Below are 72,089 nucleotides of genomic sequence, written 5' to 3' on the forward strand. Positions count from 1 at the left end.
ACAAACAAAAAACCCTGCCTTCATGGATATCACATTCTTTGAGGATGAGAAAAAATAATAAGAACAATAAATGAGTAAATTCTAGGATAGTTTTGAAGTTGTTGAAGGCCAGCATCCAGGGAAACACAGACTAACAGATTCTGCGATTTGCATTCAGGGGTGTTTTGGAGAGCACTCTTGGAAAGAACAGTTAGCTAAGAAAGGAGAAGGAAATTGGCATTAGTAACCCAAAGTGACCTACTGGCAACCCTAGCTTAAAAATGAAGAACACTCACTGCATTTTTTGGAGCATTCTCCCTCTTGGGACATGTCCACTAGGCTAGTAGAATCTATAATTGAGGTACCTTGAGACTATATCTTGATTTAGGGATGGAGAATTAACACAGTGCTAAATGAAGACTATGGAAGTATATTTAGCCCATTTTCAATGAATACAAATGGTTTCTTGGCCTCTTTTCTGAAGATATGGGAAAGAACTTTCTGGCTAGATCACATACTATATACCATGTGTCTGACGTGTTTTTAACCAACTTGGGCAGAGATGTCACATCTAGTAAACAAACTGTACTTGATATTTTTTCTAGGCTGACTTTTCAGTAAGCAGTCCACTGCAAACCCAGCATCTATCTGGGTCTTGTAGGAGTCCAACTGGTGAGTTAAGTGGAGATATAATGTGGGTCACTAATCCTAAACCCACTACATCTTTAGTAATGGAAATAATCTGCTTATTCTCTTCCAGTTTCAATATAAATACATCCAAGACCATTGTGAGGGGCAAGTTTCAAACACTTTGCCTTTGTTTTTCCCATTATGATGGGTTTTAACCTACAAGCCAAGTAGCCATTGTGGGGTATTTTCAAAAGCCAAATATGTCTATTTCAATTGTGCATTCAGAGACGAAGTGAGTCTACAAACCCAGTGGTCCCAGTGAACGTGTTGTGAGCCACGCTAGGGACTTGACTCGTCCCCTTAACAGGAGGGCCACAGTGATGTTTTGGTCTTCCAGGTAGCTATAGCAACTTGGACCCTGTGTCAAAAAATCTTGAAAGTTTTGGACTCTTACCCCTCACTCCAGTATAAAATTACCCAAGTATGTGGCATCGTCCTTCAGTGAGGGACTGGAAAGGTTGTTACTCTATACCCTTGCCATGGTTTGGAAGTTTCTTCCGTCTGAGGTATAAGTCTCTCCTATAATCAATAATTTCTAGGTCTGAAAACTGGCTCTCATCTGGAATCTGATAAAAGATTGATACATTTTTTTTATTAGGGTAACTGTGTTCAGCCTCCTGATCATCCTTCCTTTAAATTTGGCTGTACACATTGGGCAATACTTTGTTGGTTGCCTGTATATCTTACCCAGAGACCCACCTCCATAGCTCTCTGCAGATCCTCTCCAGGTCACCAGTCTGATGTTGCCGTTCATTATAATAATTTTTCCAATTAGTTTCTGACAGTTCGGCACTGCCACCTTGCTCTATTAACTGGAAATCCTTTGAGTCCCATTGCTGTCAGTGAGCTCAGTTATTAACAGCATCTCTGACTGTCATCCCTGGCCTCTAGAGGACAGCTACCCATGAACTTCTATCTCAGCAATGCCCGTGCTTCTCTCACCAGCACATTCCTTACTCCTTTGGCTACTGGAATTTTCTCCCATGAATCATTGTGATCTAGTAGGTTTTCTAACCTATTTAGCATAGGCACTCGGCTTACTTCTGTAAACCCTTTCATCCCTCTACAACTGTAAGCTACAGCAATTCTAGCACTTCTACCTGCACAGTATAATCCATCACTTGCTCTAAGCTTCTGGGAGCCTCCCACTACTGTTAGCTTCTCTCCCAGGGACTTTGCATGTGTTTTAAGTCCTGTAACCTGGGAGAGTGCTCTCACATCAATAAACTCTCTTTTATCCAGCATCCTCTGAATGTAATCCCACATGTACCCGCTGGGATCCAGCCAGTATATATTGGCTAGCTTTTCCTTCAGCTCACAATCCTTTTGCTGTGTTAGCCGACTCAGCACTTCCTCAAATATGTTAGGTTGTGATTTAACCATCATTACTGGCTTAGTGATGGGAGAGTGTGGAGGGAGAAGTAAGAGCATTTCCTGAAACATTTGGCCATGCAGGGAAGACAGCTCAAGTGAATTAGTCTAGAACGTCAATCCATAAGGAGCAGTGTATCATTTTCATAGTCTCAAAATGTTCAGAAGTGTCTGGAAATTGGAAAATTCTACAACCCAGATACCTACAACCCAGGTTCCAGAGTTCTACTTCTGAATCCAGGACTTGACCTTAGCATAACACGTCTCCTGGAGCAGAGGAATATACTTTCTAAGAAGCTCTACGCCTCTTTAATTAGATACTGAGTCTTCAGTTTTCACTCCCCACTGGCCACAGGAGACCCTCTGAATTTCATACTGTTACTTAAAATCACCCTCAGATTTTCCATGCTTCCAATCTGTCAATGACACCCAGAAATAACCATCAAATTCCAAAATCCTTAAAATTATTTTTGAGATTCTCTAACTCCTAAGAAATTATACATGCCAGTGAATTCCATTTACTATCTATCTATTGCCAGTTATATACCACTGAACATTTTTGTACCACTTAACATTTTAATAATTTCACCACAACCAGATGCCTGCACCTAACAATATTTAATCTACTTCTCTTGAGGTCATTATTGCAGCGCACTTGCTGGTGATCCAGTTCTAAGCATCTCATTTTAGATTTTGCCCCTGAGAATCAATCACAGTACAATTGTCATGGGCCAAATTTTATGAGACTCTGATAGTTGTGTGTAGAGAAATATTGGGTAGAAGTCCCAGGAATGACCACTGTGAGGGATGAGAGAAGGACTGAGCAGAAGGGGAAGCTGAACCATGAGGCAGTTGCTACAGGGAACTTACCTAGCTGGCCCTACAGGGAGTTGTAAAGCTTGGCTGACCCTTTACAGCTGTCCCAATTTGAGGTGGGGGTACAGATCATTAGGCCTCTTGAACTGACTGGTCAAATTCAGTGCACTGCCCCCTAGCAGGGACATAATCCTAAGTGAAGCTGCTTTCTTAGCTGAGTGACCGTGGGAGAGGAATTCAGCTTACAATCATAGGCATCACTGCACTAAGAGAATGAGACTTTCACTAGAGGAATGAAGATAAAATGTATGCAATGTAGCACATTTCAATAGAAAATATTTGATATATTTTATAGGGGAAAAACAAAGTAATTATGAGAAAAAAATCGAAGTGGCAAAATCAATAACAGATAACTGGAAAATACCAGAGTACATCGAGATTAAATGTAATCCATCTAAATAACACATCAGTCAAAGAAATCCCAAGAGGACATTAAAAAATATTGAGCTAAACGAAATGAAAACACAAATTATCAAAATTTGTAGGATGCAGCAAAAGCAGTGCTTAGAGGGAAATTTATAGCATTGAATTCATATATGAGAAAAGAAGAAATATCTAAAACCCATAACCCAAGTTTCCACCTTCAAAAACTGGGAAAAGGAAACCAAGTTAAACCCAAAATAAGAAAATTAAAGGAATACAAGCATACCTCATTTTATTGTGCTTCACTTAATTGGGCTTCACAGAGTTTGCATATTTTATAAATTGAAGGTTTGTGACAATTCTGAATCAAGTAGGTTTATAGGTGCCATTTTTCCAATAGCATTTTTGCTCACTTTTTGTCTGTCACATTTTGATAGTTCTCACAATATTTCAGACTTACTAAATTTTTACAGTGATTTTTAATCTGTGATTTTTGCTGTTACTTATTGTTTGGGAGCACCACAAACTTCACCCATTCATTACAGCAAACTTAATAAATTTTGAGTGTGTTCTGGTTGTTCTACAGACCAGCTGTTTCCTTATCTCATTACCTCTCCTCAGGCCTCTCTATTCCCTGAGACACAATAATATTGAAATTAGGCCAGTTAAGAACCTACAGCAGTTTCTAAGTGTTCAATTAAAAGAGTCAATTAACATGGTAAACGTCATTGTTGTCTTATTTTAAGGAATTTCCACAGCCACTCCGACATTTGGCAACTACCACCCCATCAATCAGCAGCCAGCAATATAGAAGGAAGAGTCTCCATAAACAAGATTATGAGTTGCTGAAAGCTCAAATGATGGTTAGCATTTTTAGCAATGAAATTATTTTTAATTAAGGTGTGTACATTTTTTTAAACAATGCTATTGCACTCTTAATAGATTATAGTATAGTGTAAACATAACTTTTATAGTCAGTGGAAGCCAAAAAATCCACTTCACCTGCTGTATGTGATATTGGCTTTATTGTTGTGGTCTGGAACTACCATGCAATACCTCCAACATACACCAGTAGTAAGAATTAGTGCAAAAATCAATGAAACTGAAAACAGGAAATTAATAGAGAAAATCGATAAAACTGAAATTTGCTTCTTTGAAAAGATCAGTAAAAATGATAAGCCTCCAGTTAGGCCAAGAGAAAAAGAAAGGACACTAATATTAGGACTAAAATCAGAAACGAAAGAGGGAGCATTACCACAGATCCTATCCTATTAAAGGATAATAGGGAAATATGAGAACAATTCTATGCTTGTTTCTAAATAGTTGTTAAAATACAAAACTCTCTCAAGTACATTCTTCACAGGATTCTTAAGTCTATCATCTTCCCTAAATTTGGCCACACTCACTAAGCCAATAATCTATTCTGTGTCGATCCAAACACACATTCCCTCTATGCTGCTTTTGAGTAGCTAAAAATCCACTGCAAAGGTATAAACTTATTCCTTTTAGGGTCAAGTGTCAACATTGCTATTAACCAATTTACTCTTCTTTAAGCTTACTTACTTGAAGTCAACAGATATTCACTGAACATTTAATATATTCTAGATACTCTGTTAAATCCTATACTCTATGCTTCTTGGAATTAATGTTTCAAATATTTACCACTGATTTTATGCACTGCATCTACCTTCACTCCCTCATTTTTACAAGATGATTACTGTATTAGTGAAAAATAGAGGTAGTTAAAATTGAAATCTCTTTAGTCCCCACTACACTGCCTTCATAATCCCTTATTTATTCTCTTTACTTCTTCTTTCCTCTTTGCTCCTTTTTTTCAGAAGAATCTTGTTTCTACTTTTTCCCAAACCTGGTTCTACCATTTGGGCTTCTGATCCAATTCTTAAATTTGCATTGCTAACTTTATAATTATTTCTTCTCTTGTATATTTTATATTACTCTCTTCTATTCATACTTTTAAAAATTGAATTACTATTGGGACACCTGTGTGGCTCAGTTGGTTAAGCATACAACTCTTTTTTTTATATTATGTCTAATTAGCCAACATACAATACATCATTACTGTTTGATGTAGTATGATGTGGTATGACACGAACTGTCTCTCAAAAAAAAATAAAAAATTAAAAAACAAAAAACCCCTGAATTACTGTTGCATGCCCTACATTATTCACAGCATTTAACAATTTCTCTGTTCCCGTATAGCTTACCTTCTGTGAGGAGAGACAGTTTTTGAGGATATGTTGTTTACATACTATTAAGGGATGATAAATACTATCATGGAAAATTAAGTAGTGTGTTAGTCAGAATTCTCCAGAGAAATAGACAGATATAGATAATAGATATAGATCTAATAAGGAATTAGCTCACACTTTATAGAGGCTGAGAAGTCCCACAATCTGCCATCTGTAAACTAGAGACCCAGGACAGCAAGTGATATAGCTCCAGCTCAGGTCTGAAGGCCTGTGAACCAGGAAAACTGAGGGGGGTAAATTCACAGTCTGAGCTTAAAGGGGGATGTCCCCACTTGAAAACAATATGGCAGAGAATCAATTTCCTATTCCTCTGCCTTTTTGCTCTACATAGGACCTCAGTGGATTGAATGAGGTCCACTCATACTAAGGAGGGCAATATGTTTTATTCAGCATAAAGATTCAAATGCTAATTTCATCTAGAAACACTGTCATCGGTACACCCAGAAATAATATTTAGCCATGTCTCTAGGCATATACCATATACCTATGGACCTGCCAGGTTGACACATAAAATTAACCATCACAAGTAGGACAAGGAAATAAGGTGTCCTGGGGTGTAGGATGACATTTTAAAGAGTACCCAGGTAAGTCCTCACTGAAGGAGTCATTTGATATAAACAATCCACATGGATGCTGGAGAAGAGCAAGCCAAACAAAGGGAACACTGCCTGGTCTCAAGGCAGAGCAAACCTGAGCTGATCCGGGAAGAGCAAGGAGACTGGAGCAGTTGAACATGGAGGAAATGAGGTGCAAAGGTAAAAAGGAGCCAGATTATGTGGGCCCTTTTTAGCCACTATAGAGACTTTGGCTTTTACTCTGAGGGAAGTAAGAAGCTACTGAGATTTTCACACAGTGGTCTGAAAAAATCTGACTTTTGTTTTAATAGGATCACTGTAGCTACAGTGTAGCTGTAGAAGAGAAGGAGACTGTAGACGAGAAAGAGGAAATGAGGAGACCAGTCATGAGGGTCTCTGGCTGAGAGATGCTGGCGGTAAAGAACCAGAGTGTTAGCAGTTGAGGTGGTAAGAAGTGGTATGTTGCTTTTGTTGTTGTGGTTATTTAATATATTTTTATAGAAGGGAAACATGACAGGTAAAAAAGAGTCAAGAATGACACCAGAATTTCTGATCTGAGCAACTGGAGTGATGGTCACTCCACAAAACTGAGGATCAGTTTTGGTGGCATTAGAGAGAGGTGTTCAATTTGAGAAAATTAAGATGATCTTTTCAAATAGTTAGATATAAAAGTCCATATTAGAAATTTACATATTAGAGTCTTTAGGATATAAATAAGATTTAAAATCATGAGATTGGATGGGATCAGCAAGGAAGTGAGTATAGATAGATAAGAGAAAGCATTCTAAAGAGTAAACCTTGGGTTACTTCAGGGTTAAGAGGTTAGCAAGGCAGAAGGCAAACTAGAAGAGTGGTTTCCTATAAGCCATGTGAAGAAAATACCAAATTCTGTTGATGGGTCAAAAAAGAGGAAGACTGAAATTGATCTTGGATTTAACAAGGTACAAGTTGTTGGAAATCTTCACGAAAGACTGATTGGAGTCTATTTAACAGGTAAAAGAAAGACAAGTCATAACATTGTATATCTATATATATATAATTTATATTAATATATCATAATTAATTTCTATATATTGATTTATTTATATATAATTAATTTATATTAATATATATTTAATTTCTTAAAAGAAATATACGTATTTCTTTTAAGAAATTTTCCATCAAAGGATGAATGAACTCTAAGTACAGCAAGGAATGAGGTTAAAATGGGAATATATATATATATATATATATATATATATATATATATATACACATATATATATATAATATGTGTATGTATATACATATATTATATGTATACTAATGATCATAGTACAGCTGAGAGAAATATTTGATGATGAAGGAGAGGGGACAACTACAGGAATAAGGTTCTTAGGTAGGGCCAGAGCAAATGGACCTAATGAAAATGTAGAGGGTTTGACTTTAAATAGGAACACTTAGAGTTTAGTTCACTAAGAGAAAAGGAAAAATGCTGTGTACTTTTTCTTGAAGATGAGTAGATGTAGCTCTCTCGATCTGTAGCTCACAGAATTTTTGTGAACTCAGTGAAAGCAGAGAACTAGAAAAAAGAATAAGGAATAGGTGTTCAGGGTTTGAGAAGAATATGAAACAGAGAGGAAAGAAGAAGAGTAAAAGTAACATAATTGTTTTGCAGCATAAAATGCCCACTTGACTAACTACCATGAAGTTAACGTGAGACAGAGATTTGTACATTTTTTTCCAACCTCTACTGACACCAACTCTTCCCAATTTTGGTTCCAGTGTGGTTTTTTTTTGGGGGGGGGGTCCCCTGCCAACAGCACACAAAGCAATTCTTGGACATCATCAGGGTTTTTAAGAATTGAATTCCAGAGTACCTGCCTAGAGATAGCATCAGATTCCATAGGTTAAGCATCCAGTTGTACAAATCTGTCCCCCCACCCCGGCCCCCCCCACACAAACCACTTCACATGCCTGCTGCAAGGCACAGGCTATTATCTGAACTTCTGATTGAAGGTTTCAGTGACTTCTTCCTTAGGTTCTTTTAATTTGCTTGAGTGGCTCACAGAATTCAGGGAAATACTTATATTTACCAGTTTATTAAAAAATAGAATAAAGAATACAAATCAGCAGCCTAATGAAGAGATACATAGGGTAAGGTATAAAGCAAGGGTGCAGAGCCTTTGTGTCCTCTGCGGGCACACAATTTGTCCCAATCTCCACATGTTCACCAACGCAGAAGCTTTCTGAACCCAGTTTTCGGGGTTTTATGAAGGTTTCATTGATTAGTCATGATTGACTAAGTCACTGGCCATTGGCTGATTCAACCTCCAGCCCCCCTCGCCTCCCCAGAGGTCAGAGTTGTGTTGGGAGGGTGGAGGACTAAAAATTCCAAACTTTGGTCCTCCTGGCAACCAGCTCCCACCCTTGAGTGGGATCCAAAAGTCAACTTCATTAATATAACAAAAGACACATTTATCACTCTCTATACTTAGGAAATTCCAAGGGTTTGGGGAACTGTGAGCCAGGAACTATAGACAAAGACCAAATACATATGAGAAGTATATTCTGGTCATTCACATGAGAAATATATATTTCTTATTAATCATAATATCAAACAGCCACATTCAGCTATCCAGGTACATGAATGAAGGAGTTGCAGAGCTGCGTTTAACAAGGGTCAAGGTTTTGTTTAGCAAGTTTTGCAAAGAGAAAGCCAGTGAATTAAGATATATGAAAAAGTATTCAAAATGATTGATCATGGAAAAGTGAGAACGTTTGCAAGGGAGTGCTTATAATGATCAACTTAGCTGAGTATGGAACGAATCACAGGCCGTAACGAGTAAGGGAAATGGAGGTTGTAGGATCAATAGATCAGTGGTCTGATGAGAGGGAGGATTGAAGGATATTTGGGAACCGAGGATTTGAGGATCTAAAAGTCAGAAAGTGACAAGGAGACAGTGTATCTAGGGTCTGTGTGACCACAGAGGTTAGTGACTGAGGTAAGGTGGAAGAAACCATCATTAGAGGGGGATGGCAAAGAAGAAGGAGTCCTTGGAGAATTACATACCTGAATACTGAAATCTCTCAGAATGAAGGAAAGACTTGTGGTGGAGTGAGGCGGGAGTTGTCAAACATTGAGGTGAACCTCAAAGTCCTTTAGATGATTTTTTAAAAGAACCAGAAGTAGATGGTGTGGTGTGATGACATTAATGTTAAAGAAGGGAAGGGGGGCATAGGAGAGCATAGCCTAGTAGTCTGTAAGTGGCAATGAAGAGCAAGGATGAGCCTTCTACTAGTTCAGCATGTGTGATGGCTACAGAGCATGTAGTGCCTTTAAAGGAACCACATCTCAGCAGGAGCAAGAAGATGAAGGGAACTTTCAGAAAGGTTGTTGAGGACATGGGGTGATGGTTGCTAACAGACAATCAGTCCTAGGAGACAGGGAAACAGCTACTGAAACGTGGATGTGCAGAACTATATGGAAATGAGAATGTGGAAAATGAACTCTATCCTGGGAATCAGGGTTTCTCATTGTGATTGACAAAAGTAGTGATAAAATGCATTGGACATGAATCCTAATGATCCGGATAAGTTCTGACAAGGAGGCGAGTATTAGGGAGAACACAAAGGTTGGAATCTATGAACCTTTCTTCATTATCTTGATGAAGGAGTGAAGACTAGAAAAAAGATGGTCTCTCTCTCTCTCTCTCTTTTTTTTAAGATTTTATTTATTTATTGAAAAGAGAGTGAACACAGAGGTAAAGGGAGAAGGAGAAGCAGACTCCCCTCTGAGTGTGGTGCCTGACTCTGGGCCCCATTCCAGGACTCCGAGACTATGACCTGAGTCAAAGGCAGATGCTTAACCAACTGAACCACCCAGATGCTGCTAGAGAGAAGATGGTCTTAACTACATGGTTATCATGTAACCACAAAGCCTTTGAAACTTTTCTCTCAAAAGCAAAAAGCCTTCCTTATTGCCAAATTTGTTGGCTTCTATATGGGGCAAGCTCAAATATATTAGCAGGTACCTCTAGTTTCTGTTTTTCCATATAAAATAAATAATAGTTTCCTCTAAAGTAAATTATAAAATAACCATGATTTTGGCATATGAGTGAGCAGATGCCAATTGTGGGGTTGCTGAGCTCAGAGCAGTAATAGTGAAGAGAATCTGCCATCACTTCCCAAACCAATTAGTGATGAAAATAAAACTGCTATGAGTACGACCCTAGGATTACCCCCTGGCTGCTTCTTTCAAGGATTTTTGGATTTTTCAGCATCATTATTTCTGTGGACCACTTAGCAATTTAGGAATACCCTTCCTTTTGGGATTTCCTGTCACTATCTTCTTTCCTGATGACTCTTTCTGAGTCACCTTACTTGCCTTCTGATCTGTCCCTTAAATAAAATCTAGGCATTCCAAAAATTTTCTAGGTGTTTTCCTTCTGTTCTATTCTGTAGCAGGAATATAAATCTAAAATGATGTCAAAGGGTTACCTAGGTGGCTCAGTCGATTAATGGGCCCACTCTTGATTTCAGCTCCGGTCATGATCTCAAGGTCCTGGGATTCAGCTGTGTGTTGGGCTCCATGCTCAGTGGGGAGTCTGCTTGAGGCTTCTCTGCCTCCCTCTGCCCCTCCCCCTGCTCGCTCTCTCCCTCTCTTTCTCAGATAAATAAATAAATTTTGAAAATAAATAAAATAAGTAAAATGATTTCAAGGGACGTGATGTCATTCCTTGCTCCAAATCAACTTCTCCAATGGAAGTCAGAGGGACATTAAAAACAAACAAACAAAACTGCTAAAAGTAAATGTCCTGTACAAAAAATATTTAATGGAATCTTTTCACCATGAGACAAGTCTTTTTTCCTCAGGATAACATTAAAGATTTTATGCAATTTGACCCTTTTCTTCTTCCAGAGTTTCATTACCCATCACTTTTTCTCTTCTGGGGACACCCTTTATGAGAGCCACATTTGACAATATGCCATTTGTGGGTGCTGATTATGTACTCAGCTTTTGTTCCCTCAGCTTTTGCTTATACTATTTCCTTTACACCGCATGTTCTTCTTCCTTGTCTCCATTTGTTAGTCATTCCAATTCAGAGAAGACTTCTTTTGTGAGGTCTTTCTGAAGAGCATCCCAACCCTCAAATTGTCCAATCATTCCTGCCTGCTGTCATTGCCCTCTCTTTACCCTTCTAGTACAGAAGTTGTCAGAGTCTGTTTTACACTTTACCTGTTCACTTAAATTCTTTTTGCTATAAAGGAAGTGGGATAATTGTCATTAGATCTCTTTGTGTGTATGTGTGTGTATGTGTGTATATGTGTGTGTGTTCTCCTTATCTCAGTATTCTCTGTCAGATTATTAGTTTCTCCAGGCCAGTTTTTCATTCCCTCAGTACTTCACACAATTCTGGGCACATAACTGGTGGTTAAAGAATGTTTATTCAATTAAAATACGATAGGGAATAATTCAGGCTGAAAAGGAAGAGTGAATAACCACCAGCTAAATATGGAGATGACGGTAGAACTGAGTTCTACAAGGATAAGGATTTTAAACTGTTTTGTTCTTTTTTTTTTTTTTTAAGATTCATTTGACAGAGAGAGCAAGATCACAAGTAGGCAGATAGGCAGGCAGAGAGGCAGGCAGAGAAAGGGGGGAAACAGGCTCCCTGCTGAGCAGAGAGCCCGATGCGGGGCTCGATCCCAGGACCCCGAGACCATGCCCTGAGCCGAAGGCAGAGGCTTAACCCACTGAGCCCCTCAGGTGCCCCTAAACTGTTTTGTCTTTTGAGGACATCGTAAAAGTTCACTGAATGAAAAAAAGACTAATACAGGAGATTTCACACTTATATTTCAATACTTTACCTGGAGCAAAATTCGAGTGTTACATAAGGGTAGAGTTTGTCACATCCCAGTTTATATACACTTTTGAGAAATGATGGCTATCTTTCTCACAACCTTTTAAAAGCTCTGAACAGACATAAAGGAGAAAAATGTTTTCCCAAGTGTAATATTACAAAAACGAGTCAGTCTTCCTTTTAGGAAACTTTTAGGTTTAAGGGATGCTTAGACTCCTTAATTCTATTCAATTTTTTAAATCAATCACTCTTGTGCTGAATATTTTTAAATGAATATGACACTTTGCATGGATCCCATAAATAAACAAAACGTGCACAGCTTTGTTTATGTTAGGAACCTTCTGCTAAGTGTTGCTTCTATTTATTTACTTTTAAATTATGCCAGATTTTTGCAAATTTGAGTCAGTTTGGGGATCAACTTGAAATTTTAAAGACTGGCTATTTATTTTGCTTCTTATACCTTACAAATATGTTAAAGGAGTGGTTTTATGGGCCAGCAGAAGGTAAAAGAGGACATTATTTATGATGGACTTAATTATGGAAATAGATGTGCTATACTATAAAAAATGTTATCACTTCTCTTAATTTATTTTAACTTCCTTATTCTCTCTGCTTTCTCCTCATATCCAGAGTTTTTAACCCTACCCATTCTATCTGAACCTTAGATACTCTCTGATTTGTAGAAGACAGCACAAATTTCTGAGACAAAGATAAGAGTAGCAATAGGTTGATAAAACTTTGCTCAGAAAGCCATGTTGCTAAAAACAAGCTCTACTTATAGTCAGTCATAACTGGAATTATAATTCACTAATTCACTCATGATAAAATGCTGGCATCCATAAACTGACTTCTTCTTATCATCTATAATCTGGCATGATTCATGAGATTTAGGGCTGGTTAGCTTTTCAAGAGAGCAGAAATGAAGTGATGAAGTTATATAAGGCAACAGCAGACACTGATACTCATCTCACCAACATCTATCCAGTCCCCACCTCCTTCTTCCTCTTTCTCAGTTGAGCCATAATTATGCTCAGATATTTCTTACCCTCCATGTAGTCATGCGCTTCAGGATGATCTCATCGCTAGCTCAAGGGATGTAGGTACCTATAAGAGTAAGTCAATCTCATTCTTTTTGAGAGTGGTTGGTGTCGGTGTGGACATGTAACCTAATTGGATTAATGAGATTTTAGCAGAAGTCAGGCTTAGTTCTTCTAGATTTTATTGCTCTGAAGATACAGACCAAAAAAAGTCCTTTTCTTTCCTTGAAATCTTTTAATGCCTGGAAATGATGGTTGGAACTGCTGCAGCAGTAACTGAGGGAAACCTGACTCAAGGAAGAGCAAAGGTGATGGAGATGATTGAGGAAAAAGATGGGAAGAACGTGAATCCCACCCGTGACACACTGATTGTTCCACGCCTGAAGCCTGCCCTATCTGGGACTTCATCATTTAAGCCAGTTTGAATAATTTTCTCTTACGTGTAGTGAGTAGAAATCTGACAACCTCCCTTTTCACTATGGTGGAAGAATAAAGTTATATTATGTTGTATATAAAGGAAGGATATACATATCTATGGTTCTTTTGCAAATAGCTTAGTGGTCAGTAAAATATCTAGGGGTTTCATTGGACCTTGTTCAAATTTTGGACTCTTGAAATTTGGTAAAGAGAAAAGTGTAAATCAATTAGTGTTAACCATTGGGTAACATTTTTTTTTTTCACTAATATAGGGTAGCAAAAATCACAGGGATAGAATAGCTCTAAAAATAAAAGCATTCAAAAGAAAATGCCATCAAATCATCATTTTAAGGGAGCCAAGTTAGGAATAGGTAAAAAAAATACTGCTCTTTCAAGCAGTGCTACCATCACAAAATGTTAGCAGTTAACAAAGAATAGGATGTAAGCAGTGGCCCCTCTTTCAAAGAGCAGTTGTGCCCAAAGAAAGAAATATAACGTTATTACAACTACCCAATATATATTACACTTTAAAGCACTTTCTTAATTTTTAATTAAATACAATTCCTATTTCAGCCACAGTGAGTTAACACAACTAAAATTTTCATGCTATTCACATCCCATTTAAAAAGTAGTTCATGCTGGAAGTGGGGCAGGGGTTAATGATAAAATTGAATATGATTTTAAGCTTGATATAGTCTTGTGGGGTATAATTTCAAAGATGGGATGTTAATTTTTTAATACTAATTCAGGTCACTGTGGCAGTCTGGCAGTCGCTGTTTTTTTGGGAGGGGCAGGGGCAGTGAGGGAGGGAGAGAGGATTGGAAGCAGACTCCCCATTGAGCACAGAGCCAGATGAGGGGCTCGATCCCACAACCCTGAGATCATGACCTGAGCTGAAATCAAGAGTCGGGCACTCAACTATCTGAGCCACCCAAGCACCCCTGTCACTGCTGTATTTAATTAACTTATAGTTAGGATACTGACAAGGCCACTTCTGGTCCCTAGAATGCCTTTGTACAAATTAGGCCCAGAACTTGGCCCAGCAGGCAGAGGAACAGACTGGATTCCACCCCCTACATGTTCATTTGGCCAGGCATTGCTGAGAAGTGAACAGCTAGCGCAAATGTACTCGGAGGCCCTGAGCCGCACATTCCAGTGTTTAGGTGGGCAAGTATAAGATAATACAGAGTGCTAAGAATGCAGGCAAACTGGAGACCCCATCTTGAAGCACAGCTCCAGGTACTATCTCCAGAGGGAAATGTAGACACGGGGTGTTCAGATCTCTCAATCTTTGGGGAAAAGACTGGAGATCTAACTCAGATAACACCATGAATCCAAGCAAAGGGTGTTTGAGGCCCAAAGCCAAATTGTCGACCGGCAGTTGCAGCTGCTTACCTACCTGGTGCAGTTCTCCTGATCCTGTTGGGTTCAGGGATGTCTCACCTCCTAGAGGAGGTAGACAACCGAGAAAAGTGGAGCAGAGGCCACGTGCTTCATCCAAGGCAAGTCCCAAGTAGGAAAGACCATTGATAGAGATAAGGAAGGGAGGTGGAAAAATAAATGTGATATTAAGTCTGAAGAAAAAAAGAAAAAGGAGTATAGAAAATTAAGTACCATGTGGGGAGGAAGGAGTTGTGATTTTCAGGTAGTTTGCCTTTTATAGTACTGTTCTACTAAATAGCTCCAACACTCTGCTAACATTAATTAAACCTCACAAACCCTGTGAGATAGATAATTACTATAATTAAACTGATATTCCAGATCAGTAAAATGAGACTTAGAATGCCCAAGGTCATAGTGAGATTGTGTGGCCCAGTTTGGCAGAAAAACCACATGTTCTCACAATACATTACTCCCCTAAGGAGGGCTTCCCTAGCTCTCTCTTCCAATCTCTCTTTCTCTCTCTCCATGTTTAGATTAAGGATATACTGATAGGATAAATAAACTTGATCTTTGAGAAGTTAAACTGCAAGCTGATGAGGGAAGCTTAAAGACAAGATGGAAAAATATCTAAATGAATGAGCCAAATCCCACAAATACATATAATATGCAAATTCCATTTCAATTAATTTCATTTATTTAAAATATTGCCATTTGAATTGCTGATTTCCCTAAATACATTGATAAATCAAGAAATCGATGCACATAAAGCATTGTCCATACTATACAATAGCATAGAAAGACTGCCATTAGTTTGGAAAGAGAACACCACAGACAGACAGAAGGAACTCTTCTTGTTGCTATAACTACGGCATAACAGAGGTCAGCACTGGAAAAAACAAAATACAAACAACAACAACAACAACAAAAAAAAAACCCTTCCTGAACTGAACATGAACAACTCAGGGACATTATCCTGAATTCTTCCTCTGGACAAAGGAAGATAATAACCCTTCATTTTGAAAAGGGTTAATTGGAGATAAACTAAACAATGGAAATAGACATTTTTAAAAATCAAGCATAAAAAATGGTTTTAATTTAAAGTATAATATTGACAGCAATATCAGATACCTGTGCTTTTGCAAGAAGGGATATCAAAGTTACACTGGAAGTCAAAATCTCTGAGTTCAGGAGAAAAAAAAAAACACAAACATGTTATAAAAATATCTTTATTTTATTTAAAAATGTCACATTCAAAAATGGTGATTTCAAGGAACATTGCTTAATAGAAAATGGTTTAAAATAAATTTAATTTCAAGATGCGATAGAACTTAAAAAGTATGACTGTCTTAAGCCTAATTGTATGTCTCTAAAAAGTTAATTTTAGACATAGCTTTATTACTAAAATTCTTGGAGATTTTTTGTTTGTTTTAAATAATTGGACAAGTCCTGTCTGGTAATTTGAAGATTCACAAGCCTACTTATGACATGTCCAGTTTCTGCATATAAATTCATTTTAAACAAAATCCCATCTCTTAGGGAGCCTGGGTAGCTCAGTGAGTTAAAGCCTCTGCCTTCAGCTTGGGTCATGATCTCAGGGTCCTGGGATGGAGCCCCGCATTGGGCTCTCTGCTCAGTGGGGAGCCTGCTTCCTCCTCTCTCTGCCTGCTTGTGATCTCTGTCTGTCAAATAAATAAAATCTTAAAAAAAAAAAAAAAAAAAAACCCACCTCTTGTCTGTGAGCTAAGAAGAACATTGGTTACGGGAGTTACTGGGTTTGAGGTTTTGAAAGTGAGGAGGTTTGAAAGTAAGGAGAGGGAATGAGAGTGGGGACTCTGTTACTTGCTTTCCAATGTCCTGTAAATCCTGGCAAGTGAGCCTTGGGCACATAAGAGAATGACTGAAAGCAGAGAGAGCCCAGGCTACCACATTGCTGAGGGCCTTCAGGATGCAGGGACTGCTGTGACACTGAGTGTTGTTGACAGAGGTGCAGGAAGTGTTTTCTGGTCAGCTCACACTTGCCAATTTCACAAGATTTCCAAACTTCATGTGACTTTATCATTTCTTATCTATCTGGAGAAATACGCTTTCAAGAATGCACAGAACTCCATGTCTAAAGAAAATTTTCCTGGGAGAAAGGCCAATGAAAGGGGCCTTGAGACTCCAGGCAGAGAAAAAGAGAGACCCTACAGGGCAACTTGGGGTTCAAATTGTAAATCTACATTTAGATCTGTTAGCGTCCAGAAGCTACTTACCAGGACTTGGTGTTTTGTATCAAAATTGATGCATTATTTCCTTCGTAAGTGAATATTTTGAAGAAATGCCTGTGACATTATTGCTTGTGTTTTTTAATATTCCAATGAACAAAACACACCAAATAGTCATGGTAAAGTACAAGGAAGCCCATATCTTAGCAAAACCAAGCCAGTCAGGGAGACTGCGGAAGTGTTCTTCTGGAGACTTCCCTTCCTAGCCTATTATTATTTCAATTTTACAGGATTCTGTGTGTGGGGACAACTATTATACTGCAGGGGCATACCAAAGCTGTAATTTTATAGAAATGAGAATTTACATAACAAGAAGGAGTGCCATGAAGAAATAAGAATGGGCCTAGACCAAATTAGGCCTTGTGAATAACAATTCTAAAAATGAACGTCCAGAATAGTATTTGGTGCATATCTGTCTAGTGTCCAGACTGTATGTAAAAATAGGTGAATGGGTGTCCTTGATTAGTATAGGTGATTTGAATATGGTGCTAATGAGGCCAAGGTAATGGGTTTAACCCTGTGAACCCATTATTTTCATTACCCTCAACAGCCACAGACTTTATCCTTAACTGTGGCCAGCCATTTCATAAATTCATCCTGTTAGTCATTAGAAAGACAAGGCCAGAGAGTGTAGATAGCTTAAGACAAATTTATTATTGCTGGAAAACAACTCAAAGCACATGACCTGCTGTTGGCAGGTTAAGAGTACCAGCTTCGAATATGAAGGTCAGCATTGTGATAATGATGTATCGATATTTAATTAAATGTGAAAGAAAATAACAAGTGTGCAGAATATTGATTTTAAGAGCTAATTTTATCAAATTCCACTTGTTGAGTCACCAAGAACATCTTTAAACATTTTCTGGAAAATCTTCACTTATGGGATTTAAAAATGTTATTTCATTACAATATAGTAATTCACTACAAGGAAAAGTTTTTTTTTTAATATAAATAGGAGTACTTCTTTGCTTACGAGTCTTTAAGTAAAGGTTTCTGCTTTGGTTTTAGATTTTTATAAGATCATGGTAAAGTGAACAACATTGTCTGGGAAAGTGGAGATGCTGGGGGAGAGAGTTTTTGCAAGGTATAAGAGATGAGATTCAGAAGATGGGGCGAATCAGAGAAAGTCTCTGAATGACGTTGTATGAAACTTGCATTTTTATCCTACAAATAATGGGGAACTCACTTCCATGTTTTCTATATGCTGCTTTCCTTCAAAGTGCATGGCATAGAATGTCAGGTACCTACCATGTGCCAGGCTTTGTATGAACTGGGACATAAAACTGAACCAGACACAATTCCTGATACCAAGAATCTCAAATTTTGATAAAGAAGACAGATAATTAAAATTCCTGGGTAGCTCCAAAGAAGAGGTAAAAAAATTTATTCCCTATTTGTGTTATTGGTATATTCCTTCTATGAAGGATGTAGCTATTGTATTATTATTATTTACAGCGTGAATTACTATGGAAAGAGGCAGTTGTCAGGGACTGTTAACACAAATTGGAAGGTGGGTTTTAGAATGTTAGGTGAGAGAGCTCCACATAGCTTTCCTAACCTGGATGGTGGGTGTTTTTTGTGGTTCATGGGGAACACCTTACTGGTTGGGGGGTTAAATATTTCCCCCAGGTTTTGAAAACACCAGCAAGTGAACAGCTAATGCCTCAGATTTATCTCTAAGTCGGCTTATTTTACATTTATGGTATTTCTTCTGCTTCCGTTACTTAAGCTTTCTTTATTCTTTAGTGAATTCTTGTTTGAATATTCTAACCATGGCTTGGCTGTCCTACAGGTATTTAAGCAACATAATTTGTTCATAGTTGCCAAACTTTCCCCAAAGTCATTAAGACTGCTCTTAAAGATAATCTCTAAGGGTGGTAATCAGCAAAAATGCTCTTAGGGGAAGAGGAATCTTAAGGTCAGTTCAGGGCTGTGTGGTCTATTTAACCTCTCCAGCAGGTTATTCTCTGTCCAATGTGACTCTGTGGGGGAAACTGCCAGCTGTCCACCAAAACTGTTTACTCACAGTAATAGTCACACTTAGGAAGTGACTACCCAGCAATTTTTGCAGCTAGTTGTGGCATGTGACAATTCTTGACAATTGCCTGTGAACCAGAGCTCTGTGGGTCACTTCAAGACCATGGGCTTTAAGAAGGGATCAGATATCTGTGCTTTCTCCAATGCCCTTCTGCTTGCTTGATGTAGGTAGCGGTCCTTTGGGGATCAAAAAGTCCCAGGATGGAAGGAAACAGGAACCATGAATCACTCATAGAGAAGAATGGTCTTCTAATCTGAAATTCCTATCCTGGGCTGTTTCATGAGCAAAAAAATAGCCTCCTATGGTTTTTGTGCTGGTACATTTTGGAGCCTATTTGTTACAACAGATAAGCTATCTTTTTAGAGATTCTGGGATCATGATAATGATACTGATCATGAGCATGATGGAAAGCAGCAATGCTTTAAAGACATTTCATAGCACATTACAAAATGCTTGCAGAGCAGAGGATACTTTTTCAGGTGATACTCCAGTTGGAATTTTGCATTTTCCCATGAAGATATCAATGAAGCTTCTCTACTACTACTTCAGATCACAAAACTCATAAAGCAGAGTAAAGGCACAAACCACTTCCAGGTAATTGCAAGCTGTAACAGACATTTTGCAGGGGGAACAAACCTTAAGTTTTAGTACTTATAGAACTGTGGATTCCAAAGGAGAGTTAACAGAGAATCAAGTGTTCTCAGCAATTGTTACAAAACCCCTAACACATCATGCTGAAGCAGACAAAATAGGACAGGGAGTAGTGTGAAAATGGCAGATATACAAGTGTTAAAACTAGTATTAATAATAATAATTAATAATAATAATAATAATAGAAAAGAGGTAGACCAGAAAAGAGAGATTTCTATTTATCACATTTGGTTAAGGATGTAATCACTTCCCTAATGGAAGGAAAATGATATAAGGGCCATGAGGTATATTTTATCATTTGTTCTATATGTCAATTAATGTCATATTAATAAGAGGCCTATACTCATAATTAAAGCTAAGGTATGCAGAGAGGGTTTATTGATTAATTAATTACCGATCATGAAACTAGGATGGAGGTTAGAAGCATAAGACTTTGGAGATAGACAGGACTGGGTACAAATTTTATGCTTGTTGCATATTAGCTTTATGACTCAATCTAGGTTGTCTAATTTCTAGGGCCTCAATTTACTTATTTGTAAAAATGGGAAAAATTACCTCATACAGTGATTTCAAGGACAAAATAAACTATCTGCACATCAGTACAGAGCTGATACAGATGGGTCATTAATATTATCTCTTATTAATTAAGACTAAATATTCTGGAGTTTTTCCTTTATAAATTAGAAAATAAATTTCTTTAGAATTTAGAGCTTATTTCCTCTCATTTGCTTAGGTTTTCATTTTGAAAGTAAGCTTGGTGTAGTCTGAAAAGCAAAGCAAATTTGGCATGAGAAAGCATAGTGTTTTGATTTTTAAAATTGTTCATTTACAAACTTTAAAACTTCTATCCTTTGGACTGGTATTATAAATATCTTGAAAAGATGTTTAAGACTCTATCAGCTTTACAATATGTTTTCACCCATTAAAAAGCACCTACATTTTGCTAATCAATTCCCTATGATCTCAGCTCAAAAAAGAAAAAAAAAAAAGGAAAACTCCCTTCTTTGCTTTTAAAACGAATTAATGAAATTATGAAAATACCTTATCAATGAACTTTACTATTTACCATCCAGCTATTTTGTCTATGAATGCCCAAAAACCAGTTTGATTAATTTTATAACCAAACTTATTCTATGTTTAAAAAACAACAAAGTATGCGTATTAATTAATGAGTCATGAAACAATCTGCCCCTTATTTCAGTAGCGGCCCACTCTTGGAATAGCACCTTGATTTATGCACACCACAGTTCTTAACATCTTATCAATAGTCAATTTCCATAGTTAACAGAATCTTGATATGGTCAAGGTCAATCTTTTGGAAAATTCAAACGCAAAATCATTTGAAATGTCTTTTCATCATTTTGTTATTTTAAAGAAACAACTCATTATTCTTTTTCTCCTCCTCTAAAACTACTGCATTATTTGAGAATATAGTTTTAATTTTAATACAAAACTTTATAGTACCAATTTAAACAGTCTAATTTTTTTTCTACTTCTGTAGCTTGTTAGCCACTCTCAGGAAATTATCAAAAAAGATTTACATTTTTATATATTATTTCATAACCATTTCCTTTAGAGCATACTTCAAGAGTAGGATAGCATGAATCCAGGAATATCTCGTTCTCTTGAAGGCAGCAGTGAAAAAGTTAATTCACAGCCGCATTTATGAGTTTTATTTATACGTAACCTGTGGTAAAAGATTTATCTGTCAATTATTAAACTATTTTTCTCAAGTGTCAAGAATGCATACTAGTATAAAATCAATTAATGCAGATATAAAAGTAGTTTTTGTTTAAGTAAAGTTTGAAATTAAAAATAGGGCAGTACGTTAAAAATCTGAGTTAATACTTGAAACTCCCAGATGGAACAGAAAAGAAGGGGATTGGAAGAGAGAGAGAGAGAGAGAGAGAGGAGAAATGAAGAGGAGGAGAGGGAGGAGAGGAGGAGGAGAGGAGAAATGAAGAGGAGAGAGGGAGGGGAGAAGTGAGGGAGAGAGGGATTGAGATTGATTTTGAGATCGGTCAAGCATCACATCCTTTTTTTTTTTTTTTTTTTAACATTCTGGCATAAAAATATTTAAAAGATCCGGACAACCAGAACACTGATCCGTTTTTCCTTACTTTAAAGACATAAGTGATATGATTTTTTTTTTTTTAAGTCTCTCTGGGTACACCAGGAAAATTATTCAAAAGCCATGCGGTAGGGTGCGAACTAAGAGCATTCTTCAAACAAACGCGACCTTTTCTGTTTCTTGTACTCCTTTTCTCAACCCAGCCAGAAAACCCAGACAAGTTTATTTACACACACACCCGCACACACACACACACACACACACACACACACACGCACGCAGAGAGAGAGTGGCGGAAACGCCCTCTCTCCATCCCTTCCAAACAATTATCTCTGAGAGCAAAAGAAAATAATCAACGGCCCTCTGTGCTGGGCGGCTGAGCAGGAGAGCCGGGCGCCGGGAGGGAGGGCGAACCGCAGGCAAGCAGGGAAACGTGGCTCCTCCGCCGAGGAGAGGATTTGTGAAGGGGAGCGCTGGCCCGCGTGCGCCTCTTGTTCCCCGTGTAATTTGCAGCCAATCATCAGTAGGTGTCCACGTCCCTGCGTCCTCCTCACCTCGGCGCCAATCACCCCCCCCGCCCCCGCCCCCGCCCCCAGCCTCCACACCTCCTCCCTCGCCTTTCTCTCGCGCTCCCCTCCCCCAGCAACCACACACACGCACACACACACACAAACAGAGAGGGAAGGGGGGGAGGGTGAGAGAGAGAGAGAGGGGAGAGAGAGAGAGAGAGACTCCCCGGCTCCCTCCCTCCCTCGCACACAGCGACTGGAGACGGACGGAGAGCAACGCGCTGGGAGAGGAGAGACCACCGAGAACAGCCCCGCGCTCTCACACATACACTCACACTCGGCTCTTTCCTCTCCCCCCACCTCCTCCTCCTTCCACCCCCACCACTAACACCATCTCCTCCTCCTTCTCTCTGCAACAAGAAAAAAAAAGCCATTTACAGGTATTTTTTTTTGATCCGCATATTTATTTATCCCCCCCCCAACAGTTTGTTTACAAGTATTAAAGTTGTAATTGGGAGCTGCCAAGACACATCTGGATTTGTGTTTCTTTGTGTTAGGGGGTGATGTGCAACTAATTAAAGGCAGACTAGCAGCGTCTGCAAATTCTAAGGCTCCCCAAATAAAAAGAGACTGGTAAGTGATTGTTCTTTCTCTTTCTCTGGCTTTTTTTCTCTTAAATGTTTGCTGTCCGTTGGGATTGTAAAAGTAGATTATTAATGCTGGACTCCAGCAATAAAAGGCGTCGCTGTATTAATTTATTAATTAATCTGCACCCGCCCCTCCTCCTGAATGTTAAATATGACCTTTGATCTCTATGTCTCTGGTAGACCAGACATACAATATTAGGCATGTACAATCACATTGTTTAAAGGCAAAACAGGATCATGAAGTATGGTTGTCTAATTTAGCTTTGGAATAGGACTATAGTTATTTGTGTGTGTTTTATTTTGTTTTTTAAAGAAAATCCAAACAATAGCTGTGGCTTAGGTACCTTTTTCATGCTCCAGAGATGCATTGATTAAACAATAATGACCTGGATACTGGGCACAATCATTTTCTACAGTTTCTGGTGGCATTAAACCTTGAGGGAGGAAGGGGGAGGTGATGGCAATAAGAAAAGCAAGGAAAGCTTCTGTTTGCAAACAGCACTCTAATACTCTGGAAAGGGGACATTAAATTATTTCTTTATATGGAACAAGGTCAGAAGACTAAAATACTGAATTTTTTTCTCTCCACTCAATGTGATAGCTAATGCATGGTTGGTATAACTAGTTTTTACTGAGTAGCAGTTATTATGGTCTTGCAGTTACAATGTGATTCGCAGAAACTGAAGCTATATGCATATTCTTGCTGTATCTTCCCCTACCCCCTTCCAAGCATCAAGAATATTTAGCCAGGAGCATTTTGGGGGCACCCTTTGTATTGCCATCAGACCTCTGAAGGGAGCAGTTTTCCCTAATGCGAAACCACAGAGGTGGTTCCTGAGTGATTAGGGACTTGCTGTGATTGAAAGATGCCTGCTAGCTTCTAATCCAGCCTGGGGTGAGGTTCCTTATCTTGATTTACTTTGCCTAATAGGGATTTGTTTACATAAACCCCTCTTTTTAGGGCACCTCATCAGCAGGTCTTGAAGTTTTTGCACTTGGAGTTTGGGCATAAATGGTTCATTAATCTAATTATAAGCATAATTACTATAATTGATATCCATTTCGAACTGAATATTTGAGACTGAGACTACTGGGCCCCCATTTAGAATTCCCTGAACTCCACATTCCAGACCAACATGTGGGCTTCAAAAGATGTCACAGAAAGATATTCTGCCCCCCCCCCAAAAAAATCTGGAAACAAAGAAACTGGTTTTTTTAGGTTAATATACACTTTATGTCTTTACGTTACTTCTTAAAAAGCTGAGATGTACCCTTCCTCTGTGATAAACAACTAAAATACCTCTTCCTAAAGCATAATAATGGCCTGTAAGCAAAGGTATGAATGCAAATACCCAGTTAACATTAAACTTTCCTCTTAAAAAGAGCAAAAGAAAGAAAATCTTTTTTATGGTTATTTCTTCAAGTAAACAACACCTTAAGGGATCTCCCTTCCTCCCCAACCCACCACCTTTTTACTCAATGTAAAAACCAGTGACGATGAGAGATCCCTAAAAAAAAAAAAAAAAAAAAAAAAGTCCCATGCTTTCCTCTTGTCTTGGGAAGAGACAGGAGTCTCCATTAGGAATTATTGGGAATATTCTTAAAGAGGCTGCAGGCGCTTGGTTTAAAACGGGTGACATTGTTTGTATTATTTTTAAAAATTTGTATCTCGTCCATTTTTCTTTCCTTTCTTTATTTCTTTTAAACAAGTAGAACACCACCCTCTTACCCCCACCGAGCCCCACCACCAAATGGCTTGTACAATTGAGACCTGTCCTTGGTCCATTGAATTAAGACCCTAACAGAGCCAGCTGTGCTGGGATTCAAACTAATGACCGCAGACACAGAAGGACACTGTGGCAGCTGGTAGTTCTTTTTTCCCTGCCTCTTTAGTTCAGATTGTATGTGGGCAGTCTCTTAGCTCTCAGTTGTATTGTGTTTGCTTACAGTTTATACTCGGATGTATTGTAGACTTTCTCAGTACTTCATTTGCTAATTTCCTGTTCATTTTCCTCATAGGGCCATTGCTGTTTTCTACTTTACAGCATTTGCATGCCCAGGCAGCACTTGTTCACACATTTCATAATGTTTAAATGCCCTCTGCTTATAGGTAGTATCGCCCTCCCACCCCTGATTTGCATGTCTTTAGCACTCCAATTGCCCTTTTCCCTCGGCATTTGTCACCCCCGTCTTTCCTCTTTCCCTGGGTATCCTGGCTATTAATACATTTTCTCTGGAGGGTTATGAGAATAGGGAGGAGGAGCTGTGGTGTGCTGTGGGGAGGGAGGGAGTGGGTTGGGAGCGTGTGGGGGGGGGGGGGGGATGGGGGGGGTCACGTCTTGATGATTGTCATGCAAACGACCTGACGAAGAATGTGGGAGTTCTCTGTGTCTGCGGTGGGGTAGTGAGGGAGGCTGTTTATTTATTTTAATCTTTTTCCTCGTGCAGCTCGTTGGAATGACTTTCTTTATTTTAGTTGTAACAGTTGGAGGATAATGCTAAGGAAGACGCTGCCTGGGAATTCACCGTCTGTGGAAATGCGCCCCAGAGAGGAATAAAGCAGTCCTCACCTTGCTTTCCCCATCCGGACCTACTTTCCCCTCCCGCCTCGGCCCCCCCCCCAACACCACCATCACCCCCTTCCCCCCCCCCCCCCTTCCCCCCTTTCCCACCCAGGTGTCGGACCAGGCGGTCCCCACTTCCACCCTGCACCCCTTCTTCCCCCCCTGCACCATGAACACCAATGTCTGCGTGGAGCCCGGGCCGAGCCCGGAGGCCCCGGGCTTGCCCAAGGAAAGCCACCTGCCCGAGGGGGCCCTGAACAGCCTTGTGGATTACAACTCGGAGATGGAGCGCTACCGCTCCTTTGCCACCTCCTTCTACAAGACCAACGGGGGCGCCTTCCCGCAGGCAGCCAAGATCGCGCGCATCACCACCCCCATCTTCCCCAGCAGCGCCGCCGCCGCCGCGGCCGCCGCGCGCATCGGCATGTCCCCCTGGAACTGCGACAACGCGGCCACCGCCGCCGCCGCCACCGCCATGCTCTGGGGCAGCGGCGGGGGCGGGGGCGGCGGCGGGGGCGGCAGCGGCGGCGGGGGCGGCGGGGGCGGTGGCGGGGGCGGCGGGGGCGGCAGGAAATCCTCCTCCGCCGCCGCCTCCTCCTCCGCCTCCTCTTCGGCAATCCTCCCCGCCGGCGGTGGCGGTGGCGGCGGCGGTGGTGGCGGCGGTGGCGGCGGCGGCGGCGGCGGCGGCGGCGGCGGCGGAGGCGGAGGCGGCGGCAGGACCAGCATGCACCACCGAAACGACTCCCAGAGGCTGGGGAAAGCTGGCTGCCCGCCAGAGCCGTCGTTGCAAATGGCAAATACTAATTTCCTCTCCACCTTATCCCCTGAACACTGCAGACCTTTGGCGGGGGAATGCATGAACAAGCTCAAATGCGGCGCTGCTGAAGCAGAGATAATGAATCTCCCCGAGCGCGTGGGGACTTTTTCCGCTATCCCGGCTTTAGGGGGCATCTCATTACCTCCAGGGGTCATCGTCATGACAGCCCTTCACTCCCCCGCAGCAGCCTCAGCAGCCGTCACAGACAGTGCGTTTCAAATTGCCAATCTGGCAGACTGCCCGCAGAATCATTCCTCCTCCTCCTCGTCCTCCTCAGGGGGAGCTAGCGGAGCCAACCCGGCCAAGAAGAAGAGGAAAAGGTGTGGGGTCTGCGTGCCCTGCAAGAGGCTCATCAACTGTGGCGTCTGCAGCAGTTGCAGGAACCGCAAAACGGGACACCAGATCTGCAAATTTAGAAAATGTGAAGAGCTAAAGAAAAAACCTGGCACTTCGCTAGAGGTCAGAGGAGATGATTTCTTGTTTCCCAGTCTCCCCCCCTCCCTCCTCACTCCCCTCTCTTCTCCCCTTCAGGGCTTCTTGTCTGGCTTGAAGATGCAGTACCCCTTTCCTGAAGCTTCATTCAGGCTGTAAGATACAGTTGCAGGTGGTTGTGAGGGCACGGCCTCTTCACCACCCTCCCCAGCTGCACTTCGCGTGGAACTGGCCTCCAGATGGGGGGGGGTGCGCCCCTCCTTTTTTTTTTTTTTTTTTTATCTTTGGTGGTAAACTAATGTAATTGGTTTAAAAAATCAGAAGTTTCACATTCAGTATGCTCAAAAATGCCCCTTGGCGGTTTAATATGCCCCCTTCCTGTTAGTATTAGTTTTAAAAGCATCTCTGCCCAAAGGATTGGACATACCACATTTTATATACTTTTATTGGCTAAGAGAGACTTATTAGTGGCCCAGTTATAACAGTGAGGACACCATTTGTGGCACACAAGCCTATGTTTGCATTAAGACACACACACAGAGGAATCTTGGAAGCTGAAATAACATGGATTCAAAAGGGTGTTCTACCCCCTTCCAGAAGTTTTTCTCTTCACCATGATAAAAATGTTTCTGTTTCCCATTTTCTGCATATCTGGTATTTTTTGAGAAAGGAGAAGTAATATAGAAAGCTGAACGCCACCTGCAATTTTTGAGGGGGTGTGTCTTAAAATCAAGGGACAGAATGAGTTCATTTCAGACAGGTGATGGTAATTTTATTTAAGAATTGTTTTACATAATCTCACAAAAAAATGATTACTAAAATTTGGTTACCAAAGAATATTTCCTCTGGGCTCTGCATTTGACAAAGTAACCATTTTGTGGTCACAAAACTGTTCTATAAATGAAGCACAGTTTTGATTGATACGCTAGGTAGTCAACAATAGTTTTTGGTTTTTTTTCCATATGTCCTTAAATTAGACAATGTACCGACTGTCACTAAAGTAATTGTTAAATTAGGCTTTTAATTATGTTAAATACAAAGAGTGATGTGTTTGGTGGGAATTTCATATGGTAACATGATCAAAACAAAAAGGGAAAAAATGTACAATCATAGGTAAACGAAATGATTTTAGTGGCATGTTTAGCAAGATGTATGAACAAATAATCATATTTAGCCCCTTGATATCATTTACAGAGTAGGTGGCAGGATGTTCATATATACTTGAGAATATAGGTGGTAGATTTAGCATTTGGGAATATTCTATGGTCTAGATTACAGAGTGAGATTGTCTCTCACAAGTTATCATCAGAGGGGCACTTGCACATTCTTTTTAAAAAATGTGAGCACTGCTTAAAGGAGTTTTTTCCATGAAGGACTGGTCTTTAAAAGGATTTTTTAAAAAGGAAAGTTAAAGAATTTTGTTGGAGGCTAGAACACAAATAAGGTATAGTTTTTTTCAAGTTTTATTAATATGCAAGGCAAATAACATTTTGAGATTCAAAAAAAAAAACAGTATTATATCGATATCGTTATTGTGATCAGTTCCATCAAAATGTTACATGTATTCCTCTTTATAAGAAAACCCATCTCTTTGTCGAAAGTTTGACTTTACTCCAGGGTGGTTTATTACACTTCCTTTGGCAACACTGCTTAAACAAAGATAATAACAATTATAAAAATGCAGGTCCCTGTATTTTGTTGGTGGCAAAAATTCGTTTTTAATTTTTAAATTCCGTTTTCTGGACTAGTTTGTTGTAACTTACCTCTAGGTCTCTAAGGCCCATGGAAGTTAAAATTCAGTTCATACTAAATTTCCTGTTGATGCCCAGTTGATAAGGACTAGATGGTTTTTATTTTTCCACTTGAATTGTATAGTATCTAGAATTACAGATTTCATGTTGCTAGTAGGCCACATCTTCAGCTACACCCATGGCATTGCCTTGTCCTGATTTAGAGTATGCAGTGGGTAAGACCACTGAATAATTCTGATTTATTTAGTAAATAACTGCTTTGCAGGAGCTTAGTGTGGGTACCAATAGGTTTTCTGCACAAGTTTCTATGCTGATGTATCAGTCTAGACAAACTTCATAAATTCCCTTTTTTTTTTTTTTCCCTCCTTTGGATAGTTTTCCCACAAACTGGTTGTGATGCTTAAATTCCTTAGACATTTTGATCCCATAGTATTATGTTTTCTTCCTCCTCCTCCTCCTCCTTCCTCCTCCTCTTCTTCTCCTTCTTCTTTTTTAATCCAAGTGCACAACAGTTCTGTTGATCTTCAGAAAATGGGGTGTAGGTGAGAAAGGAAACACATCCCTGTCTTTGTAGAGCTCTCTGAAGATGTTTTCCTAACTACATACCCCTTCCTACCAGAGAATGGGGTCATGGTTCAAGGCTAAGATCGTTAGCAGAGTGTTATTTGGTAGAAAGAAAAAGTTTTGTGGGGGAGGGGTTGTTTTCATTTTTTTAATTGGCTAAGATTCTCTCTAGGTTATTTTAAAAAGGCAATGGCAGACATAAGCATATGTGTAACCACACAGTTATGGCTGTAGGGAAGCAGCTGGATGCATGTCAGAGTGACAGGGTTTACATGACTGAACCAAAGCTGGAACAGTGTTTGCTGGTTGGTGAAAAGTCCCCTGCTGACCTGCTTCCCTCTCTAATTTGGTTCCTGTAAGTTATCATCATCTGTGGAGATGTTTTAGAGATTGGTTAGACTCCCTAGATGAGGACAGTGATTTGGGGATTCATTATGGATATCACCTGTGGACCTCAGGTTTAAGTTCAGTAACTTGTATTTGTTGGCTTTAAATTATGGATGCCAATTAATAGTTGCATCATAATCATTAGTTATATTCTGATTTAACATTTCAAACCTCATGCGTCCTTCTTTCCTTTGACTTATTCTCATCCCAAAGGCTGGAGGCTTAATCAGATTTTCAGGGTGAGTAAACTGAAACACATGGAACATGGAAGTGTTGGGAGTCTTGCCCACATTTTTTTGAAGTCTCCCCTCTGGCATTCCTTTTAAAACAGCCTTACTTATTTTCACATTTTCCTGCTTAGTCTCATGTTAAGAACATCTTACTGCCTTGGAAATATGTTTATAAAATCACGTCCTTGATAATATTCCATAAGATAATAATACACATATAACAAATTCAGTTTTTCTGTGATACTGTGCACTGTATATTTGCATAGAACACTGTTCATTTAGTCAATTATTACATTAAAAAACTATCATTAATTATTCAAAGCAGCTATTACAAATACCGTATGCCCCTTCTGCAACAAAACTTATCTTAAAAACTTGCATCCTAAATGATCAATACCAAGTTGAGAGATTTTAATAAACATATGATTATGCATTATGATACTAAGTTACATAATAGCACTTTGTCTCGTGCAAAAGTAACCAATCCTTCAGTTTTCATATTTGCAGCAGTTACATTTCTGATATGAAGCTCTAACTTTTTAAAATATCCCAACTCGATATGGCTCAAGGGATAGGATTGTCCCATGGGCAACCCCAGCCTCTTAGTGCCTGAACATTGTTCAGGTGACATGATTGATCTCTGTGGGACAGCATTAGAGACCACACAGATCTGGTTTCTCTCCCATTAGCTGATTTATGGAATTACATTAGTAAGCAGCACCTCAGGAGATTTCCCTGCCCCCACCCTTGGCTCTCAGCTGTAAGATACACGCTGCCACCGCAAGTTAGAGGAGGGACTTGAAATCATTATAGTAAAGAGACTATAGTGAAGAGAAAATGGAACTTCAAGAAAAAGGGACAATTTCAATCTCTTTTCTTTTAAAATCTTTCTCTCATTAAAACATATATCTACTGAATATTCAGGCCAACAAATTAGGTTGAGCTACTAAGGGGTTTGGTGGAAAACACCCAAATATTGTCCCAAACTTGGTAACTTGATTTTTATTTTATTTTATTTTATTTTATTAAGATTTTATTTATTATTTGACAGAGAGAGAGACACAGTGAGAGAGGGAACCCAAGCAGAGGGAGTGGGAGAGGGAGAAGCAGGCTTCCCCCTGAGCGGGAAGCCTGATGCAGGGCTCCATCCCAGTACCCTGGGATCATGACCTGAGCTGAAGACAGATGCTTAACGACTGAGCCGTCCAGGCACCCTGATAACTTGATTTTTTAAGGAGTATTTTAGGGGAAGAGGACACATTTCTTTATACATGCCATTAAGTTCCACCACACAAAAGGCAGTCATAAAATTCTGGACACAACATTGTCTACAAGGAAGATGGTACCTGCTTCCTAAAGAAATTTATTTATAGACCATATGTAAAATTTGTGTGTTCTTCAAACTCAGAATATGTATAGTTAAATAATGAAAACAGCCAATAATTGAACATGTTATAAGTTTTTGAAGTTTGGTGACTTTAAAAAAATGTATAGGTAAACACACATGTTTCATATCTTAAATTGAAACATTCATCAGTTTGTCATTTTATATCACAATTTAAAAACGAATTCTCAGTTTTTAGTTTCAAAAACCAAAAACATACTAGTATAAAAATATGAATTTTTGTTTTATTATCAAAATGCAAGTATGTAACTATCAAAGGGAAAGAGGAAAGTTGTCAATTCAAACAAATGATAGTATATTAACACTAGAGTGTAATACAGAACTCATATAGGAAAAAAGATCCTGAGTTTCATAAATGATAAGAAAAAGGTTCAGAAAAGTTTAGCTTTAACTAAAGACAAATAGATTTGTAGTCAAGTCATCAAACTGTAATACAAGTTCAGTGAGATTTTCCTTCTATCACTACATTTAATACGAGATAGTCAAAGTTTTTTTTTTTTAAAGAACCATGCCTTTTTAATAATTCCTAAATTAAAATAATACCCCACCCGTGCAAATATCATATAAATTCTAAGCAATCTTTTGTATGGCAATTAGGAATAGTAAAATAAAGGTAATTAAAATCCATATGTAAGTTATCTTCTAAGAATGTGTGAAATTCAACTGTCATCAAACATAATACAAATAAATAAGCAATCAGAAAGCCAATCAGAACAAATCAACAATAACAACTTTTAGACTAATCAGTTAAAAATATTATACCTATTAAATAAGAATGAAAAGGGTATCTAGTGATTAGGAACACAAGAGTTACTTGATTTTTAGACTTTTTGCTGAACTGATGACTGAAGTATTGCTACCCATTTTGGTAAATCCCTCGTTTCCTGGGTGAACAGTTATGAGTTTTGACTTATAGGTTGGCAGATACAAAACAAATTAATATACTAGTCTATAAGACTAAAACTGGAAAGGAGTAGTGGAAGAAGGGTGGGCATTTTATCCACATTGGCTCTAGTTTGCCAGGTTGGAGACTGAAGATCTATGGGGAGGGTGATCCTGACAACCTTGTGGAATATTCTTTCTGGATACACGAGTAAAACATGAAATTATTTGAGTCTAGAAATGTGTTTTTAAAAATTCTTTCGAAGTAGTTGGTGCTTAGAACTGTTTGAACTCAGCTGGTTAGATTATCTGAATACATAGTTCATTTTTACCAGAAAACAACTCACCTTTAATTTTGCTTTGAAAAAGTGTAACAAAATGTCCCCCACTATCCAATAAGTTTCACAAGAGTGGATATGCTTCCATTTTTTTTACATGTATTTTTCCTCACATTATACAAAATGTTAATCTAATGTATTCATTGCATAAAAATATATAATCAAATTAATAGGTTAAATTCAACATTTGTTGAAGGGAAGGCCCATGTAAATATGTAAGTTGGATAAAGGACTACATCTCTCTTAGTTTTCCTTTATTTTAAAGTTAATCTTTAAAAAACAAAAAAGAACTCAAAATAATGGTAAAATTTTTTTGTTTTTATGTATGATTTCAGTCACCAACTAAAATGTAGTATAGGATCCGTAGAACACTCTAGAAAATACCATTTTTTACAAAAATTTGTTTTCAATGATTTTTTATTATAGTAATCAGTGTAAAATTTGACGATTCTGCATAGGTGTTAATTTTGTTCCTTGTGCTGCAGTGTTTCTGCTCATTCTTAACATAGTTTTTCATCTGGCATTATGCTATTATCCTTAAGAGTTTCAGAATACTTGGGGGAGGGGCACAGGGGTGGTTTCTCCTTCAGTCATATCTTGTTCCATCACATACAAACACCTGTCCTGCTAGTGAATTATTCTGCACTGTAATAGGAAAGCCTTCCTCCATTCAGCATCGTATGTTTTCTGTTGTTTATTGAGTTATGTTGCACCATACTTCAGATGCGACAGCCATTTAATAATGTTGAAGACTTAGCTCTGCAGGGGCTAAAAGGATCCCAGCAGGCTTGTTAACTTCTACTCTAAAACATTATGAGAAATATTTTTTTTTTCCCTCTGTGAATCTTCGGGGCTTTCTCTTAATTTATTTTAACAGCATAAGAATCCAAAACCAGGTATGAGAGTGAGCCTGTTAAATTTGTCCTGTTTTTCTTTTTCTTAATATTTAAAGCAGTGATTTCACATTACATTTCTTACTCAAAAGCAAACGGCAAAGCAAAAAATACTTTTTCAAAAAAGTATACTGAAGATGTAGTTCTTTGGCTGTATAAAACCAGGTAGAAATTATATTAGGGAAGTATACTACTAGTTTCTTAGCTTTTTATTTCTTTTATAATTAAAAATTATATTTGTGCCGTATGACCACATTTTGATGATGGGGTATGAGAAGAGCTAGTAGTATCAGGTAACTTACAGGTGAAATTAGGTACATCAGCATAACTTCTCTGAACTTTGTTTCCCCAACTATAGAATGGGGATAATAGTATTCATTAGCTTACAACTTTCTGATACTGTATGTCAGTTAGTGTACTTTGTATAATAAAAGACGCTATGCAATTTCTCATTCCTATGTTAAAGTCCTCGATGAAAAGTAGAGAATAAGACAATTATGTTTATGGATAATCCCATCCACCACAGGCTTCTTATAGTTTTCAGAAATTAAAGCGCAGGCAGACTACATTGTGGTTTGTGTTTTCTGAATTTTTGCTTTAATCATCAAGTTCACCAAATATCTGGCTTGAGTTCACTTGGAAAGAGAGAAACCTGATAAACAAGTTTTCCTTGTTCTTGTACTTGCACTGTCAAATACCAGGAAAAGTGCACAAATTGCCTGGTCAAGTCAGTCAGTGTGGTGAGTCTTAAATAAATTAGTGCTCTTCCTCCTTACTCACCAAAGGCACCCCATTGCCATTAATTTCTGTAACACCTGAGACAGAGACACACAGAGAGAGAGAGAGATTGGTTGACTTTAACAAAGTACCTTCCTTTGGCTACTATTTTCTTTATTTGGATAGACAAGAGGAGTTAGTCTAAAAGGGAATTAATTTAAGAAAATCATTGTAAGAAAGAAATGGTTAAATGCATATAAATTCTAGTTGAAAAACATTTAATAAATATTGGAAAATGTTAGAGTTACTTTTATTTTGGAAGATAAGTGTATAGGAGATAAAATAGGTAGATACACATTTTGGGATAAAAAGTAAAGTAACTATGCAGTGCTTTCTTTTTTTAATAAGGAGAAGATATTTATGAAATGAAGAAAGTTGGTGAGCAATAATAGAAAAGGCTAATGGTTTTTTGGGAGAAAACAGTGATAAGCCCTAAAAAATGTGGAATACTAATCCAGAAAGCACTAAAAATCCAGGAGAAAGGAATATTCAAGTCAGGACGCAATGCAGTTATCTAGAAAGAACTTTGTCAAGACAGGATATGGATGTCTGCTTTCCTTCAACAGTTATAGAAGTTTTGCAGAGAGTGGAAACTATAAAAAGAGGGAAGATAATATTTTTATGACTTCACTCAATATATTTGGTTTGGGAGTCAGAGCTAAAGCTCAAGTTCAGTGGAGTGGCAGCTGAATCAGAGACAGGGAAAACAGATTGTGTTATAGCTGATGTTATTATTTTTACTTATGTCTTTGAAACATTTGGTAGAATAATTCCAAAGTGTAACTAAAAGAGAATGCTTCCAAAATGGGTGGAAAATGGGATCCCGTTTGGATCTCCTCTCCATCTAAATTCATAGTTTAGAGGACATTCTTGAAAATGTGAACAAGTGGCAAACTGGGGAAAACTCTACTGAAAGTGTTGTTTCTTGCCCAAAGACTTGGCGGGGGGCGGGGGGGAGTCCTGGATGATTGATAGAATCAAAAGGATAGAGATCTAGGAGGATCAGAGGGGAAGGGGGCATATGTTTATAGATCTCGAAGACTCATGGCCATTTCTGTGTATTTCAGCAAATCTGGTAAATTCCAGAGAAGGTATGTTTTCTCCAAAACCTTTCAGAGTGGAAAGAGATAAAATACATTTTAAAGGAAAGACAGACTATTTAAATTTAATTGTGTGGAAATGATGATTACGGGTGCTGGTGAATCAGTGACAGGAATGTAACTGTGCTGGGGAAAGACTTGTCTATGGAAAGTGTATTTGTGTGTAGGTTAAATGAGACCAGCGATGGTTTTAATGGAGTTAAGAATAAGGAAAGAGCAAAAATTCTCAGTTGTATGTAGATCGATGAGAAGTGAGAAGGTGTGGAATGCTCTAGTAAACATTAAATACTTTGTGTGCTCTAATTTTCATCCATGAAAAACAAAATAGAGAACACTGGCCTTTTCTGTCCCAAAGGAAATACAGATTGGATCTTTCAATATAAGGCTGCTCTATAGAGTTAAATTCATTGTGAAGTGGAGTGGTTTTGGATTTTCCTCATGTGATTCTCTTCACATGAGTATGCTATTTGTGTGGCATGGAGCTGTGTTTTTCAAACTGCAGGTGACAGAACATTAGTGGTCCATGTGTTGGTTCACCACGAGGATTTTCAGAAACTAGAATAGAAGAGAGTGGAACATAAAATATATGAGTGCAGCACATATACTAAGAGTACATATTGTTAAACTTCTGTTTCAGTTTGTATGTATACATAAATGTATGTGTATGCATGTACTAGGCTGCTATGTAAAATGTATTTCTGAGTGTTGGTTGCAGTAAAAAAGTTTGAAAAACACTAGTTTAGTGACAGCAACAACACTATTGAATGAGATTGTAGTGAGGAAAGAAATTACATTTGTAAATGGAACAATGTTAACAAGATAAAGAGTAAAATTTAAATGTATTTCTATAAATAGTGTGTCTTTACTTCTAGGCAGGCCTCTACCTATGCTGTATATTCATGAATATATGGTATGTTACTAAGCATATAGTCAGCCCTTGATAGATTCAATTCAATTTGACAAATCTTTAGGTAGGAACTACTATTTTTTAAGATTTGTGGTAAATGCTGTGGCTATATACATACAATTATGTTTACACACACACTCACACGCGCGCGCGCGTGCACACACATATTTAAGGAACTTAAACTTTCCTTTATTTCTGCCTTTTGCACCCATCTAAATGCCTAAATCTACATTTTAGTCCTTCCTCCAGGATACTTAGTTCCCTACTTATATTCTTAACTTTCAGTCCCAAGAAATGGACAAATGTAAACTGACATAATTGAATTCAAATGATATAATATCTCAGGAAACAGTCTCATATCTACTTAAAAGCCTTGGGATTCCTTGATGCGTCCTTGGCTTAATTCTTCCCCAGACCTAAATAAGAAATACAGGTTGCCATTGATGATCTCTACCTGGTTACCCCATGTGATTATGTGGTATTGTATTACATTTGCTATTAGTAGAATTTTTCAAGATATAAAGAAGAAAAAAAAAGAATACTTGCCTTGAGCATTTGAACATACTGAGAATCTACAGTATGACTTGTTATTTCAAGTATATTTTGCAGACCAGTGGAAATCCTTGTTTGCCCTGAATAAGAAAGAAGGGAGGGAGGGAGGGAAGGAGGAAGGGCAGGCAGAATGTAGCGTTACAGACCCAAGAGAAAGGAGAAAGGTGCATACTGGTAGAAAGTATTATCATGCCCAAGGTCATTTTCTTGAGTCTGGTTTAAATAAGAAATTCATAGAAACAAAGTCTCAAAAATTTTGGCAAGATGCCATGAGTCTGGCTGGGCTTAGGCCCACTAGAACCCCTCAACATAGTTTCTTTTCACTTACCACAGCAGAAAAAGTAGTTTCACTGAGACTAGTTTCCACCCCCAACCACTTCTCATTTCTGTTAAAGAGTAATTCACTCAGGTCTTCTGTTAGAAACATAGAAAAGCCAAAGTGAGAAAACTCATGCTCCAAATTAGCCATGGTGTTTAGGGAGATAGAGGTCATCTTATAAACAACTAATTCTTCCAAAAATATCTGTAATTTTTAAGTGTTATGTAGAGAATTTCCTGGAAAATACAGAATGCACATATGGAAAAGACTCCAGAAAAAATGGAAGAAAGATGATTAATCACTACATCTTATAAATTCTATGCTTGAAAAAAGTTGGGCTTATCAATTGACTCTGCTAGTTAACTTTGGGAAGGTGGCTATGTTTGCACAAAGATGGGGCACAAGATGCTCATAAAAAAGAAAGAGTATGTGGAAATTCTCTGAGGAGAAATTTGAATCTAAAGATTTGAGAACTTGCTTTAGCACAAGATATGCTGATATCATGGTAGTGTAGAATGCTTAAGAGTGTATATCCTCTTAATGAGGGAAATTAGCCAAAATGTATTTCTAAAGAGCTAGGTAACATGTAATAACTTGATAAAGTTAAATTATAATAATTATTGATTGTATACTTTTTAATTTCATTATTTAAAAGGGAAAAAAATGAGAAAGACCAAAAGCTCAGAGTGATTGTGAATTTGAGTATTTGGTGGATGGCAGTTATAATTCAATTACAATTATTTAAAAAACACTTTTTTTAAAAGAAATACTGCAAAAGCTACATGTTATTCTCAGAAGTACAGTTTTAACCAAGTGCATTATTTTGATGATAACATCTTAATGACTGAAATATTTGGAATTTACTCTAAATCCCTCTAAGTAATTCATGGACATAAAACATGCTTTGGTTTCTGGGCTAGGTCTATTGAAGTGGTTGGAATTTTGTCATAGAGGATTCGAAACCAAATGAAGTCCAGTGACTACATCCAAGATGCTAAGGACTTAGCCTAAGGGAGAAAAAAATTATTAAAGTTATTTTTACGTTTTATATAATATAAAAAGAATAGTTATCAAATTCTCCTATCTATAATAATTCAAAGAGAAGCACTATAATTTGAATTTCTTATAGAAGTTTGGTGTAACTATTGTATTTAATTTGAATACATGTTAGAGACTGTCCAAATCATAGCTTTGATCATTTTAAAATTTCACCTCTTAATTTTTTTGTGACCTCCCATTTTCTCACATTTTACAAGCATATTTTTTCTTCTCTTCAGTAAAAAAAACAAGACAGTTCACTGTCTCCTTTAAAATTAACCAAAACTTTCAAAATTGTCTGATAACTTTATCACAAAAAGAATGCTGATGGTTTTTCAATAGCTGATTAGCAGTGATCTCACCTAAAGGCATTGTTGCATTAAACAGGATTAGTGGAGTAACTTTGAGGGGAGGTAGAATTATCTTACTTTTGTCTCTGCCAGGTATATAAGTGATAGGTAGGTAGGTAGATAGATTAAGATTCATTTATCACATAACCACATATATTTGGGTATATATTCATAAATTAAATATAAACATATGGAACATATAAATAGAATTGACTCTGTACTAATCATTCTTGACAGTATTGATGTTATTAATATAATTTTAGCTTTTTAATCTCAATTTTACTTTTAATTTCCTTTCACACTCCCTCTAAGAACATTTAGCATAGGGTTAAAAATACTGCATAAAATAATTTTTTCAAAAACACCTTTTTAATTGGTGAATCGTTGACCAATTTTCCTCTTTTTGCTTACCCTGATATCATTCTATTATAGTTTACTTTTATATTTCCAAGAACATTTTAATCACTAAACAACTCATTTATCAGACAATAAATTTACTTATTTGTTAGAATGCTGTGATTTGAAGTGTTTTTACCAAAATCAGTTAAAATATAATTCTACTTAGCATTAATCACAAGACTTGCCTAAATAAAGTAGTTGCATTAGATACTGGGGCCAAAGGTGGGCACCTTTTTTGGTCACGTTTGGATGCATGTAAATCACGGTGGTAAACTATTACTTTCCTTCCTACCAACCCATTCCTACCCTTTAGACACACACATTCTCCTTTAGACAGCTGTTTTCCTATCTGGCTCTACCAGTACACTGATTAGCATCTGTACAATGTAATATATAAATTCATCTTTCCACCCGCAAAATTTGGCTAGGTTTATCTTCTCAAGTCATGCTATCATCGCCTAAAATCATGCCATCACAATGGTAATGGTGAGGGTGGTGGTGTTCATGGTGAGGGGGTGGGGAGGAAGAGGAGGAGTTTTCAATATTTGCAAAGTGGGAAGAGTAGCAGGAGCAACGGCCTACAGAGAATGGATGCTAATGAAAAAGCCATTGCCAGTTCTCTACCCTTAATTAGAGAAATCCCGGCCCCATACATGTCAATTTGAAAACTAAAAAAGTAGAGTTCTCTTTATAATCATATTTAATGCCTGCAAAAGATTAGGTCATAAAAGTTATGTAGTTACCTATTTGGTGCTTTCTCTCTTTTAGAGAGGGATCTAATATTCCAGTTATTGATAATTTTGGTAGATACTTTTAGTTTACATCTGGATAATGGCCGAAATAAAATGTAAGTATACTACTACTTATACAGTCATATGATAAATTAATTTGAATTATGAGAAGAATTAATCTGATACATATTTCATATGTGACATATGTGCAATATATATCACATATGTGACATCTATCATACATATGATATATGTTACATAATATAAATGACATATATATTATAAAAGGACAGAAAAAGGTGTAATCTAAAAAGTAGAAAGTGTTTATATTAATTTATATTATATTAACTGAGGTATTATTAAAATATAAAGTTGTTTTTTATTATAATAACAATAAGTTATTGGACTGTGAGATTATCATATATCATAAATTAATTGTTCTCTCAATTTACTGACCTATTCTATACTTGTGCTTGCTATTAATTCTAGTAAAGTTAGTGGATTACTGGTCTATGATTTTTAAAATATTAATTATAAATATGATATAGAAAATATTTCTACTAAAGACATTTTGGGGTGTCTCTAACATTTCCTAAGTATCATTTTAGATCATAATTATTATGATCACAATTATAACAATATTATAATTATAATTATTAAATTTCCAAAGACTTGTATTAATGTGCATGTGTGTGTATTCACATTCACAGTATTGTATACATAATACAATTTTCCACTTCTCCAAGTAGGTTTTGAAATTTTGTCAGTAAAAAACTTTGAGACTTCATATAACTTGATGTTTTAGCATTCTTTGTGAATCAAATCAGGAAAAAAAGTAATTTTTTTCATCATCAGGAATCTTTCGTTGTTGTTTATGCAAAATACTACAAAGTTTTAATGTTTCATATGAAGCTAAAACAAAATATAATCAAATATCTAAAGGCAAACAATGGTACCTACTCTTACCTTTTGTAATATGTACTCTCTATCGTGAAATTTCAGTGCTTTGTTGAGGTTTTCAAGTTCTAGCGTGAAGAGGTCAATCAAATGCTGTGAGGTGCTCCAATTTCAAGGTCTTAGATGATTGGAGCCTAAGAAACTTACAGGCGACTCCTCACAGGAAAACACTATTTCAGAAGAGTGGCAAACTACATTTTGATATTGCTTTGGTTTTGATTGGAAAAAGCATACTTCACATCATTACAGGAGAATCAGAAAATGATTGGATGACTTCTATTTCTTTAATAACAAATGGGAAAACAAGAAATTATTTTTGATTAGCTTAAGAGTAGTGGTGGTCCCAAGTACTGACTGCAGCTTGGAAATCATTGTATTAGAAACATCCTATTTCACAGTAGAATTCTGAAGGCCTAGGGGAATCACCACAATTTTTGGATTAGAAAGTATATGAAGAAATATTGGAAAGATATATTGAACTTTAGTTACATAATTTTCTAATGTCATAATAATTACCTCAATTTATATAGCTTTATGCATTCTGAAGAAGATTTCGGCATTAAGTTGTCTTTAATCTGCCCTTTGAAAGTTCATGTTGGGTTTTATTAAAATGAGTTTTGTTTAGTGCCATGCTTTACATATTGTAGCTAAATATGAATAGTCAATCCCACCTACTTTATAGAAAGAAGTGTAGATATCCCTTTTACAGCTTCCAGGAGGTGAATTTTTATTCGACTCGCCAAGTTTACACAAGAGCATGTAGATGCTTGCCCAGCCTGAAGATACCCCCTGCTCTGCAGACACCAAAGAAGAAAAATTCTCAAATTCTTTAGGAGGCAGCTTTGGGGATTTTTAATTTATTTTAGGGTGTTTAAATATTTCTTCATTGCTGATTTAACAAAAATTAAACTTAAATATACCTCTGCTGGAGACATATTGATAACTTCTGTTTTCATTTTTTTTTAAAGTACGTGTTAACTGTACTTGGGCTTAGTCATTTGGGAAGGAAACAGAAGTCCTGCCTTTAAGCTCATTAGTTTAAGGTCTTCTGTATGTGGCTCCTGCTTTCTTTCGTGGTAGGAATGCTCAGGAACACGAGGCTTTACAGCACTACGGGAAGGAGAACGGAGGGCTGTGGGTTTCTGCACAGGCCTCCTGGGAGCAGCAGGCTGCTGTGTGTCAGCGTTCACACCTGCATGAGCAGTGAAGGCTGCCTTAAACAATGCTGATCAACTCCATTCAATTCTTTACCTCCCCGCCCCCTTCTCTTCCTGGGGAATCTGGCTTTCCTGTCACTCAGAATAACGATTTCCTGCAAGCATCACCAAGATCCAGAAAGTCACTGTAATCTCATCAGGAGTGTGATTTCCCAGCTGGGACTGTTGAATTTATATAACCCGAAGATAGCTGGTCAGGGTGCTTAATCCTCCCGGCTGGTGTGTTGAGCCCCATTTGAAATAAAATTCCATTTGAAATAAAATTCCTGTAACAAAGGTGACCTCATTAGTTGACAGATTTAGAGAAGATAGGTCCCCAGATTAGTGCAGACTTTATCAAAAACCTATAATTTAACCAATATTTTATGTATGAAAGCAATGTTGCTTTCCCCATCGTGACCAAAAAGAACTCAGTCCAGGTGTAAAGTAAATTTCCAGTGAATTTTCATGAGCCCAGTGAAAATTGGGCAGGAGGTTGAGCATACTTCTTCTGCCCTGTGTGGCCTATGGGACACTAAGGAGTTGTGTTACTTTTTCAACCCTGAAATAAAATTTAGAGAAACCTCACTTCAAGCTTGTGGTGAATGCCTTGATAATTTGTTCTAATTACTGCACTAGTAGATTTCCTGTTTTCTCACACATTTTAAGTGATTTCCCAGCAAATCATTTTTAGGCTTCATGACCTCAAAAATCTTAATATAAGGGAGAAGTATTTTTTAAAAAGATGCTTCTCTGCTTATCTTCATCCTTCCCCCGCCGCAGTGGACTATATCTTTATATATGGAGATACATACTGGCCTCAATGTACGCATAATAATATGCAAACATCACAGTGCTTTATTTTGTGACAGGTTGTATTAGTAAAGGAAACCAGCTCTCTGCTTTTCTCATATTTGCATTATCTAATTAATTTTTGGTGCTAATAAGCACCGAAAACTGATTATCTTTCTCCTCACAACCATGACCTTTGATCTCGGGTGGCATTTTATGAAGCTTGCTTTCTCTAAATATTACAAATAAAATTTAGTAATGAAAAGGGGCACAGGAAGAGCAAAGAGTTGGAAAAGAATTTTCAAAATGTATCCAAGACATAAGGAGTTCACCTCATTTAAAAAATGTACTCCATACATTTTTCTGTTTATCTTCATAAACATATATGTTTATCAAGATACAAGATTATCTAAGTATATATACTTACAGTCTTGTTTCCAGTTGGCATCTGAAAGTAAATTGGCATCTCTATGTCATATTCTATACATGTAAATGTGAATATATATGAATATATATGCACATGTTTATTTTTCATATGTGAATCTGTAATTGCATGGATATGTTTGGATCTAACTTATCTTGTTAAAAATGACTACATTTATATAAGTATGCATACTTATATAAAATTTATTCTTAGTTGGCATCAGGCAGCAAGCTTAGCATCTGGTATAAACGTCTAAGTTTTCATTTACTGCTTGTGTGTGTGTGTGTGTGTGTGTGTGTGTGTGTGTGTAAAGCATGAATATTAGAATGAGTATGTTTCTTATTGCTTCATATACTTCCTTTAATAATGACTAGATAAATGTAATGAACACATACAATTATATTTATCATTCAAAAGTTAGTTTTCAAAAGTGGTAAAGGGGTTTTTTTTCATCAACCAAATCAAATGACGGGGATTCAGATACTCATAGTGAGCTGGAGAGAAGAAAACATTATACCATGAGGAGTAAAGAGTAAAATATTAATGATTACTACTTATATGGGAATAATAGACTTTCTTGCTTGCATTTTTAGAGAATACTTCACAAGTTAAATAATTTTCATATACATTATACAAACTTGCATTACAACCATTAGTTTTGGGTGCCTGGCTGCCTCAGCTGGGAGAGCAGGAGATTCTGATCTTGGGGTCATGATTTCGAGGCTCACATTGGGAGGAGAGTTTACTTTTAAAAAAATCATTAGTTCTTATACTTTCTTTGGAAATCTATTGTGTTGACTGTGAGGACAAATTTTTTAAAATTCTTTCTAGTGCAAATAGTGAAAAGTGGCTTTGCTTTCAAAAGTTTTTTTTTTTTTTTCATTTAAATTTCAGTGGACATCTTAACCAACTAATACACTTTTATTTTTAGATGACATTGTTACAGTAGCACTGTGTCAACCAGATAAGTCAGATGTGAGAAAGTAAATAAAAGCTAGCCTCAATTATTAAAGAGTACTTAGAGTTGAATTTTTCATGTATTTTCTGAAATATGAAATTCAAGTGCTATTAACACAGTCTTAAGATGTGTTTTTAAGAGGTGTGCGTGCATGTGTGTGTGTGCGTGTTCTGTACTTACCCAATAATTTGGTAGCATTCAGCATACCAACTTATATACTTACTTATTCTTGGCAGTCATCTTGTATTCTGCACAGGATTGTTGGACTGGTCTAAGGAATAAAATCAGCCCTCTTTCATTTGCCCCTATAGGAAAATTTAACTTATTGTTTCTTATGTACCTTCAATATGTTCTTATGTGATTCTGTTTTTTTAAAGAATACGAGTATAGTATAATGAATTACTGTAATATTAATAGAGAGAGGAAAATTCAATACTTTACTGTTTTTCTGACAAAAAAAAAAACACAACACAACACCTTAACTTTAAGCATTTTGTTAAAATGATTGTTCATACTTTTGGTGCTAACTTAATACTCCTTTGGAAAACTATACTCTTTTTATGGTGCAAAAGGATAGTTATGCTCCACTGAGTGTCATTGGCTAGCATAAGTTTGTTTCATACATATAACATTAATTTGTTGAAAATGCAGACTTTAAAATAGTGGCATATGTTGTCAGTATAGTTCTCATTAGATTATTTGTAGGAATGTTTAGCATTAGCAGTTGTTAAATGATAGAATTAATATCAATGTAATATTTGTTGTTGTCTTTGGTAAACAGAATTCCCGGGAATAAAAAAAATTACTTCACTGAATTCTCTAAATATCAACCTTACGTAGGATGCGTACTTATGTAGCAGATACAGACTTTCTGGCCGGATGTCATACTATTGGCTAATAGTTTGAACCTCCCCCTTTATTCCGATGGTTATCCATGTTCTAGGCTGTGTTCCCTGTATTTTTTAGACTAATGTGTCTTAAATATTATATTCAGTAAATTAGCATTAAAGTCAACATCCCAATTTTTGTAATGTTCCAAGACTGAACATTTCTTTTTTTTTTATTAAATGTTGAAATATACAAGTCATTATGCTGTGTATTGCTGACTAAAAATATTGCTGAAGTGTAAAGGAGAAAAATCTAATTTTATATTGGCATAGAAAGAAAGCTTAACTTGTTTTCTTGCTCTTTTTTTATAGAGAACACCTGTTCCCAGCGCTGAAGCATTCCGATGGTTCTTTTAAAGCAGTAGTATATCTTATTTTCAAGGCATTTGGAAGTGAAGGGCAAACTAATGTCTTGTTTTAAGAAACTGCTTAGTCCATCACTGAAGAAAATATCCAGATATTATTTTCATTTTATGTATAGGGGTTTCTTCCAAAAAAAAAAAAAAAAAAAGGAAAAGAAAAGAAAAAAGACATATAAAAATAATCTGGGAGCTTGGGGAATTGGCCAGTCTATTTACTTTCAATACACTGATTCTTTCTTTGATGTAATTTAGCTATACTAGTGAAGTTGTTGTCTATTTTGAAAGTGGCTGTAAAAAATAAGTTTGGGTAAACCCCTGCTGTAAAATCATGTATCTTTGCAAAGTACATATCTATACTTCATTTTCAAATATATGTGTTTCAGTACTGTAAACTGTACAGATAGCAGCTTGTATTTTGTGTGTTTAGACACAAGGAGACAATCATGTCTGAGCATCTATGGAGATTAACAGTTTGTACACAACAGTATGGTTCTGCAAGTTAAATCTGGAGCAATAAATTTTAGCTTTAAATATTTTTTGCCAGTTGTTTCTAGAAGCAGCAACAGCAGTGGCATGTTTTGCCATGCATCTTTCCGTAGAGACTTGATGCCAAGTTTTATAAGACTAAAAGATTATGATGCATCCAGCAATTACCTTCAGTTGTGTTGTTATAAGAGGGGAAGATGTTATGAAAGTTTCAATTAATCTTTTGAGCACTATATTAGAGTAGTGGTTATGCACTTGCATTGCTTACAAATGAGCTGTACAGAAGGGTATACCTCCCAAATACTTAGTGTAGTTGACTTGTCTTGGGTTGCACTGTAAGGCGGAGTACTCAGAGTAGTTGGAACATGCAGAATCAGTTGTATAAATTTAAAAAGAAAAAAAAAAAAACAGTGTTTTCTAGGATACAGAGAAAAGTATCATATCTTAGGGGGAGAAATTCATGATGGACTTTTTTTTCTCAGCCCAACATGGGATGTATGTATTTTTTTTTGTTGCTGTTCATATTTTGTTCTTTTTTTTTTTTTTTTTTTTTTGGTAGGAGAAAGAAACACTTAATAAAATGTACCCAAGTGTTTTAATTCCATGTATGATATGAAATGGGTAGTTTGTTTTAAAATTTGAATACATAAAGACTTCTTGCATTGAGGCATGACTACATATATTTTTTAAGTTAAAAAAATTGAACACATTCATAAAAGTGAGGCTTTTAAATTTCTTTTTATCTTCCTTTCCCATAGCCTCCCAGGTGGACCAGTGGCCTTCCCCGAGGCCCTCAGTGGAATGTTCCGTTGCTCCCACTCCCATTTTTGTCACTTGATGCTTTCATTCCTGAGCAGCCAGGTCCACATTCTGTGGAATTCCATAAGTGCAAATAGCCCCAAACACCAAGGAGCTAATGCTTCATAGGATCTGTGCTGCCCTTTCACGTAGGATTTGGTGTTCTTATGGCCATCAAGGTTCCTAAGGCTGTCCCCATAGGACAGATATTATTTGTGATGCCATGATATCTAGGAAGTTTATTTCATTTTTTTTCTTGCCAGATTATAAAGACAGTTTTCATCTTGAGGAATAAAATAGAATTGAGTAAAAATACATGGAGCATCGAAGTTGCCATGTTACTGTAACTTTTGTTCTTTATCCACCAGCCCGCTATTTTAGCCTGTGACAGCCACTAGTCTGCTGAAAAATGTTAGCAAGACGGATCAGGCAAAGAAAAATAACTTGAGAAGAGAAAGGGTGAAAAAGGGCTGTAAAGTTTTAGAAAGACTAGCAGATTAATAATTTTGAAAGGCTAGTTGTAGTTGTGAATGGGAAATAATATGACAGGAGATTTTAAGAAAACCAGAAGAAAGCACTTCATCATCAGAGTCTGGGAGGGAGGGTGGAGAAGTTACCTGCAAACGCCAGTGTGAAAAGCAAGTGACTGAACCTGGCTAGAGGGGGATCGCAAGGCCTCCAGTTTCAGTCAAATGGGCTTTTTAAGGAAAACTTATTTCATGTTTTACACCTGTCCCTGTTTCAAGAAGATCATTAAATCATCGTAAGCTAAAATGTGCTGTATGTTAATTCTGACATAGCTTTCTGCTTGATGTATATTCCTTTGAGGGTTTCTAGTTAGAATTTCTGTTTCTGCTGTGGGACCAATGAGAACTATATGAATTCTTTCTCATCCACTTTTATTTGATTTTACTTATATTTTTAAGCCAGTGTGCTAATTAATTACAAGTAAGTGAAAACTTGCTTTTACACTTGAATGGTAAGTTTGCCTTGCTTTTTGGAAAATGGTGATTGTTACGACAGAATTGAAGCAAACGTCTGTTCAGGCTGCATTAGGCGTACGGTAACATGTAAAGATCTCATGACAATGTATTGAGAGTCTAAAATACATGCTAAGTATTGCATGTCTTGATGTGTTTTTATTTGTTTTCTTAAAAAACTAATGAATCTGTATATTGTAAAATGTGTTGTTATACATGTCAATTCAGTTTTTTAATGAAAGAAAATCTGTTGATTGAAATGGAAAAGTGCAGCTTTTCTTTAATTCTCTTACATGTTTTTATTCTTGATATTGTTCTTTTACACCACCCCTTTTTTATGTTTTTGGTAAAACTCTGTTTATATAATGTAGGGTACATAAAAAGTTCTCGTTGGTGATGTTGAAAAAAGATGTTACTCTTCTGTCCTCCTTTTGGTTCTCTTCTCCGTAAGTCCATATACTGAGAACTTGTAAAGCATATCATTATAACCCCGAGGGAGTGATTTAAAGGTTTACAATTACCACGATTCTAAAATGCCAATGAATGTAACTTTTGAAAATTGTTCACTGCACATTTCATATTCGGACCAAGAAAATTCAGAAGATAGCAATCAGAATATAGATTGTGGCGGACTGTACAATTTAAAAATTACGTATCAGAGAAGTCAAATTAAAAGCTTTGTAAGAGAGGTTCAAACATGCACAGGACTCTTACCTTCTCTAGGTGTAGACAAGGAGATGCCACATTCTGTCAGCAGCTGGGGAGAGCTGGAAAGTATGCAGGGTGTTGGTATGAAGAGCAATGAACCATTTTTCTTGTCAGCTGTCACTCAGCACCCAAACATTATAAGAACCTCATAATGCAAACCTCCCTCTTTCCAGGCCTTCAGACCAAAGTGGCTTTCTGATGGATTTTGCCCACCTGTGTACAAGCAGAGACATTTTTGCAAATGAGAAACATATCCATCCTTAGGAGAGAACACAGTGAAAGTCTTTCTCCAGTGTAAGAGTATATAAAAACATCTCTGGTTGCTTAATCCCCAACACCCAACTTCCAACTTCTAAACACATTTATAGGGAGCAAGTGAGATGGTGGGCTTCCCATGAATTAGTGTGAAGCAATCACTAACAGAAAAGAATATTCCCTTCCTTTCATTTAGAACGCCTGGCATGTAAGTTGTACAATTAATGCTAAAGCATATAAAGTCTTTAAGCTGATAGTATCTGTAATCAAATAATGAAAAAAAGGCAAGCAGTTAAATGAGCACACTATTCAGGGTCAAACGTATTCAGCAAAAAGCTGTAGTGGGTCTTTGATCATGGTTAGATTCACAGTGATATCAAACAGTTGGTTCTCATGTAACAGCTAAATGCTTCAGATTTTGTTTTTATTAAATTTGGCAGTTTCACACTGAGATCTGTATTCCTAGTGAATAAAAGACAGCTACCATGTGAGGAGGGATTCCATTTTCACAATGGCAAGGAAGTCAGATATTTCAGGAACATGGGACACAAAATGTACTCCTTTCACAGCGTTCTCCTATTCTGAACTGTGCAGTCATCTATTAAATTTTCTAATAGATATTTGTGTAAGGTGTATGTATGCTTGTGCAATTATTAAAAAAAGCAGTTTTGGAAAACAGTGTATTTATTAAAGAAAATTACTTATGGGGCATGTACAAAACTGTAAAAAAAAAAAAAAACTTAAAAAAAAACCACATTCAATTTGCCCAGTAAAGTTGTTTTTGTGAAATTTCTGTGTTGTTGAATAAAGGACTTTAGTATTCAAAATATCTCTATTTTTCCATGAAGAAATTTTTATTTGTGGGAATTGAAGTAATGAACATATGATCCTGAAAATCTAATTTTGTTTATGATAAAAAAGTTTATAATTCTACACTTGCCCTTATGTCAGCAGAATGAATACTGTATATAAATCTTTCATAAAATATGCCAGTTTTGTTCATTTTGTTTTTCCTCATAGATTTTGTCTTTCTCATATATTTAAAGAAAAGGAAAAAAGAAGAACATGGTTCTTTTCACATTACTAAAGGATATATTCTTTGTTGAAAGCTTAAAAAGTCATCTAAATAGAGGAAGAAATGAATGTATCCAAACTTTTCTCCATTCTTCTCCATCCTAAGTGTGCCAGGAGAAAGCATCCCACTGTGCCATGAATGAAACTTCCGGTGGTAATGCTTGAAAGACTTCAAGTGCCTGAAGAAATGTGCAACACTGGAATTCTGTCTTCAGCCCCTCCCAGCAATACTCTGAGATTAAATTTTTATCGTGTTACTCTTTTTATTATGGAATACTGTGTTCCAACCATGTTGCTTATTATTTGGTGGTGAATGTGCTTAACCCTTACTTACTTCACTGCTTCTCAGAGCAAGGCTCTCATTTTTTTTTTTTTTTGATGCTTCATAACCTACAAAAAATGTAAAACACAATTTTGTATATTGGAAATCTTAAAAAAGATTGCAAACCTGGAACTTCAAACAATTGAAAGAGTCCATGTCCACAAAAAAACATACCACATCAGAAGATTTTTATACATTTTAGAAATTTCAGGATGTGTTCTCTTAGTATAATATCACAAATATAAAATGTCTTGGCCATGACAACAGAATTAGATTATATAATCTGAGAAAGAAGAATTAGGTAACTTGAATTATGGGAGTTCCTGGATCCTCAGCAATTTTTTCAGGTGAGTTGCTGTGTTTCTTTATTATATTGTGGTATAAGCAACAATAGGGTAAAAATATAGAATTGGATTTTCATGGAAAATAGCTTCCTATTTCTACTTGAAATCTTTAAGGATACCAATACTTGGAGTTTCATCTGTAACGATAAGAGAATAATTCGAAGTAGTTTGAACCAAGGAGAGAGAGGGGAGGAATTCTATACCTTATTTAGACTTTGAGCCCGATAATTTCATTTGGTTTCTGCAAAAATCATGTATTTTTTCAACTTGCTTATTGGTAAAAGTTTTTATTTGCATGTTTTATACAGAAGTTCTTCTCCATTTTATTTCTACTCTTGTCTTTATTTTGTCTCTTTTTAGTGGTGAAAAACTTGGCTTAAGATCTGTCTTATCTCCTTTGCAATTCAGTTTTTGGGCCAATTTTTGAGGCAATATTTCTTATTTTTAAGGTATACATATATTTAAATGTCAACCAAACTATCTTTTTAGTCTAAGTCAATGCTTTCTTTATGATGCGTTACTTATGACAAAAATCACTCCAGTTAACAGGTGTTATAATTTCACAAATTAGAAACATTGTTCAGGCCTCTTTCCAAGAAGAGTACTTTTAAAAAACTACTCTTAATCCTGTATAAATCCTGTATGTAAAGCATTTTTAATACAGGACAGAATTACATGAACTCTTCAGGAGTTAGATGGTAGGAGAATCTGATTGGTTTGAATTATGATCTTCTGCTTATGACTTTTCTAAAAAGTGATCTTCTATCTAAAATTCTGTGGCTTCAGAAAAACTGCACAAGTGGAAGGGAGGGTAGAAAAGCACAAGTGGAAGGGAGGGTAGAAAAGCACAAGTGGAAGGGAGGGTAGAAAAGCATACAGTTAAATGATACAGTTTTACTTTTGATACCATCATAAAACACATGTAGCTGAAAATTCATACCCATTATATCCTTCAAGAACTTTTCTCATGTTTGCATGAATTGCCTTAAGATTTTATTTAAAACCTTTATTGATAAACATTTATAATTTATAATTTTATTTATTAATATTGAATTAACATGTGTGTATGGTGGAACTAGACCAGTCTGTGTGTCCGTGCGTGTGTGTGTGTGTGTGTGTGTTTAGTCAGCAGAGTTTAAGTCATGTCCCATAATAAGTAAGAATCGGTGTAGGTTATTAAACATTTTTTATGGCTAATATTTGGTCACTGTTGTGCCATTGCAATTGAATTTGATGACTGAGCATCTTATAATACTTAACCTGTTGTCAGGGAATCAGAGAATTTGGGGGAACCTACATGGAATCTTTTGGACTTTTTAGGTGTTCTTCCTTCAGTTGACTACGTCCTACTTTCAGCCATTTAAGGGACTGTATTGAAAACTATGTATACAATTTGCTGCCCAAATGCATTATTTATCTTTATAGAATTTTAATATTATAGTTATATTTATATACTATTCAGTTTCTTATATGTATGTATATTTGAGTGTCAAGTGCACATCCAACCGCTAATAGATGACTTAACCCATAGCTTATATATTTTGACCATATGGAAATGCCTTTATCCACCCCCAAATTCATGATGTTTACAGAGCAGCAGTAAGAAGAACATTGTGAATATTTTTTTGTGTTGGCAAACCAGCAATTGATTTAATTCCTCATTTATTCAACAAGTATTATTGTGTATCATCAATGTGCCAGCTACTGGGAATATCAAGATGAATAAAACATGATTCCTGACACATTTACCATCACCATGGAACTGATCAAATGGTTGAAATAAATACACAAATAAATAAAAACAGTGGAAAATGTGAATGGAGCAAGCATCATGTGGAGGAGTGGCAAGAAGAGATAGAGTGAGGCTCTTGAATTTCACATTCTTCCCTGTTGAAAAAAGAAGGCAAGGCTTGAGCACTCCTGGGATGTAAAACCTGAGGGTACAATGGTGAGCCAAAGAGATTGGAATTGCAGGAAAAATAGGACGAAGTTCAAAAGACCTGAGAGATACTACCACCCTAGTCCAAGTTGCTGTCATTTCTCATGGGGATGGCAGGAATGCTTTGAAGATATTGTGGTTTAGTTCCAGACCACCATAAAGTAAATACTGCAATAAAGCAAGCCAAATGAATTTGGTTTCTCAGTGCATTTAAAAGATGTTTAGACTGTGCCATGGTCTATTAAGTGTGGGATTGCATTATGTCAAAAACAAAACAAAACAATGTTCATTCCTTAATTAAAAATACTCTATTGCTGAAATATGCTGAAATATTGCTGAAATATGCTAACCATCATCTGAGCTTTCAATGAGTTATAATCTTTTTGCTGGTGGAGAGTCTTGCCTTGATACTGATGGCTGCTGATTGATCAGGGTGGTGGTTGCCAAAGGATGGGTGGCTGTGGCAATTTCTTAAAATAAGACAATGATGACATTTGCTGAATTGATTCATTCTTCCTTTCATGAACGGTTTCTCTGTAGCAAACAACAGTGTTTAAAACATTTTACCTATAGCAGACTTCTTTCAAAATTGGAGACAGTTCTCTGAAATCCTGCTGCTCCTTTATCAGCAAGCTTTGCATACTATTCTAAATCCTTTGTTGTCATTTTAATAATCTTCAGAATCTTCTATTCTCAGGAATAGAGTCCATCTCAAGAGACCACTTTTTTTGTTCATATTTAAGAAGCAACTCATCCGTTTTTTTCGTGAGATTGCAGAAATTTAGTTCCATCTTCAGGCTCTCCTTCTAACTCTAGTTCTTTCACTGTTGCCACCACATCTGCAGTTACTTCCTCTGCTGGAGTCTTGAACCCCTCAAAGTCATCTAACTGAGGTTAGAATCAACTTCTTCCAAACTCCTGTTTATGTTACAATTTAACCTCTTCCCATAAATCACAACTGTTCTTAATGGCATCTAGAATGCTGGATCCTTTCCAGAAGGTTTTCAATTTGCTTTGCCCCATTCCATCAGAGAAATCACTACCTATCTATGCCATTACAAACTGTATTTCTTCAATAAAAAGACTGGAAAGTTGAAATTACTCCTTGGTCCCTGGGGTTTAGGATGCATATTGTGTTAAAAGGCATGCAAACAGCATGAATTTCATCATACAACTCCATCAGAACTTTTGGGTAACAAGGTACACTGGCACTGAGCAGCAATATTGTTAAAGGAAATTTTTTTTCCTCAATAAGTGTGGGCTTAAAATAATGTTGTAAACAGATGTGCTTTCTCCAGGCTAGAACACAGATGGAGTAGATTTAGCATAATTTTTAAGGGCCCAAAGATTTGGGGGATGGTAAATGAGCATTGGCATCTACCTGTAGTAACCAGTCACATTAGAACCTAATAGGGAAGTTAATCTGTCCTTTGAAGTCAGGCATTGACTTCTCCTCTCTAGCTATAAAAGTCCTAGATGGCATCTTCTTCCAACAGAAGACTGTTTCATCTACATAGAAAATCTGTTGTTTAGTGTAGCCACCTTCATTAATGATCTTAGCTAAATCTTCTGGATAACTTGCTGCAGCTTCTACATTAGCCCTTGTTGCTGTACTTAGCACTTTGATGTTATAGAGATGGCTTCTTTCTTTAAATCCCATGAACCAACCTCTGCTAGCTTCCAGTTTTTGTTCTGCAGCTTCTTCATGTCTTTCAGTCTTCATAGAATTGAAGAGAGTGAGAGCCTTTCTCTGGATTAGGCTTTGGCTTAAAGGAATGTTGTAGCTGGTTTGATCTTCTATCTAGACCATCCAGACTTTCTCCACAACAACAATAAGCCTGTTTCACTTTCTTGGCATTCATGTGTTCACTGGAACAGCACTTTTAATTTTCTTCAAGAATACTTCCTTTGGCTTCACTAACTCATTTGGTTGTTTGGTGCAAAAGGCCTAGCTTTCAGCCTGTCTCTCTTTTAGACAGACCTTCCTCACTAAAATTAATCATGTTTAGTTTTTTATTTAAAGTGAGAGACATGTGACTCTTCCCTTCAGTTGAACACTTAGAGGCCATTGTAGGGTTGACGACTGGCCTAATTTGGATACTGTTGTGTCTCAAGGAATAGGGGGAACCAAGAAGAGGGAGAGAGATAGGGGAATGGGTGGTAAATGGAGTGGTCAGAACACACTCAATATTCATCTATTAAGTTCACTGTCATATATGGGTGTGGCTCATGGCGCCCAAAGCAATTGTACTAGTAACAACAAAGATCATTGACCACCAGAGCAAATATAATAATAATAGAAGAGTCTGAAATATTCTGGGAATTACCAGAATATGACACAGAAACATGGAGTGAGCAAATCACACACAGAGTTCACGTGATTCCATACTATTGTCATTGATTTCTCATTGCTCTTCGAATAAAAACCTGGATGTCACCTGTGAGGATCTTGTGATCTGGCTCTGCAATCTCTTATCATCCTTTTTTCTCTTTACGCTCCAGCTGCTTTGACTTTTTTTAAAAACTTTATACTTGCAAGATGGGTTTTTCTTCCCACCTCAGGACATTTTGTTCACATTGATTTTAATATTTAGATTTTTTTTTCTTCTTTATTCTTCATTATTCAGAACTTAGCTAAAGCTTCACTTTTATAAAGGAAGTTCTTTCTAATTTTTGTGACTATGTCAAATTCACATATTATAGGTCCTTAAAGTACCCTATACCTCTTCCTAGGAATTAATGAGTTAATTAAATAAATATATATTACATTTGCTCTTCACTCATTCAGACTAGAATATGTGCATACACAAATTAGACAAAAATCCCTGTTTTCATAGAATTTATTTACATTCTAGTGCAAAGAGGTCAAAACAAAGAAGTGAACAAATATCAATGTCACATGGTAAAATGCACTATGGGTAGAATTAAGGAGTGGGAATGAGATTAGGAATGCAGTAGGTGAGAGGATGAAGAAGAGGTGGAATTTTAAATGGATGATCAGAGAAAGCTGAACTGAGAAGGCAACATTTGAGGTAAAACCTGAAGGAGGCAAGTAAGTAAGTACACCATAGGGACCTCCTAGAAACAGTCTACCCAACAAAGGGAATGGGAAGTACAAAGATCTTGTGACAGGAATGGAACTAGAGCTTTCAAGGGCCAGCAAGAAATCCATTGTGTCTTGAATGCAGTAGGTAAGAGAAAGAATAGTAGGAACTGCGGTTAGAGAAGTAAGAGTGACAAGATTGTATGGAGTCAGGTTAAGGACTTTGACTATTACTCAGAAAGAGAAAGAAATCTTTGGAGCACTGGATTGGAGGGAGACATGATCCAACTTATATTATAAAAGGACTGCTTTGACTACTGTGTTGACAGTAGACCATAGATCAAGGATGAGGGAAGGAAAACCAGTTTGGGGGGTAGGCATTGCCATAACCCAAGTGAAAGAAGATGGTGGCACTGGAGTGTTAGCAGTTGAGGTTGTCAAAAGCGGTTGAATTCAGCATATAGTTTGAAATATAGGAAATAGGATTTATAGACATGTAGGATATGTAAGTAAGAGAAAAATTAATAATAATGCCAGGGTTTTTTATGTGAGTAACTGGAAAAATGAAGTTGCAATTTACTGAGATGGAGAAGACTGAATTTTGGTTTTGGACATATTAAGTTTAAGCTGTTTTTCAGACATTCAAATAAAGATGTCAAACATATGACTGGTATGGATTTGGAGTTCAAGATAGAGTTATAGGATGGGCTTATAGATTGGTATATAAAAATAATGACTCTAGGGGCAACTGGGTGGCTCCATTGGTTAAGCATCTGACCCTTGATTTAGGCTCAGGTCATTATCTCAGTGTCTTGGGATTGAGACCTCCTTCAGACTCCACACTCATCAAGAAGACTGCTGATTCTCTCCCTCTCCCTCTGCCCCTTCCTATGTGTGCACACTCTCTCAAATAAATAAATAAATAAATAAATTTTTATAAGAAAATAATGACACTGAATGAGATTATCAAAGGAGTGACTACAGATAGATAAGGGACAGGAAGGATGAGGACTGAGATCTTGGTCTCATCTATCACAGTTGTACATCCACATTTACTATAATCATTATTGGATTGGTGTCAATGTCCCACAATGACCAAGGTAGAGAAGAAATGGAATCCCGAGGAAAAATTCTGCAGGTGAGTCTTTCCATTTCCCCCTCTTCCCAGTGACCCATATTTTATTAACCTTTAGTTAGCCCAATCTTTAGTCTTCATTCCCCTCAATTTATCCCAATAATTTTATTGTACTTGGTCTAACATAATTAATCTTTCTGTTCTTAAATTTTTGTTAACAATTCCATTAAAGGAGATGAAATTAGTATCTCTTACTTAACATCTCAGGGACCAAAACGTTTGAGCAGGAAGTTGATAGGTGTTAAAACCACAAACCGAGAATTGAGATTGTTTGATTGACTCATAGTCATGAGACAGAAATAATATTTTCAAATTTGCCCAAACTTTCTTTGCAAGGGAAGAAATTGGCTCATTAGTAAAAAAATATTTAGAATGGATATTTCAAATACTTACTGTTTTTGTTAATTACCATTGATTCTTCACAGAGTTAGCCATGCATATTTTCTTTAATAGCCTAAATGAATTGTAGGGAGAGTGGTTAAGAGAGAAGTGCATCTTTATATTTTTTTATGCAAGAGAAAGCATTTTGTACCAGAATATCCTTAGACTAGAGTTTTAGTTTCAAACCTGCCATTTGACAGAAATTTCAACATATCAGAAGTTTTCCATTGAATCCTTTCCATCAGGGTTCTGAGGACTAAATGATGAGTAGTTCCAAATCTGAAAGAACTGAATGGTAATTATTTCAGTCCATTAGAGTCCTAAAGAACCTCAATATATCCAGAACCAGAAAAGAAATGAGCAATGACTACAACAAAAACTGAAGTGCTTGATTTCACAGTTTGGCTCTTATGCAATGTCATGAATTTAAAAAAAAAAAATTGAGTTGAAAATAATTCAGCAATACGACCACAATCTATACTTTCTTGAGGAGCTCGGACAACATTGTCACCGAGGATGTAGGATTTCTGAGATTTACCAACCGATTCCATCACTAAGAAAAACATCACATAAGGATCCGCAGCACTCTACCTGTTGTATCAAGTATGGGCTAATTTGCAGGCTGAGTTATTAAATGTATTCCCACACCATAACAAAACTGTGGACCTGAGAAGATGTAATGCTTCCCAGTTTATAAAGTCTGTCAGAGACTGAGTTCTTAAATGGCCAATTTGAAGGAAGCTGGCACACAATTTAAAGATGTAATTTGAGTCATGCTGGTGATATACTTTTACTTGTTTAGCCTTTTATGCAGCTTGTTTGCATTACTTGAACAGATTTGCTGTTTCTATTCTGACTGCATTGTGTATGGCATGAGGAATGCTGATTAATTCTTGTCGGTAATCATCACGCATGCTGCCAAAGTTGTACACTTATATCCTCTATTACATAATCTATGTATGCATTCCTTATGTTATTAGTGGAAGTGGCATGTAATAAGTAAATAAACCTGCTCCTGATTTAGATTTAAAATGACTGTTGATCCTTTTCTGTCTTTAAGAGTTAGAAACTGCATCAAATGGAGGAATCTGGTATAGGCTTCATCTACTTCAACTAACTTTAATTAGAATTCCTTAATTGTCCCTACAGCTGCCACCAATAGTAAACTCTAGAATATCAATTGTAATTGAAAGATAAATTTGCATTTTATATCATGGCATGAAGTTACTGTGTCTTACTTGGTGAACTTTAAGGCAGGGAAGCTCTTTGGTGCCATTGGAGTGTCCCTGAATAGCCCTTTTTTATCATTTTGATACTTGTATAGTAGGTGATTGTCTTATCTACTTACTTATAAAAAGAAAAGTAAGTAAAAAATGACTTCTATACTACTTACTGGTTTATTCAGAGACTAGTGAGTAGATAGGCTTTTAAACAATGGCTTATAGTTTAAAAAGACACTCACTACGAGTCTGGAGGCATTAAGAAGAAGTAAACTGTGTCACTTCTTGCTTTATGCTCACAGTCAACTTATAATTTTTTTTTAAAGATTATTTATTTATTTGACAGGCAGAGATCACAAGTAGGCAGAGAGGCAGGCAGAGAGAGAGAGAGAGAGAGAGAGAGAGGAGGAAGCAGGCTCCCGGCTGAGCAGAGAGCCCGATTTGGGGCTCGATCCCAGGACTCTGGGATCATGACCTGAGCCGAAGGCAGAGGCTTAACCCACTGAGCCACCCAGGCGCCCCTCAACTTATAATTTAAGCAGATCTGTATAGGAAAAGAAGAGACAAATAAATAGCAGGTAACATAATAAAATTAATGTATGCATGTCTTCATAACCTTATTCCTAAATTTCTTAATCTTTTCTTGAGTTGCTAAGTTAGAACCACCAAATCAGATGATTAAATTCAATGTAATTAGCCTTTCTGTTTTCTAGAAGGGTAAATGAAGTTCCAGCTTCTGATAATGGTACGATTCATAATCTTTTATTTCATAATAATCTAGTCGTTAAAGAAAGTAGAAAATGTAACTACTCACAATGGCTTAAATAATAAAGAAGGAATATATTATCTTATGGTCCTGAAAAGACTAGAGCAAGATCACACTATTTTATCTTATCCTCTCTGCCTCTCTATTACTCCTGGTCAGCAGTCTTCTGAAGCCTCATCTGTTTTTGTGGCCTCTTCTACCTCTAAATGTTTATTTTTCATTGCTAGGAATTCTTCCACAGGGAAAACTTTTCTTTCCAGACAAGTCCAGGAAAAATCCCAAAATTAATTCTTGGCAGATCCAGTTGGCCTAAGTTAGATTATGTGTCCCACACTGAACAAGTCACTGTTAAACAGAGAAGTTTTGGTTAATCTTATGCAAATGCAATATGCAAGTTTTGCTTAACCATAGGCTATAACATCTGAATTGAATGGAGATAAGCCTTTTCCAAGTATATTTACTCAGAATAGGAGAATACTAGTTCTCCAGGGAAGATCAGAGTAAGACTATCATAAAAAGGTAAATTGATGTCTGACAAGGAAATAAAAAATGAATGAAAGAAGAGTAGCAAGAAAGGACTGAAGAAGAGGAAAGAGAAGGAAGAGAAGGTAAGAGAAAGAGAAGAAAGGAGAGGGAAAAGAAAAGGAAATGATGATAAGTGTCTGCTAAATGATGTTTTACCGAAGGGTTAATGGACAAGGAAGCAGCAGGAGGGAAGAGGCAGAGAAACCGAGATGTTCACTGGAATCCTAATAGGATAATTAATTTCTGTATAATTGTGTGATAACTCTATTTGGTTAACTTGAAAGATCCGTTTTTATTAATTAGTCATTTACATGCATAAACACACACATACAACACATAGGCACACACGACACCATTATGTCTGTGGGTCTACGTGAGTTACCCCATTACTTTACAGAAATGTGTACAAATATTGATTAGCTATAGGCTTATGTATGAGATTATTTGTTTCAGAGAAGCCAGACAAGATCACAAAATCTCAAAATACAGATCAGATTTTAGCCACCAACTTTAACATGCATTTCATAGATTCCTTAATTATATTTGCTGCCTCATCACTGAAGCTACATCTCACTAGATTTGACCCAATGAGTATGATTGAAACCAAAGGTGTACTAGTTTCAGCACACTAAATGTTTTTCATCTTGGACTCAATTACTTTACGCTCATGAGAAAAGCCATATTTGCTGTTCCTAGGAACAGCAGAGTCACATTTCCCATTTTGTGCTATTATTTTATCAAATAATAAAACCATATGTCATAAAACACTTAAATGATTGTAACAACCCTGGTATGAAAATGAAGATGGCACATCCGAAGAAACTGTACTATGGGTGGTAGTGACAAGTTAATGTGTTTGTCTTTGTTGAAAAGGAAAGTGTAAATCCTGCATATAGGACTTCGGTTTCCACTTAGGAATACAGAGAACTAGGAAATGTATCACTCTAAATGTTACTGAGAGGAGAGGAGAATCCGAGTCAGAGGAAAAGTGGAGTCAAACCCACAAGATGGGGGAGTAAATGCAGGGCAGGTAAACAGAATAACTGTCCACTACATGGAGAAATGGAAACTTCCATTGCCTGCTCTTCAATCTCTTAGCTAGAGAAGGAAAAAGTACACAGTAAGTGGGGCCTATTATCTTATGAGAGAAACAGGCAGTATTCCTAAGTGTTCGAATCCATACTCTCTTTGTTGCCAATGTGTGAGAAATCCTCCTCTCTTCTCTGTCCCTGCAGTTCAGGTGGACTGGCTTCACACTGGTAGCTTTGGGGGTGAGGGAGGAAGTATATGAGCCTGTCTGATTAATATACATATGGACCAGTGATTCAAGGATAGGTACGTGATACATGTCTAGTTAAGCCAGGATTCTCTCTCAGCTTCTCTTTCTCTCTTTCAGAAACCACTGCAGAAAGTGAAACTTTTTTTTTCTGCTAAGGTTGCCAAAATGGGACATGGTATAATGGGAACTGCTGGTGACCATGTTGCTTGTTCCCAAGAGTGGGAATCTTCCTGAAAGTGAAGCTAAACAGATTCAAGCCTATATTGGAGACAGAGAAAAAGACATCTAACACGATGTCCTAAACACACAAATTCAGCTATGCCTGTTACTGGGTTTTTAGTTATAATCATTATATAATATAATTATATAATATAATTACATAAATATAATATAATACATAATTATATAATCATATACTCATTATTCATTAACAGGGAAACATGAAACATTCAACATGGAAAAAAAACTTCAAGTAATTAAATATATGTTTGCTTTATATAGCCTATGTTTCTTATACATATATTAAGTGTTTTTCTTCTTGCTCTCCAATTTGAAATAGAAGAAAAGAATTGTAAAATTTTAGATAATTTGGCCTTCTATGTTGATTTAAACATGTAGGAATTAAAATATAGATGTATAAATATCAAAAACCTAAAATAGGTAATGTGAAAGAATATAATGAAAGAATAACTTATAAAATCCTGAATGTGAAAGAATATAATGAATAATTTATAAAATCCTGAATTAGGGTTTTTTTGATATTTCACTAGTAAGAGATAACTTTTTTAGACCAAAAACTTGATATTCATTTTGAAAAAAAAATCTTTATTGAAAAGTTTGATCCAGGAAAGCTGCTGTAAAATCTAAGAAGTGTGATATTTAAATATGCTTGTAGGAAATTTAATTATGCTTTCTTTTATTTGACAATGAATGCTTTCAATCCAATTGGAACATCTTATTTAAAATAAATGGTTAGGCTTAATAATGAGTCTATATCCATATTTATGAATTTTCAAATTATTTATTATTCTTGAGTCATTAGTAGAATACATACTCAGATATAAACACTGATTTTTTTTTAAAGTGGTGGTATTCATCCTTAAAACAAGACATTTATGTTTACAACATTGATAGCATTGGTAAGTTCACATATTTCAAAATCTAACTGATTAGTTGGCAGAAAGGATTCTTATGTCATTTGACAGGGGATAGTTCAAATATAACTTCTACTATTTTTATCATTCTGTAATATTTACCGTATGTTTACGTTCAGTCACTTATTTGCATGTCTCTTCTTTAAGGTGAGAAAGTCAACTTCTCTAAGTGGATCCTCTGCTTAGTTTATTTGTAAAAAGGTAACTCCTTAGAGTTAATGACATCGATAGCTCACAAACGTATGTAATTACATAAAATATTACATTTATCAAAAGCTTCCAACTGAAAAAAAGTATACAATTAAAGTAGGCTCCAAACAGGGGCGCCTGGGTGGCTCAGTGGGTCAGGTCATGACCCCAGGGCCCTGGGATTGAGCCCCACATTGGCCTTTCTGCTCAGTGGGGAGCCTGCTTCTCCCTCTCTCTGCCTACTTGTGATCTCTCTCTCTCTCTCTCTGTCAAATAAATCAATAAATAATCTTTAAAAAAATAAAAAAATAAAGTAGTCTCCAAACAAACATACATTTTAATAAGCCTCACCTATATTAGATGCTGTCTCAGAATGACATTTATTTTAGTTCTCTTTGCTTTTTTAAAAGGAATGGTTGATATCCTTATAAATTATTTTCTATTTTCTAAGCAAGAAAGTATTTCAAAAAGTGGAAAATACTGAGAACAAAATAAAACTAAACAATTTTGAGCAACTTTTACAGAAGGCTACTCTGTTGAGGTCTCCCTCCTCTCCCACCTAAGTCCTGGAAGCAGTCTTTCATCTGGTGACAGAGTTCTTTTTAATGATAATGTATTGATATATATTTTTTTTAATCAGATGTAAACATGTGTGTGATGATTCATTTCTAAATAAAATGCATTCATTTGTAAATATAGTAACCTTTCATATTTAATCAGGTAACACTTTCTTAAATGGACCTGTCTCATCTCTTATTTTACCAGAGATCTGCTAAAGGTGAATGACAGAGGCTTTTAACCCAGGCTTTGGGTTTCTAGGATGGCTCCAAGGCAAAATGAAAAGGGGACCTACTGATCTCCTATTATTGTCTTTCTTAGCCAAGCATTTTAATATAATTACCTCACCCACCCACACAAAGCATAGATGCATTGCAACCTCACATTTAAAAAAAAAAAAAAAAAAAATTTTTTAAAAATGTTTTATTTTTTTTTTTTTTTTTTTTCAAATGTTTGATTCTTAATCTCTTTTTTCTTTTCTCACCTTAACTCCCGAATTATTATACTCATAGTGACCTTGGTTTATGTTAAATGCTCACTATAAATCTTCATCAGTTTTCTCACTATGACACTTCACCTGGGAATTAAGACATGATTTCTCAGCCAGGCTTTTTAGGTGCATGATCTGATCCAGACCTTAGTTTTCAATCTTATTTTTTATTTTTGTTCATATGAAACCTATGGCTGTGTTTCCTTTTTGTGTTAGTCTGTAGGTTTATCCAGAAGCAGACAATACAACAGGATTAGCGGTGCAAGAAATTTATTATGGGAAGGAGCAGGGGAAGGCGGGAGGACCTTCAGGACACAAAGGGTACGTGACACTTGTGTGAGACAGTGCAGCACTGAAGACTGGGTGGAATGAGTGTTGGATGGCTGCACAGTTCCAAGAACTACTTAGGCTGATCCACTCAAACAGTGAATTTGCCTGTTCTCTGAGGGCCTTTGTCAGAATGCTAAATCTGGAGACAGGTAAGTCTGGAGAAAGCATCCCTTTCCCTAAGTCAATGAATTCTTCCTTATCCAGTCTTACATTCCAGCCCTCTTGATTAAACACTTTCTAAACGCAACCCCAGGGCTCCTTTCCAGGCTCTTGAGGGTACGTGCTAGCTAATTCTTAAAAATACATTCGAATACAGTCTTTTTCCTCCCTTATCGGGCAACATTCAGATGGGTAATTCTGGGATTTAACTTTAGTCATGGTCCTAGAAGCTGGGAGAGGTGTTGACAGTAGGTTCTAGGAGACACCTGCTATCTTGCTGAATAGTGGCTTCTGCATCATCTTCTAACCATGGTGGGGAAGGGGGAGCTGTAGGCCATCTCTGCAAGCTCTAAGGATTGATGCAAAGCCAATCCTCAAGAACATCCATCTGCATGTTCTCATCCCATAATTCAAAATCCCTGTTTTTCTCAGCCAGGACCCTGAATTTGGTATTACCGACCTGCATTTTCTGAGCATCCTAAGGTCTCTGGAACTCTGTAACACTATCAAATCTTTGATCTGCTGTTTATCTGTTCTGCTCTTCCATTCCAGGAGTCAAGAACTTTTTGTTGAGAGACCAAGAGTCTCTCTGGATTCATGCATATTAACTACTTGTTAATTGTCCTTGGTGCCTCACATTTGCAGGGTGTCAATGTCAATACAATTTAGCAGTAACCAGACAACTCTACCATCTTTCAAATTTCTGAACCATTATACCTGAAAGACAAATCATCACCCAGTGAAATCTTTAGCAGTTGGGCCTTGTACCGGGGAGTTTCTCTTACCTGCCTCCCAATCAGACTGAGTGGTTAAGATGAGCCATATCTAAATCCCCATCTTACCACTTGTTTTATCAGACCCTCTCAGTACAGTAGATTACACTTGCAAGAGTTGGGATCTGCAGAGAAGCAGATGTCAACAGAGGGTAAGGAGTACAAGAGATTTACCGGAGGCGAGCGCAGTAATCAGTAAGAGTAAGCATCAGATCAGGATATAGGTTTAACAGTGTGGTAGAAGAAAGGAAGGACGGGGAATTAGGTAGGAAGAATCTCAGACTGCAGCACAGTTCTAATAAAGATTTGGTTAGGCCAGTGGTAATCCTTGAACCAAAGTCCATATTGGAGGAGTCCTACATGTTACCTTGCCATGGTCAGTCATTGGAAAAGAGCGACCAGCAGGTGTAACATTAGAGTGAATATGAAGGTAGACCTAGAGGGATGAAGTTGGGGCCATCAGTCAATCACATATCCTATAGCAGGAGATGTAAGCAGTGCATTTTTCATGGGCATCACAGTTGCCATTTCCTGAATAAATGGATGGCATGATTGGGAACATGGAATTGGGAGTCAGATTATATGAGTTCAGATACTGCTGGGCCACCTACTAACTATGGTAACTTGGCCAAGTTAATATATGTAATTGCCCACTTGTTCATCTTTAAATTGGTAATAATGGTTTCACTCATAGAGCCACTGGAGGAATTAAAAGAGATCATTCACACGAAAAGCTGCCATTATTATGATGATTATGTTCACAGTTCAGTCATCCCAAAAAATGCAACTTTCTTTCTTTTTCTTTAACTGAACTTGTTTTCACATCCATCCCTAATCCTAGCTGGTGTTAGAAACGAAATCTTAGGTAATTCTGTGTCTTTACATAGCATGATGATTATAAGCACCATTTAGAATCAGACTACTGGGATTCAAATACCAACTCTGTCATTTCTAATTGAATGAATTTGGATGAATTACTTCAACTCTATATGACCTAGTTGTGCCATCTGTAAAATGGTGATACTATAATGGTAAATCCCTCTTAAGCTGGTTATGACTCAAAATTTGGTAAGAATAATGCTTGGCCATATTAAGTGCTTGATCAAGGCTGGCTCTTATTGTTCCTATCCTTGGGTTTGATCATATCCAATCCTGTTTTTGGTATCTCAATTCTACATGTTTAATTATACATTCCAAAGTTGGGGGGGTGGGTGGGCGCAGAGTACAGGACCTTTTCCAGGAACCTAATAGAAGCTAGGGCCTAGCTTCCTTTTGGGTTATCTTCCATTTTCTCACTCTGTGGAATCTTTTGTGTAGTCTGAGTGGGAAGGCCTGGTTCTTTATTCCTTGTTTATGGCATAAACTTTATGCCTTAAAAGTTTCAGGGTTTAGTTTCTTTCACTGCAAAAAGCCTTGCCTTTTGAGATTAAAAGGTTTTTTTTGTTGTTGTTTTGTTTTGTTTTTGGTTTTAGTTTTTTTTTAAATGAAAAGGTTTTTCTTTGTATATTATGATATCCTCTCTCTCACCTAATATGAGAAGAGGAATAGAGAAAGGGGTCAAAGAATCAAAGGAAATACAATTCCAAGAGGCACATCTTAGTTAATATCTCAAAATATTATTCTTCTACAATGTTTCTGTTCAGGCTTTTCTTGATATTACTTGGAATTCTGTATATTCAAGTTGTAATTTAGATGCCTTCTCTTCTTGGAAGCACTCCTTATCACTTTAGTCCAAAGTGCTTTCTTCTAACTTTATTAAAGCCATTATTACAACATTCATTCTAAATGGTCTGATCCATACTCTATTTTTTCCCACTAGACCACGTGCTTCTTGTGAGCTGGCTATAAACCTTATTCTTTTTTGATACATATATTTTCTTCAGACTCTAACACAGAGTTTGACCCATAGAAGCACTTAAAAATGTTGAAATCACTGGAAGCTGATTATAACAAAGGTTTATAATTCTGTCTAAATCTCTACTTACATTTTCTTAGTCTTCAACAAGCCTTATCTGTTGTTATGGATCATTGATATTGATGTAGCTAAATACAGCATAGTAATCTTTATTTTGGTTAAAAAAAATATTAAGTGCTCCATGTGCCATCCATTTCACCTGACTCAGGAGATGCAAAACGGAATAAGGCTTGCCATCAAAGATATAGATTCTTAAAACAAACAATTTTAGATGATATGTATAACCAGCGTTGAGCCTGACACAAGGTAGCTGTGAGAAATGTTAGAGAAGCAATGAATAAAGAATTTTGATGAAGTTATGCATAGTTTACTTGGGAGCACGGAGCAGATGCCTTTTGTTTGTCCCAAGGAAGTCTTAAAGGAGGCTGTGACCAAGCTGAGTCCTGGAGGATGAACGCCATCAGACAAGGAAAGGAAACAGAGGGACAGGCTTGGCAGCATAAGCAAGTACACGGTGGTGTAAAGCAACAGAATTATGTACTTTAGGTTTAAAAAAAATCAGAGTTGTTTATATTTTAGCCAGGATACATTTTCTGTGAAACACAGGATTGTGGTTTAGAGAATGGACTCGAGATAGACAGTCTAGGTGTAAATCTTGTTCTATCACTTAGTAACCGGCTGTGTGATCTTAGTCAAGGATCTCATCCTTTCTGTGCCTAGACACTCCACCTGTAAGCTTCGAAATCTCTTACTGTTGTTATGAACTTCAAAAGAAGCCATTTAGGGGCACCTGAGTGGCTGTCAGTTAAGCGTCTGACTCTTGGTTTAAGCTCAGGTCATGATCTCACAGGTCGTGGGATCCAGCCCTGCACTGGGCTCTGAGCTCAAAGTCAGGTCTGCTTGAAAGATTCTCTCTTCTATACCTCCTCCTACTTGCTTGCTCTTTCTCTCTCAAATAAATAAATAAATCCTTAAAAAAAAAAAAGAAAGGAGGCATACAGGTAAAGCATTTAAAAGTATCTGGGGCGCCTGGGTGGCTCAGTGGGTTAAGCCTCTGCCTTCAGCTAAGGTCATGATCCCAAGTTTCTGGGATCGAGCCCCGCATCGGGCTCTCTGCTCAGCAGGGAGCCTGCCTCCACCTCTCTCTCTGCCTGCCTCTCTGCCTACTTGTGATCTCTGTCTGTCAAATAAATAAATAAAATCTTAAAAAAAAAAAGTATCTAACAGAGGGAGGAAAAAAGTATTAACAGAGTAAGTGCTCAAAAATTTTAGGTTAATGAAAACTAAATATCATTTTCTTTTTTTACAACTTTTCATAGGAACTAGTTCGCATTGGACATCATTGAGGTCCCTGTTTCCATCCAGAGACTCATAGTAGGGAGAGAAGAGGAAGAAGAGTTCACTCTCCTAGGAAACTCAGCAGAGTCACTTGGGGATCTTTAAAAATCACCTATCCATTTGGCTCTCCTTCTATCCCCCAATTTCAGAAGTACTGCCACTAGTTTAGTGAATCACTCTTAGTGGGGGAAAGTGTAGTGTGACATTTTATTCAGAGATGTTGGGGACAGAAAAACAACCTCGAATTTAACTTGACAAATGTTCTAGATACCGAATGGGTACAGTTTAGTTCTAGACTGAAATAGTGGATATATCTGACCTCAGGTCTCTCATGTTTTACCAGTTTTTGTTGCAAAGGCTAGGAGAATACCAACATGGCACCTTTGTTCTGGGTAATCTACAGTGTCCATGACCTCTAGTAGGGACTCCATCAGCAATCCATTCTTTTGTGTTTTTCCCAGTGAAAAAAGGTGTTATTTCTTAACTGTTCTTCTGTAATGAATCAAGAGAGAATAGAAATGAACAGGGAAAAAATCCAATGTTTCAACTCAAAAATCACAATTTCTAAGTTATGGCAAGTAAATTTCACAGTGATAAATAAAACTCACAAGAATGGACTTTGGCTTCCCTGCAATTTTCATTCACTTGATGAAATGGTTGGGAAGTATGGTATGCAAATAGGGAGTGTGTTACAATGTTTTTCTTGGCTCAAACTCATTAATTCACTATTTAAAACCAGTTCATGTTTTAGCTAGCTAGAGTGGTTATATTTATTAAGCCTTTCGTTTTGCTGAAAGTGATTAACCATTAGGATTTTATGTATTTGACTCTTGACTTACACCATAATTTTGATCAAAATGAGTCTCACCTATTTATTCAGATAATTTCAACATATAACACTCACTATGTGTTAATAAAATACAAATAGTTGTTTTATTTGTAAAGTGGAATAACTCTTGAGACTAAGATTTAGATGATACCAGTATGGTATGTTTCTCTATGTTATTTGTTAAAACCATATACATCAAGAAGAATATGCTTTAAAAAATTGAGACACTTTATGGCATTATAGTGATTAATATACAGTTGACCCATAAAATAATATTTTACATGAATCTATCACTATAACAATAAAGCTATGTTATGATCCAACAATCCAGTATAGGTGTAGCATTTTGATGTGCTACAAATTGCTACTTTCAAAATCTATTTTAGAGCAATTCCCCTAAACCATAAATAATTATATGTAATAATGATGGCATCTGAAACTTTTGCGATATTTTACAATCTTCAAAATGTAATAATTTTTATAAGTTTCCTTTCAACCTCATGCAAATGGAGTAAAAAGTCGGCTCCATTAGAAGTAATAATGGTTTAGGATTTGAACATACAATATGTTCCAGGCTCTGTGTTAACGTCCATTAACTATGTATAACATAAAATGCCTTAACTCTTCTAATCTCCATAGGAAACCTGTGAAGGAGGATCTAGCACTATCCTCATTGTACAGAAGAGGAAACTAAGACTGAAATCAAATTAACATAACTTCCTTGGTAGAGCAAGAATTGACCTAAAGATCTGCCTGAGGTGAAGTCCACATTCCGAAGCATGGTGTCGTACTGTCTCATGGACTTTCTCCTTGCTGGCATCTATGAAGTCATGCATTTCTTTCATATACCATACCTGGATAGGATATCTAATCATATGATTAGAACCTTGATTAGGGTTCTAATCTGACCTAATCTAAATCTAACTGTTAGATTTATTTGAAACTAGTTCCATATACGCAGAATGTAAAGATGACAGCTTAGCAAAGAATTAATCTGTACGTGTACAGTCAATGAAAAATATCTCTAATTGTTGAAAATGCACCACCAGTTTATATCTGGACTGGGTCCAGAGCTTCTCCTCTTTTGATCTTATTCCCTTGTCTTCCTCGAAAGCCTACATTGTCCTTGCAGATCCTGCTGGCTGAGCAGGCTGTCATTTCTTGGACAATCTTTCCAAGCTGGCAGACATGCTATTCCAAGGCTCTCACAGTTGTTATGAATTTTGTGGGAGATTTACAGATTCCTTCCACAGATACCTCATTTTCCTGCTGATACTACTGCCTGCTTTCCCTGCAGTAAATCCTTATTATCTCACTTTATTTCCCCATTTTCTCCTTTTTTTCTAGTCACATGGCTGCTGCTTCTCTCCACCTATCACCCAAGCTCACTTCTCTTTATCCCTGTGCTGTTGGCATTCTCATTTAGACATCACTCTTGTTATGTCGGCTTGTTTATTTGTGGTTTTATGCAAGCCTTCCTAATTTCTTGCATCCATCCTCCATAAACATCCCCATTTTGTCAGAAAGGACCACCTTCTGGGTAACACCACCAGGAATACATTTCTCCCCCAGGAAATATGACAAAACCTTTCTCTCCAATGCTTCCTGCTCTTTCCCTTTAAAGCATTTCTCTGCTGAAGCAGCTAAGTGGCCGCACAACCTAATCCTGTATAAAGCTGGCAGAAATGCTATTTCAGAGCATTCGCGTTTAACTCTTCACTGTCCATTGTGTGAGAGTCATACAGAGGCACATGAGTTTTCAGTCAGGTTACACTTTTTAAGAAATCAGGATCTGTCGACCTCTTTAAACCCTGCACTATATTTTTCTTGGTTGTTCTAGTGTGTTCTGAGCCCCCACAAAAGCTAACTATATAGACAGCATCAACGGGCTGCATTGCCCTCTCACTTCTGGGTTGGGTTCAGAATATGGGAGACACTAGCAGGTAGGAAGGACGCTGAAGAGGAAGGATTTATTACCCCACCTCTCCCTATGGGGTTTGCTTCTGAATGATGGTATCCCTCCCTGTAGCCAAGGCCACAGCTCTTGGGGCAGGAGACCCTCTCCACGGAACTACCCACTGTGAGTTCTGTGATTGCTACCCTGCCCCCATCCTCCAGTGTGGCTTTCTTCTATGTTAGCATCCCAGTCCTGACGTATCCATTACTGGTCCCCCAAGTTCCTGGCATACCCATTGAAATAAGTCTCATTACCAGGCACTCCTCAAGTTACAAAATTAGAGTGTAGCATCTGTGCTCCGAGCTGACTGACTTCAACTTTGAGTACACCGTAAGGAATTAGATACAGTTGTTGCCTTTAAGGAACTTGAACTGTAGAAATGGAGCCAGCGCTGTAGACATATGAATTGGGAATTATAGGACCAGTGAAGGAAGCCAATGTAAGACACAGAAGAGAAAGTGGTTGGTACCATCTGGGAAGAGAGTATCAGAAGGGGGTTTTTGGAGAAATGCTTGAGTGGTACCTGGAAAGATGAGGTAGTTATCAATGGGTTGATGAAAGGGCTGGGCTGTGGCCAGGGCAGAAAGGTCATTCTCAGATGAAGGAACAGAGCTAGTGAATCAGGAAAGCCTGGGACATTATCCTGTGTGCCCCACTGTAAACTCCTGATTACCAGAGCTTACAGGGGAGAAGGAGCATGAAAGTCTAGAAGAGTCTGGGGATCTTAGAGGGACTTATACACCACACTGAGATATTTGGATCTCATTCTGTATGTCATGGGGACCCACAGAAGTTTGTATCCTACAAAGTGGAAAAATGAATTTTGACCTTAGAGCGCTTTGGTGACAGTGAAACTCATTTGAAAGAGAATGCATCTGGAGACTTGGAGAGAAATAGAAACAAGAGACTAATTCAAGCACTAACAACACAAAGAAACGTTAAAGGGGTAGAATGGATAAAACTGGCCCACGTATTAGAAATGGAAGTGAGCAAAAAAGAGAGCCTGTGTCCCTATGTGGTGCAGTCAGGTGACCGACTCTTGGTTTCAGCTGAGGTCATGCTCTCAGAGTTGTGACCTCAATGTCCTTAGATGGAGCCATCACAGGGCTCAGTGCCAAATCTGCTTAAGATTCTTTCTCCCTTTGCCCCTCCCCTACCCTCTCTAAAATAAATAAATAAGTAAATCTTTAAAAAGAGAGAGAGAAGGAGGGAGTCTTCGGACGATCACCAGGCTTCTGGCTTGGTGGTTGGTAGCACCGTTTCATAAAGATTTACAGTGCAAGAGAAAGGCATGCTTTGGGGTAAATTAATAAGGAAAGATAGTTTGCTGTGAGGTTGAGCTTTTCTTGGGACACTACTCACAAGGAGAAACTGGAGTGTGCAGAAGAGAGCCCTGAACCAATGATACAGATTTAAACATCAACACAACAAATATACCTGCTGTCACAGAAATGGTTGAGAATACTCAGGAAGGATGTTTCGCTTCATAAAAGGAGAAGGACATTGACAGAACTAGCAACATTTATGTAATGATTTTAAAAATAAAGGTAGTCTTCAGGGTATGCTAAGCATATACGTAATTTCTCTTATAAATTATTAAATGTGTACCATATAGCGAGGTTATAGACATCTTATTTCCCTAATTTCACAAATGAAGAAACTCCGCCTTAGAGAGTTAAGCTAAGGTCACAACACCGCAAACAAATGTACAAATGGGACTAGAATCCAAATCTTTTATCTCTTTTCCAGCATACCCTACCACCTTCTTAGTGTTTTATTTTAGTAGTATTTATAAACATAAGGCAAGAAATAAAGATTAGGGGAAAATGTAGACAAAGGACTCTGAGGAGCCATAAAATATTGCTCTAGTGATGAAAGTGTCTGTCTATACTTTATAATTGTGCCCTTGTTTAAAACATTTTATTTTGAGGAATGCAACCTTATTTATTTTACGTGTTTGAAGCTGTGTTTCAAATTTCATCTGTTTAACCTGTTTATGCTTTTATTTTCCTCACCTAAACTTACTTTATATTTTCTCTACTCACCCTAACTGCCACAGAAGCTTTTCCTCCCTATCCTTTCAATGTCTCCCACACGTACCACATTGTGGCTGCCCTCAAAGCACCAGGGCTCTAAAGACTGACCT

At 37.1% G+C, this 72,089-nt stretch overlaps 1 protein-coding gene across 1 annotated transcript; it reads left to right on the forward strand.

Moving 5' to 3' along the window:
* The first annotated feature begins 25,717 nt into the window (after nucleotides 1-25,717).
* LOC111152535 (CXXC finger protein 4) lies at nucleotides 25,718-46,058 on the forward strand. Its single transcript, XM_022511024.1, has 2 exons — nucleotides 25,718-26,824; nucleotides 44,947-46,058. The coding sequence occupies exons 1-2, from the start codon at nucleotides 25,718-25,720 to the stop codon at nucleotides 44,989-44,991; spliced, it is 1,152 nt and encodes a 383-aa protein (XP_022366732.1). The 3' UTR covers nucleotides 44,992-46,058.
* Nucleotides 46,059-72,089: the final 26,031 nt, after the last annotated feature.

Source organism: Enhydra lutris, unplaced genomic scaffold (assembly GCF_002288905.1).
Source record: "Enhydra lutris kenyoni isolate GAN:26980312 unplaced genomic scaffold, ASM228890v2 scaffoldscaffold3, whole genome shotgun sequence".
In the NCBI taxonomy this organism is placed as follows: domain Eukaryota; kingdom Metazoa; phylum Chordata; class Mammalia; order Carnivora; family Mustelidae; genus Enhydra; species Enhydra lutris.

Bases quoted from the DNA above. Each gene is read 5' to 3' on its own strand.
- LOC111152535 (XM_022511024.1), top strand. From the start codon at position 25,718: ATGAACACCAATGTCTGCGTGGAGCCCGGGCCGAGCCCGGAGGCCCCG. The intron at 26,825-44,946 runs GTCAGAGGAGAT...CTTTTTTTATAG, and splicing joins AACCTGGCACTTCGCTAGAG to AGAACACCTGTTCCCAGCGC.